The sequence below is a fragment of the Hyalella azteca genome, unplaced genomic scaffold (genome assembly GCF_000764305.2).
Source record: "Hyalella azteca isolate HAZT.00-mixed unplaced genomic scaffold, Hazt_2.0.2 contig13219, whole genome shotgun sequence".
NCBI lineage: Eukaryota > Metazoa > Arthropoda > Malacostraca > Amphipoda > Hyalellidae > Hyalella > Hyalella azteca.
The window spans coordinates 249,766-321,854 of NW_025943148.1; the positions used below are offsets into that span (position 1 = coordinate 249,766).

The following is a 72,089-nucleotide window of genomic DNA, read 5'->3' on the forward strand; positions in this document are numbered from 1 at the left end:
CGGAACGAGGATATTTTGAAATGCTTATCTTTTTTCGGAACGAAGATATTTTGAAATGCTTATCTTTTTTCGGAACGAGGATATTTTAAAATGCTTATCTTTTTTCGGAACAAGGATTTTCAATTCAGACGATCGAGCACGGTTTGTTTGCAATACAATTTTCCACATATCAACGAAATGAACCGAGGTATCCAATAGACCTCAATAAATAAACTTTACTCCACTGACAATGATTGTTGTCTTGCCGAAGCTCATTGCGTCAAGAAACACTTCAAGTCTCGCTTTATTGTAAGGAAGTAGGACGTTTCAATTTCGAAATGCAACTAGTAATGAACCTACGCAGAGATGAAATACATTTTACATTTAAAAACTAATACGTATAATCTATTTTATATTACGTATTATATATTTATAAATAATAAATTATAAAAACTAATACGTACAATCATCAGGAAATGCGAATGTACTTATTATAGAAAATGAAAGCAGAGAACTTTCTCTGTTGATCTTTCTTGTTCATGTGCAGACACAATTGTCCGTGAGGATAATTAAATTATAAATTATGTAGAATTTTATTGAAATTCTCGTAGTTGGCAAAAAGCTCTAATATATATACTTGATAGTGACATAAAATTCCACTTTGGTAGCAATTAACTTAGCGAAAAAATTAATTTATTGGAATATTGTTGGTATTATAAATCAAGTTCACTTCCGCTCTTCCAGGTGATTAGATTAACATATTATTACAATTGCAGTATAAAATTTAATTAAGGTAATCATCTTGTTGAAACTAGAACAGGAAACGTATCACCTAACAGGAAAAACGGAAATTTTGTATGTTACATATTTCATGCGAGTTTTACGGATTTGTTAAGAAGAAAAACATTACCGAACGATATAATTTCATCAGCGTAAGTGGAATCCAGGATTGCAAGACAGCAGTTGGAACGTGTCATTTCTGTAGAAAAGAGGATGTGGCTGTTATAAAAGCTAAGGACGCAGCGTCGTCTCGTGGTTTACGTGACAAATGGTTGCGCTGACAAGATTTACGATCGTTCCGTATAAAAATGACTGTCGCTAAATCACACATTTGTCGCCGTATGTACTTTTGAATGTGTGGAATTATGATCACAATAATGCCTAAATTCTACGGAATTCCAATTGATCCGAGGGCAGAGTTAAATATTTGAGTTTATACTAATTAAGAGATGTTATCCATTGAGCAAGTAACTATGAGTCAGTAGCCGAATCTATACGACATCCCACAGGAGTATCAGATTTAGCTAGCCTTATTTCCTTCGTTAAATTTCTTGGGCAGCAATTGCCAGTGGTAATTGTCTTGTCACTAACAAGAATATAAATTGTATTTGATAAATCTTAAATTGATAAAAACTTATAAATATTATATAATGAACTTTCATTCGCGATGCTTTAATGCATTTTGAAAAAGAGAAAAATAATGTTCAAATAATTGAAAGAATATTATTATAATAATAATAAATTATAAAATGAATGAATGTGGCGCACACAAATAAACTGAGAAACTTAATGCGAATTGTAGCTTTGCTCTATGTTATAGAGTCTCATTTATGGTTATTGTTCTGTTGGATTGGAAACATTGATGCTTGAAAATATTTATTGAATCCAAAGCCTAGCAAACCTGTTAAGAGTTTAAACAGATTCGGGACCTTGCTGAATTACGCAGTAGCTTAGCCATCTAGACTAGTACTGAAGCCACATATGCGACATGCATGACCAGTATTGGGCATGCAACCATTATTCACTGTCGACGAAAATTGTTGACGTGAGCATAACCATTAAAATTGTTCTTAATCTATAGATATTATAATTGTATTTTATATATTACTATAGTTTAATATGTATAGTATATTATACTGCACTTATTATACGTATACATATTTTTGACGATCGGTCGATAGCCGGACAGCTAGGATTGGTAACGTTACCGGACAGGGGTTAGAAATCCGGTCAAAATTTAGTCCTGTTATGTACTTTGTAATTATTTTGTACCTAAAAATCGGACGAAAAAAATGACATTAACGGACATTCTAAACAATACCAACCTCATTAGGTTAGGGTTAGAGTTGAGGTTAAGTGTGTATTGAACACTTCTTTACGTTGCATAAACACCTCTCTGCAAAGGTTAGGTCCAGCCAGGTCCGTGGGTGTAAAATAATCATAGTTCCGAAAAGTGAAGATATATCTATATAAAAATGTATATACTAACACTTGCCGAGTCCTCACCTCGCCTGAACACATGCAATTATTTCGACGTTCTGCCTATGACGTGACGACGTCAACCGTGACGACTACGGCTTCACTTCCAACCGTCGCCTCCAACAGTCACTTCCAACCGTCACTTCCAACCGTCACTTATAACCGTCGCTTCCAACCGTCACTTCCAACCGTCGCTTCCAACCCTCAAAATCGATCATCCCTGAATTAGGTTCATTAAGAATTCCTCAGGGGGAATGAGTGTGGGACGTTCAAGTTGTTTGCTCGATGAAACATTCCTCGTGGCATCGTAAAAATTCTAGGCCGACTCGCAAGTTTGTGATTTGGGCCAAGGAATTCGCGTGAGGTCAAGACAAAAGAATTAAATTATTTATCTTCAATGCAGACGCGTAAAAATTTTAGTAAATGTGTCCATTGTAAAGACGAATTGATGATTTGCTTCATTGTCTTGTTATTTTGAAAATGAACGAGAGTCATGACGAATGGTTAGGAGCCTTTCATCACGGACATAAAATTAGGTTACCTACGAACCAGAAAAAATTAGATATCTTCTTATTAAAGCTTTACCTCTCACGAACATGAAACCTGACTCGCGATATCAATCAGAAGACATTGCCTAGTCACTAATTCCATGACAGTGATTTTAAGTGAGCTGTGCCGTGACGTTCAATTTCTTATGTCGTCAGACTTATATCGACAATACGAAAAAATCATATAAGCTCGAAGCAGTAAAGTTCGATTTCAAATGTTGCATGTACAACACAAGTAAAGCAATAAGTAGCGCGTGATATGTAAGTTGAACATGGTGTTCAGGAGATCATTTATGTTTCCAGGCAAAGTGCCCGTTGAGTGCAGTAGGCCATGAGAAGCTTTAATTTATTAAACTATGCATTGCTGAGGCCTATGCAGCTGGCGCTCTCTCTCAGTGTTGTGGCATCCCTAACAAAATTTAGAGTCGCCCAAGCTTCTGGTGCCCCAAATCAGAAGCTGGGGCGACTCTAAATTTTGTTAGGGATGGGACACGCTTGTGTGATCGTAAACCTGAACTGAACAATTGTCGAGCTTTTTCCATGCCTTAATACGTACAATTTGAGTGCGGATGCCCTTAAGAAGCCTTAATTAATTAAACAATGCATTGATGTGGCATGAGCAGCAGGCGCTCTCTCTCAGTGTTGTGGCAAGAGACACGCTTGTATATGATCGCAAGCCTGAACTGGACATTTTTTACTCCTTAATACGTACAATTTGAGTGCGGATGCCCTTAAGAAGCCTTAATTAATTAAACATTGCATTGCTGTGGCATGAGCAGCAGGCGCTCTCTCTCAGTGTTGTGGCAAGAGACACACGCTTGCGTGCTACTGGCCGCTCTCGACGCAGCTAGAACCAGGGTTGAGCGATCCGCGGACTTTCAGTGACTGACCGGATCTCGTCGAGTAAGGTTACAACTTTGCATCTGCTTCACCAGATAGGCTGGCTTGAACCTAAAGGCTGATTTAACTACGAGTTTTCCAGTGTGTCATTGAAATTTTGCCGTGCAAGTGGAGTTAACGACTGTGTGTTAGAATCGACCACTTTACTCAATAATGAAACTGATGAAGCTCTTCTAAGGGGTGATTTGTATATTATTTTGCGTCATTTTTACGTCAGAATAATAAATTAGAAACTAAACATTCTTCATGCTTAAAAAGCCGTTTCAAAAATGAAAATTTGATGATTTATTGATGGAAATGTAATTGCGGTGTTCATGTGTTTGATCGATACCATTATTAGGTCTAGCTTGGTGAACGAACATTAAAAAGTAAAACTTAGTCCGAATAAAAATTAGTTCAATTGATTTGGAGAGAAGGAAGAAAAAATAAAAAAACTCGGAGGCTAGAATATATACTACCGAACCAGTGAAGAGGTGAAATCTAATTTTAAAGTAAAGATCTTCTTTCGTTACTTTTCTCACAGGTGAGTAATTCAAGTTGTTGAAATCATACAAGAAATTAAGTTAGAGCGCACCTTAAAATTTAGTTCATTTAAATGTTTTTACATATAAATAAGCTATAATGCTTTAATTCAGTTTATTTTTTCAATGTTAAGGTCACCAAATTACAAAATTTGCCGGTTGATAATTAACCCGGTAATTCGTGTGGTTGAAATGAGTGATGTATATTGATGCAAAGCTTTTGTTATTAGAGGATTTACAGAGGAAATTGTTTTTAGTATTGAATTAGGAAATATTAGTTGAGTCAGAAGTAATTTGTATTGGAAACATCATCAAAATTTTAAAGTCTTCATATATACGAATATTTATGTTGGGCCAGTAAATGGTAAAAGTATTCAATATTTAAAGAAATGCTTTCCACAAAGTGAAAATACATGTGATTGAGTTTGAGAAATTATTTGCCTGAATTCTGCTATGCAAAAATACGGAAATAAATTTACTGCAACTATGGTTTCTTCATGTTTTGTTCTATATAAGTGATATATCTGTAGATCCCTATTACAATACATGTTTATATTTTTAGTACATGTTTATATTTTTAGAATTGAAGTAAGTGTAGTTACGAAAATGGGTGCAATCCACCAACATCATAGGTGCAAATTATGACTGAAAGCCTGAGATAAAATTCTAAAGGCTTCTTAGCTACAAGTAAAACGCAGAGAAATACATGAATTGCACGTAATCCAGTAGGCAGGAATGCAGTTCAATGAATACTGAAGTCAATGTACCAGCAGAAATGTAGGCGAGTAGCAATGATCGACAGCGTCTAAAAGCCGCGGCTCGGTCGTTGCTGTCAAATGAGCCGCGATCACTGCACCGAATGGCTAGAGTGTGTCGCTTAAATTCAGCGCGAATGTTTCAACTTCAACTATACTTTTTGAATTAGGATACTGAGAATTTTTATCCCAATAAAGCGATATCTTAATTGCTTGTAATTTTTTATATTTTGAAACACGGAAAAATGGCTCAATACAATGTGTCAAAAATTTAGCATGAATGCTTCAAATTCAACGATATGGGGATGCTCAAAAACATTGGCCAAATGAATTCAAAGAAATTTAATGGTTCATTTTTCATATTTTAGTACGCGGAAGAAATTATTTTCAGGGATTATCAATGTATTGTGCATTTTATGAATAAATGATTATTACGGTTGATAATAATGGTGATATTGGACGCAGACTTGGAAATTCTGCGAAAATTCTCCTCAGTTTTCAAACCCAGAATATTTTCAGAGGAGAATAAGTAACTTTTTGCAGTGTGAGGTCAATCAGTTTTCCATTTCATATATTTTTCTTTACATGATAAATAACATTATTAGGAAGAGAATCATTACTTCATGCTTTCAAACTTTTTAAATCGAAAGGGAAAAATGTTAAAATAAATATATGCTCGATAGTAAATCAAGTTAACTCTTAAATGTCTGAGGCTTTAGCAGCTCTGTGAAAAACATGTTTTCTACGCATTTTACGGAATTTTGATAAAATACGAGACACGATGCATATGGCTGGGGGATATTCGTTCTCAGTGGAGGTTCTCAAAAAAAAAAAAAAAATTTGTAAACGCGAAGCAAATTCATGCGGTAAACGAAAAAATTATAAAATAAAATAATTTACGGCGAATAAGGCCACGTGTATTATTAAAATTCTAAAGAAATGTGTTTAAAGAAATGTGTTTAAAAAAGAATGAAAATGAATAATGAATAAGTTAATCAATATTGTTGACGATATTCTGGAAGAAAATGTGCTGTACACAAAAACCGTATGTCAATTGTAAGTAAAATTAAAGTAACACCTGAAAATAACACAGGCGGTTAATTGATTGAGTATTCCGATCGAATGCGCGCCAACCCAACCCAAACACAAGCCTCACTTCTATTATTCAGAATCCATAGTGTTGAACTGCTGGCCTCAGAATTTATTGATAGGCCTTGCCCCGAAATCGTGTTTCTGCGTGTTTCTAAATGAAAGAAGTCTTAACATAATTTATCTATAAATCCGTCTGAGGGTGTTTACTCAAGAGAATATTACGGAAAAAATTAATGAAATGAGAGTTGGCTGATATTTATTCGGTAGCGTTTTAATTAAGAGTATATAGAACCCAGTAATCGAATTTACGTCACCTAACGTTTCCAAATCATTATCCCTTTATTTCGTATACAATATCTGTCTGCAATGTTATTCGTATCAACAGTTTTTTGTAAAAGTTACCGTCGGCAGACAATGGCTTAAATGGATTCCCGTTAAAGCCGGACCCCATTCACGAATGAAATAATGAAATGAAAGCTGTGACTGACGTCGCATACGGAATTCCCTAACTTTCAGCGAGATCGCTCCCTAGTAAGTTGCGGTTCTATTCAAGCTTGGATTCTTTTCTCTAGCCCTGACTCGTATACAATGGACACTTTTATCTCCACCTAAAAGCAAAGAACAATCTTTTGATAAAATTGACCTTGATTCCAAAACTTGTGCACTGAAGTTAATAGTGAAAAGTTCCCTTCACTTGTAAAACACTGATTTATAAAGTGACGTACGACGGAAAGTAGTGACAATCTTTGGAGAAAAGTTAACAATATTAGCCGAGTTTGAAATTTTTTGCTTGGATCGGTTGCAGGTAATAGGAATGGCAGGAATTTGAAATGAAATTTTATTAGGTAGTCATCTTGATTTTCATGAAGGAAGCAAGAAACTAGACGAAGAAAAGGTTCCCTCTCCACAATGAACAAAATGAGAAAGATCGAATGAAAATATAGTTAATATACTTATGACGAATTTTACAAAAAACAAGTTGAAATTCATTCAATGGTTAGAATCGAATTATTAATTCATATATTGAAAAATATTTTCTGCTTAATGCTCAGAATCCTGACTATGAATTAATGACAAAGTTTATAAGAAAATATTTACAAACTAGTTAAATAACTTCCACAGATGAATGACTACGATTAATGATCACCTACGAAACATATATAATAACAATGTATATCTTGAATGATAAACATTGTTATTATTTCAGAAATAATTCAAGCAGCCACTACTCAAAAATTATAACTTCTGTGTAAGAAATGATTTTCTGGTATTAAACAAAAGTTATAGTATAAATTGTGAAGAAGTGATTCAATTTAAATAATAAGAATTGTGTTATCTTTAATTGGAGGACGAAAAACCTATATCCATGCAGGCGATTAAGGTTCCTTTTGACAGGGATAAAGTCCCTGCACATTCGTCAAAGACTGTATGCCGACAAAAATTTATTTATTTTTAGTGAATGGTACAGAGTTGGAAAATGTAATTTTTATTAATAAATAATGAAAAGCGGAAGAGATGGACAAATTGTTTCAGTTTTGCTCGTGAGAATTGAACAGCGAGCGTCGAAAATCATGAAAAAGTATCCAGCGCAGGAAATTTTCTAATACTTTTCAACTTTACATGAATTTGGTGCAATTTGAATTAAATTTAGATGCTATGTTCAATAAATTCATCAACGAAAAATTCGAACCTGATAGATTGGAATTTTGTTTCTTTCACTATATTCTACCAAATGAACGCAAAATTCTTGTAACCAACATTTATTTCGAACCAAACTGCTAATAATTGTGAAAATATCTTGAAGTATCATAAGCTGGCATCAATATGCAAGTTGAAAACTATATTCATATTAGAAAAGGTAGAAAAATCTCTGTGTAACGTGAGCAGTCACTTCCAATTAGTAAGTAATAATAAGAAATGCCAGCGACGAAACCCAAGAATTTTGCCACGTATTGAGCGAAGAAGAGACGAGCGGCTCAGATGACATGGAAACGGACGCTTGTAATCACACGGTTGTCATTCATGAACAAGACTATAACGAGACTATAACAGATGTTCACGAAACATGATGGTTGTGCGCAAGCCCATGACTCAATGAACGTAATTAAGAAAAATGAAAGAATATTACGATCAGGTGAAGAAAAATAACGAAACAAATTCAGGATTTTCGTTCGATGTATACATTTCAGAATAATTTTCCGTAATAACATGAGTAGTGAAACAACATTTCTGGCACATCAAATTCTTTACATTGGTTCTCATGACTTTACTGGTACTTGAGAAATTTGAATTAATTTTCAATTATTATTATTGTGTATTATGTTTAGACATTTAAATGCTGATTGATATCTGTATTGCAAGAAATGATTGTAAAAACTGTCGTTGAGCATGATTTCAATGTATGGTCATACAGTTATAAGTTATTAACATTAAAATGAATGATACAGTGTATAACCATAAGCGCAACTGGGAATTTTTTTACGTAACGAATATAAAAAGAAAAAAGGTTTGATATTAATGGCTATTTAATTGCAAGCGAAAATTTGACCCGACGATTTTAGTTAAAAGAATAGACAATGAAGGTGGCCATGATATGGAAGCATGGAAGTGAATTTAAAATGAGTGCTGCTGTCTCCTGGAAAGTGAGCTGACCGAGACTCATGCTTGGCAGCTAATCTTATCGAGTTTATCACAAATGAGAAGGTGGAGTTCATTACCAGCTATCACGCGACAAAGACGCGTGTGCTGCCGAGCTGCTTTCTAATCTTGAGAGACAAAGGCTTCAGGCTGCCACCAATCTAATTTCTTCTACGTTTCCTGATAGCGGAATACCGCGATGGAAACCATGCAATGTCACCATTTTTGACTCCAGTTCAGAATACCTAAATTATTCGTTGCAGGAGCTTGAAATAAGCTGTTAAAATTTCTATGAAATAATTGATATTAAAGAAAACGACCATTCCGGAAATCAATTTGTAAAGAATAACATTTATATAAATTATTCATACGCTTGTGTTATCGAACACTCATGCCGACGCTCTGCGAGCGAAATAGAGTTACAAAAAAAATATCTACGAACGACGAAATTGAAACACTGTGAAATTGACGAGTTTCTGATGAATTTTCGGGAATTTTAATAGAGTAACGGAAAAAGTAAACAAATAATTGAGTTAGTAGAAATTCAAGTTTGTGGTGTGATCAGTGGACGAGTTGGAGTCAGTGCTATGCGCAGTGAAGAGCTCTGTGCAATATTTAGTGAACTTACTTCTAACAACAATTACAAAGTAACCAGGAAAGAATTGGAAAATTTAACTCTCAGTTAACGAGTGACTTTTGAAAAATATGATCAGTTCAACCAGTCCGCCACCTTACTTTTAAGCCTATGCCTATTATGAATGATTGTCGATGAAAAAATATAACTCAGTACTCACTGCAGTGAGTGACAGAGAGCGCATTTTCTCGTCGACGAAAACGTGAAGTCACGGACGGACGGACGGACGGACGGACGGACATGACGAGCCCAATAGTGCATTTTTTCCATAAATGAGAAAATGCGCTAAAAAGAAATGCACCACTCGATCGGGGACCATAATTAGACTTCTTCAAATGCTCCACTCAATGTACGCTCTCATGATGTGACAGAATTTAGGAGCGATGTGCATTAGCATGGAAGTGAAGAACAAGTATCATGATCGCTAAGCATGCGGGCATAATTACGACTGTTAGGTTTGAGCTACTATGCATATCATGATGAGCGATGGGTGCTTTGGTTATTGCCACCTGCAACCTTGTCACGATTTTTTGAAATTTCTTCGTAACATTGGAATTTAAAATTTTCTTCATTGAAAAATTACAAATGTTCAAATTGCATTGCATGAAGCTCACTCATATGTGGAGCGATATCTAACGAGCTTAATTCTAAACGTTTTATCGATTGCTAAAAAAATATCTCAAGATCAATACCCCATGTTACCAGACGCATATATCGAGCGTAGTAATGCGAGATTTCATATTCATTCTTTCATTAAGACTCGCAAAATAAATATTATTCGGTTAGTGGAGGCTCTCATTTCTCCAGAAAGTACATAGAACAGGGGCGCTAATTACTCCAATTATCAACGCTCGTAGCAATCTAAATGATACACACGATGTCGGTCTGTTGCCCAAACAATATGCTATTGTTAAAACACGGCTTGGAATTAAATGAAGTGGGGGTTTAAAATGAGAAAAAAATGTCACTGAAAATTTCATTGGACGTTGCTGCAATAGTCAGATTTATTTTCATCCTTACTTTTCATCCTTGTCTTCATTCGAAAATTTTGTTTGTCTTCTTGTCTTTATTCGAAATGACTTTGAAAGTAACGAAATTTGACTGCAGATTCGTTTGCTCAAACGTTAAATTCGAAAATGAAATATAAGCTAATACTGACTTCTGAAGCGTCAAAAATCAATTAGGTTAGCAGTTGCTGAGTGACTTTACTACGAGAACAGCCTCTGTTGTTGAAAATTCTGGAGCTAAATTCTGAAGCTAAAATCAAGTTGATGGTTATTGTTAACCAAATATTAAAACGAAAATTGCACTCGCTTGTTACGAAGCTCAGAGTTTGGATTGAACATAAATTGGATTGAAAAATGAAGGGTTTTAAAAAAACGATGTTCGTTAATCAATTTTATATTCTAGAATGTGATTTTGAAAATTATGTGAAAAAGCATGATGAAAAAAAGATCGAGCCCAATTATGCTTATAATTAAATAAATTTACAAGAATTCTTCTCACTATTTTACTAGGAAGTTCCATACTGCAATGTATCTCTGCCATCACATCCTGGAACGGCTTTGTTATTCACGGATAAATTTGTTTTCAGTCAAGCAATGAACTGTTTACATAAAAACATGGAGAAAATGTTATGCCACGTGAATATAATTCATACATTATTTCAAATTATTTTAATTCGTTTATTTATTTATGTATTTACACGAAAAAAAATTGCAGACACGACCGAAATCGAATATTTTGTGACACAATGATCATGCATATGAGCTTATCAAAATACCGTGACAATAAATTCATTCCAGTTATCTAGAAGCGAAATGCATCCTGCCTTATGTTCCGAGACCTAGTGAATAAATCACGAGCCCACGTTCGAATATATTGGTTTGCTTATATATTCTGGGCAATAAAACAAGAATAATAATAGAAATAAGTATGGTAATAACATTAAAAATATAAATAATAAGAATAATAACACTAATAATGACAATAATAATAATACTAACAATAATAATAATAACAATAATAATAATAATCATAATACCATAATAATGATAATAATACCAAGCTCATTTTGCTGCCACAAACAGACCGTTGAATAGCACGCACGGTATTCATGATACAAGCCTCGCTCGTCACCACACAAGCGTGTTTTCTTCAGCAGATCTTGGAAAAGTAACCGGAATCGCCATGGCAGTTCATCACATTCGTCTTTACTTGACAAATTCCTGAGTGTTTGTGTATTGGATATCGGAAATGGATTTTTTCGTGGATTGCAGTGAATTGTGACGACACGATTCAGTTCGATGTTATTCGTTTCGTTTTTACAAGTCCGAATATTGCTGACTTGAAACCGAGTCGATCGAGGGCATTCGATTAGAACCTGGAACAATATTAAATTTGTATGCATTAGCTTTTACTATCCATATACCTCCCGAATGTTGTTAATAGAATTAAAATTATCTATTATTGGCCTTTCCATATCCAAGACAATTGCGTTGGTCAGTGATAATGGAGGAGAACTGACTAAGCCAGTCGGCAGACTCAAGGAAATTCTAGAAGTTTCGTGCTGAAATTTTGCGTTTAGGAAGGGAGAGGCTCAGCGATCTCTGTCTAACATTGGCTGCCGTAGAGAAATGGCTCAGTAATGGAATCGAAGAACTGTCAGCCGTAAGTATTCCTGCGTCGAGTAACTGCAACGAACCTGCCATTCCAGTGACCCGGCCAAAGAGTCCTCCGACCCCGCATTTTCTGGTCCATTTCACCTCGGGGGAAAATTTTTAGAAATCACTGTTTGGAAACACGAGTGACCTGGAAATCAAGTGCAGATTGGGCTCGATGTGGTGAAAATATGTTCCTTTGCGGACCCCTTAAGATTATTTCCTAAGATTAGATCGAGAAAAAAAAAAAACGAGAAAAATTTTTTGAAAGGTGTCTTGGGAATTTTGAGGAGCAAAATACTTTGAAAGATGGTAATTTTGTTACTTAGAGGAGTTTATCTCAACAGACAATGTGACTTCTCAAGGTTTGAAATCGAGATTAAAAAGGAGCAAAGAATTTTCTTGAATTTCATAGATTTATAATGTGATAACTGCTTAGAAAGTTAAAACCTGAAATTTTTTCAAATATTCAGGTTTTGAGTTGTATTTTTTTATTTATCTATTTATTTTTCCGGTTTTAAATTTATTTGTTTTTTCATTTTAAACTGAAAAATTAAAATTAGGAAATTTGGCCACCCATTAAGCATAAATGTAGGACACTGCGATTCTTTTGAATAAAAACTATAGTTACGTTGTAAAAAATTACGTGCTAATATTGTCGACAGTGTTTGCAAGTCGAGCAGAGCAAACCAGAATAAAAATTCGTCTCAGAATATGCAGAAAAATAGGATAAACTTTTATTTATACTGCAAAAAAAACTTTCTAGGCCATGTTGAAAGTACCTCAATAAAACTTCTATTATAAAATCTCGGCATGCTGCGAATAATGTTAAGATTAGAGTTATCCGACCCAATTCATACAGCAACGGAAAATATATAATATGTAGAATATGGCGGGATCACAAAATCTATATTGGCTGTCTATCGATTAGTTTCTGAAACTGAGGCGCCTATTGGTTTATTATTGTGTAATAATAGTAATTATCGCTATTAACGTATGCCCCGCAATTATGAGAAGCCACATGGCTCAAAATTAAATGGTTTAGAGAGCAATTTTTGGGCTTCATAGAACCAGAAGCTAGATAAATTTTCTGTACAATTCAAGAAAATTTGAAACCCTTTGCTTAAAAGTAGAATCATGCAAGGTTCTTAGATTTAACCCAATCATGAGTAACTGCAGAAATTTCTAGACTGGTAATTTGATAAAAAATAATAAGAATATTTCATGTTTGATCATTGCTTAGCTTCAGGCTCACAAGTTGGTTCAACGGCGTTAGAGTCATCAAAATTGATGAACTATGTACAGTTTTGAGCCCTTTATATGCCGGTAATATTAAATTCCTAGAAGGTTTTACAAGTATTCTGAGACCAATATTAATTGACCACTGCGTCCAAGGTGTTTGCGTTCGTGAATACTTATAAAACAAAATAACCTTTCCTCTGTGAATTGTTTCGCAGTTGAAATGCACTAAGGTAATTCTCGTCTTTGAATCACGCACTGCTTTAAGAAATAAAAGCTATTAGAATCACCAACGGTTTTTACAGTCTAGTATTCCCCACTAGTTCATAGGAATAATTGCTTGGAAATAACTTGCCTCCCCTGCACAAATTATATGAGACGGAACACGCATCGCGATTAGGCCGTCACGCCGTCAAATTTTGTTCCAGTGCTTTGTGAGCAAGCTAATTTTCCCGACACCTGCTTCTGTCTTTTACAAGTCATTGAATCAACGTCAACCAAATTACAGGGTCGCAATTTATTTTTGATTTTTGGTATCAAAAGTTTCCTAACGCTTTGGTCTCAGAATATAATATGTGCGTCATGATGTATGAATATAACATTCAAGCTCCGGAAAATCATCTGAAGACAATTTCTCTTACCACGCAACTTGAACGTAGCAGAATTATTTTTCCCAGACAATGTTATGAAAATTATGTTTTTTTAATGCGTGAAACGATCAAGGTCCCCATCATTCCTGATCGAAAACTGATAATAAATCATCATCCGCCTATATTACTATGGGTAGTTCCCATTGTCAGACATAATATATAATCCAATACATTATTCGGTGTTAGCATAATCGCTTTAGCAATTCACGTTCTACCGAAGTTCGATATCCAATGCGCCTTGTCAAACACTGCTCATTGCCGAGGAAGAAAGAAATTGAGTGGTGGCATTTTTTTATGACTTACGACAGTATTCTTCTCTCTCAACCATTTTCAAAATGGGTTTTGTATTGAGTATTATAAACTGTATTCATTCAATGAATTTCATCCATGAAACGTACATTTCGTTTTTCATAAACTCACTTATTTTCCTATTAATGTCGTCTTGATGACCTGCTAAATTTACGACCTATTTAGAAGACACATCCACAGGCTGATTGATAATTATTGGGCAATTACTAAAGATTAAATTAGAGTAACTGTGTTCAAGAAAAACTCTCATGCTTCATGGGCACCATTTAACTCAATTATATGTTACAGTGGATATCATAGTGGCTGCTCTTTGCTGCCAATCAACCATGCTTATGAGTGACACGTAATTAGGAAGCTGACCTAGCGATAGTAATTGAATATTAAAAAAAAGGCCTCGAGACATCGCATGCATGGTCGTCACGCGCCTCAGAATTATCGGTTGCTGTTGGACGTTGCTTTGGTTACTGAACAAACGCATCGCTGGTTTTGCTTTCATGTAACTTTTTTCTATAAGAAAATTGGTATGACCAATGGAGGTAATAGGTCGCAATTTTACTTGAAATTAATTTTTTGATCGAAAATAATGAGAAAGGTAGTGTTTGATTTAATTTCACATATGGTGAAATTAATAAAAAAGGCATGGGTACAAGCGGGAAGTTGCAGTAAATGAAAACTTATTAGAATAGAGTATTTTCGAATTCCCCACTAGCATCCATAAGGAAAAGGCATACAAATATAAAAAGGTTTGTGAAATTGATTTAGCAACAATTTTACAATGACCAAGATTTTTCGAAATAAATAAATTTGTTGTAAATAATAATCTAAAATTGCATGAAGATTTGAATTTAAATGAATCTCTAAACATCTCAGGCATTTCAATCTATGGAACCGTAAATGTATTAATTGTTCATAAGTTAAGCAAAAAAATTTACAGCTTTTTTGGTAAATACAGGTTATGCTATTAACTTGATTCAAACATTTCTGACACTATTGAGCAATCTCGTTGAATTTCAATAAATGTAATTATTATAATTTTTTTAGACTTTAATGGATAGCAATTAAATAACAATATTTATGTAACAATATGTTTGATCGTGAAATCAGTCCTGAAAAAATAGCTTACTGAAATAATTCCCATTGGATAAGTACAATATCAAGTCGTTTGTTCTTTTGGATTTAATAAATCTCTTTAAATAATTCCATAGAAGTGGCAAGTTAGGTAAAAGAGTACCAAGATTGGCCAGATGATCAAAATGTAAATGACATCCAAACACGAAGCTTCTTAATATAACGAAAGTTTGTTGAGTTCACGCGCTACAGTTTTAAATACCGCCATGTCAAGTTTACAAAGTGCGATGAATTTTCATGGAACTTTTACCGAAAAAAGAAGCACTTGACGCAGATCATTCACCAAGCAAAGTTAATTAAAATAGAGTTTTCTTTTCTTTCAGACTCAACCAACTATAGGAGCAGGATGAAGGCGTGGACTGCTGTCATAAGCTACTTTTTGCTCTACGTTTTTGGCGCCAGGGCTGTTGTGCTCAGGCACGGAGGTGAGTTACCATTAGTTCATTATATATTTTAGACTAAAAAATTAAATTTCCCAGGCACAAAAGAGGAAATGAATAAATTTTTCAACAAACAGATTTGCCCTACAGCTCAAAATTATAAGCCATGAGAAAATGAATTCGGACGAAATTTTCTATCGCGTCCGAGCAAACAAACTTGATGCGATAATGTAACTTGTAACAACTTGATACAAGTTCTTACAACGATATTGTAACAACTTGATGCAAGTTCTTACAATAATATTGTAAAAACTTGATCCAAGTTCTTACAATAATATTGTAACAACTTGGTACAAGTTCTTACAACAATATTGTGGCAACTTCATACAAGCTCTTACAACAATATTGCAGCAGCTCAAAACAAGTTCTTACAGCAATATTGTAACAACTTGATGCAAGTTCTTACAACAATATTGTAACAACTTGATGCAAGTTCTTACAACAATATTGTAACAACTTGATGCAAGTTCTTACAGCAATATTGTAACAACTTGATGCAAGTTCTTACAACAATATTGTCAACTTGATGCAAGTTCTTACAACAATATTGTAACAACTTGATGCAAGTTCTTACAACAATATTGTAACAACTTGATGCAAGTTCTTACAACAATTTTGTAACAACTTGATGCAACCTTGCACAATTTTTACTTTCGACTGCATGGACCTTTGCTTGTACGGAAGACACGAGAGTTAGCTCCCGTCAACCCAACTTCGACGACACTTATATGATTTATTTCTATAAAAATGTCGTCCAGCAAAACTTTACGTGACACTAATGCTGCTAGATTTTTTGTCGCAAGATTTAGCACAAGAAAGCTACACGAAAATCAGCAAATATTTTGCCGAATTACTCGCGAAAAATTTGGCGTAAAAGAGGTCTGTAAGATGAGTCTCTGGTTAAACGTTCATTTAATTATTGATATTCATTGTTTATTGAAGAAGTGGCAAATTAATTTCTGAGAGAGCAATTTTGAAATGTATGGAAACAATTATTGGAAGAATATTGATTTGATCTAATAAATAGAAACAAAATACACCAATTGGAAAATATATGCTTGTTTGTATTTCAAGAATCTTCTTTCATCGACGAAAATAATCGTGTGAAATTAGCATCAGTAATTAATTAATGCAATGATTGAAGAGACCAGAATTAATATCTAAAACTAGTGTGAATTTTTTTTTAAAAGTTAGTCTCCAGCGTTAAATTTAGTTACGACAAAAAATCTTTTCAATAAATCTATTGTAAGACGCATATGTCTTAAAAACCAAGCCATAGGCTTGGAAAACAACACCATGGGTTTGAACCTTCACTTCTAGCCCACTATGAAAGCAAGACAGAGCGACCGGGTGTATCTTACTCGCACTCTAAGCCTGATAAAGTCTGTGGTACAACTAAAAATTCTACGAGGGCTGGAGCTTCGTGTTTTGCCTTGCTTGAAATGAGCTCAAGGTCCCGCTAGCCAGTAAAAAATCAGACATACTTCAGCAACATTGTGTATTTCTTTAGTTGGATTAAAGCAGAACATTTCAGATTATATCTTTGACGAAAGAGTTTCTTTTGAATCTGCCTGAAATGAAAACATCATTAAATTAAAAAAAACGGGACCTAGAAGATGTCTTGAGAGTGATTTTAGATAGCAATAAAGCTCACGTTTGTTTCACTGAGAAGGCTTTTTATGCGAATAAATTTTTATTTTTTTTGAAAAAATAGTTTTCTAATACTATCCGAAATCAATCGTGCTTTTTTGGTGCTTTTTACCCACACAATATCTATTGAGATTTAACAGAGTTATATACCAAATTGTGTTAATTGATACCATTGTATAACTTATACAATTTTAATGCTATAACTAACTACTAAAAATCATGGTAAGCACGCAATTTAATGGAACACTGTTGGAGCTGATCTTGAAAATTCAACTAATGTTTACTTTAATAACTTGTTTAATATTTAATTCAATATTTAACATATATTATATAAAATAATGGGCGATAAGAAGGTCGGTCTACAGGTGAATTAATGTAAATAACATATATGCTATGCTAAATAAATAAAAACTATAAAATATTGGGCGATAAGAAGGTCGGTGTACAGGTGAATTAAAATAAATAACATAAATGCTATGCTAATAAAATGAAACCTACAAAATATTGGGCGATAAGAAGGTCGGTCAAGGTCGGTCTACAGGTGAATTAAAATAAATAACATAAATGCAAGTCTAAAAAACACCATAAACCTATAAAATAAACCATAAATCCATGACCCATAACATAAAGGTTTCCGATCAACTGGTAGTGCTGATGCAAAGTTTTTAGTTTCTAACTTAAAAGTAATATTATACTGCTGATATGCAAAATATTAAAATAACAAGAAACAACAACGATATGTACTATGCTTGTAATATTCTAAGACATGCACACTCTACATTTCCCACTACCACTGTTTAACTTACGTTTGAGCATTTTTTACTTCCGGAGTTAATTCAGGGAAATTTGGTCAACAGATTCCGTAGTTTAAAGTTATATCTTAACGAATATATAATATAATTCCGAATTTTATCTTACATATACAACTTAAATATAAGTACTAGCACTTATATATACAAGTGGGCCAGCCTGAGCAATATAGAACAGCACTTTACGTCTCAGGTGACGTGGATCCGACGTCGGGACTACCACATCCTGACGTCCGGTCTCCAGACGCAGACGTTAGACGAGCGCTTCAGCGTCGTCAAGAGCGAGAACCCCGACGACTGGCTGCTGCAGATCAAGTTTGTCCAGCGAAGAGATCACGGACTCTACGAATGTCAGGTGAACATCGAAGAAAATAAGTGTAAAATTACGGAAGACTCTAATACAAGTATCATAAATGCTATATTAATAAGTTAAAGTTTAACAAATAGTTCAATTATATAAGGTTTTAGCGTATAAATGGATGATAATAATACTGACTGAATTTTAGAAACTCGAGAAACCCTCCACAATGACGATTTTACTACCAGCAGAAAATAAAAAATTCAACAACGCAGAGAAACAAATAATAGTGAATAACAGAAGATTAAACGATTTTTTGCAGGTGCCCACAAAGACAGGGCGCAACGTCTATCAAGTATTCCTGAACGTCGTAGTCCCGAAGGCTTCCATTTTGGGGTCCAAGGAATTACATGTGCAGTCTGGGTCAACAATTTCCCTGGTGTGCGTCATAGATGGGGTGAGTAATGTATTATTTTATTTTCCGTATATATTATTATTATTTTATTAATTTTTATATTTTTCTCAATTATTTTATTCTCTGTATTAAAAATTTATATAATTTGTCTGAGTAAATCGCACGTTCACCAGAATCACAAAGAGTCGCGAAAAAGAACGTTAATTGAGATAAAATGAATTTATTTCGAATCGAGAAATAGAAATCATTCACATTAAAATGAAGTGCTAAGCATGAATGTTTTCAAATGATTTGATATGCTCACAATATTATTTTGCATACTTAAGATTTACCATCAGTAAATAAATTAAATGACCAGTCAAAGAAGCAAGCTCATGCATACGTTTTCTGAATGAATTTCCAAGAAACTATTAAATGTAATACCGTTCAATGTTCAAATAAATGATTAGCATTGTTTTAGAATACAACTCGGATTGTATTTGAGCTCTTGAACTAATGAGGACTTTCGCTTTATAAATATGATTCAGATTGTATATAAATATTGAGATTAGTAATAGATGGCAGAATTTAATTGTTTATACACGTGCGATTGATGACCAGAGAATTACTTGATTTATATTATCAGGGAGTGGAACTTTTCTTCAAATGACGGTAGATCAAAAGGCAAGTTTCAGGAAGCAGTTTTTCTTTATTATTTAAAGACGTTTCGAATGCATTGAGATAGAAATATAAAAACTCGATAGAATTACACCTTTGAAAATGGCCCTTGATCTATGACGACTTGAACTGACTTAGTTTTGGATTTCACAACGAAACATGGGTTGAACAATTTTACCGCGTCTCTGAAGTCGATTGGAGGCAAAAAAATGCAGCGTGCATTCATGTACTTAGCAACGAAACGTAATGGGTTCAAAATAATAAAGTATAGCAGCATAACATCTTTCCCTTTGGTGAATTAAATAATTTTTGTTGCTCACTAGATAATAAACATACGTTTACACAGGGACTTTATGATTTTTCAGGATACTTTCAGGAATTTTGAGCATACCTCATTTAATCACATAGGAAAAAATAATTTTCTTCAGAAAAGTACAATCCTCTACATAAGTTGTTGATGAGTTATCAAACTCATGAGAATTAAAGGCATTATGTTTTCATGTTGAAACATTCATACATACGCAATCAAACAACATACGCAATCATTTTATTCACTCAGTCACTTTCATTGTATTGCTCAATTCTAATGCAGTATTTAGGTTTTTAACTTCTGTGTGTGTTTTTTTTTATTAACTCCAAACTAATTTTCTGCATTTATCAGTGTTCTATAGATTTATCGAACTGACGATGGAGCTGGTCTCCGAAACGTTTTCAAAAGAGATATGCTAAATTTTTGTGGTGTTTTCTTCGCTTTTAAATTTCTAATGCTCAATTTCTGATACAGAAAAAAATCAACAGTACAGCCAAGACTCAGTACTTTATAGCATTCTATTCTGCATCTCCGTGAGCGTCTGAGTTAGTTTGCTAAGTCTTTTGTACCTTCTTTATTCAGACCATCAAGCCTTCGTCGTTTGTGTTCTGGTACCACAACGAGAACATGATCAACTACGATCGCCAGAGAGGCGGTATCAACGTTGTCACGGAGCACGAGCCACGCACTCGAGCCCAGCTCACAATCGCTGACGCCACCTACGCTGACTCCGGCAACTACACCTGCTCGGCCGGTGTTACCAACTCTACCGTCAACGTCTTCGTGTCTGAAGGTGAGTACATCGCACAAATTGACTGCGTTGGAAAATAAAGTATGTTTAAAATAATGAGGGGCCGGCAACTACACTTGCTCGGCCGGTGTCACCAATTCTACAGTCAACGTCTTCGTTTCAGAAGTTGAGCACATCGCACAAACTGACTGCGCTGGAAAATTAGTTATTTTTATAACATTTGGTAGGCAACGCAGGCATTAAAACGAATTCTTGTACTAAGCAATCATGCACTTGCAACATGATTGCTGCAAATAGTTAGAATTTATATGTGGCGCATTAGGCGTTTTAGGAGATGTGGTGTATTTTTTACGTTTGAAGAAAGGATGTTTTCTTTGGCCGTATTATAGTCTAAAGTGGCGAATCAAGCAAATTTTTCGAGATGATATAAAAGGCTAATAAGCGTTGTAAATTGATATGCATTCGCTAGTTTGATGAGAGGTTGTGTAGTGGTGGTAAATGGTTAATTAAAACTCTGCTGAATTTTATGTGTTACGTAAATTCCAAGCTTGAGAGAAATACATTAGTAGGTGAACTTAAACTACGAATGATCGCTTTATCCTAAACGACAAAAAAGACAATTATGCTCATGATAATGGTAATTCCTACATTAATGGAGCACGCAATGATAGCCGTAGCTTCATGTTCGTTTAAGACATCACGAGGCTGCAGTCAAATTGTGAATCGATGGGACAGTGTCACTGACATATAGACCTTAAATGCGTTAGTATCTGCTATTTGAAGACGATTCAGTGTCAATAAATAATCAGACATTCTGAAACAAACCTTACACTTCTCCGAAATTCTAGACGAACCATTCTGCGATTTACGTTTTTTAAGTTGTTCAATTGCTCAATTTGATGGTTTGTTGTCACATTGCAACAAGGCATCTATAAAAGCCTTGCTGTCTGTTATTTTTTATTTCGAAATTTAATGAAAAGGAAGCTACCTGATAAATGGATAACGAGAGGTCAGACACTCGACAACAATGCTCCGCGTCAGATTTTTACGCCGATAAACTTTTCAGAGCTTTTAGTGTTAATTAGTAAGACTCTAAGGCCACTGAGAATGACAAGGCATCGCCGCCTGCAGCGATCAATAGTTGTTGAAGCTCTAATGCGCTTCCTAAAGCATTCTTAAGTAATTGAGTGCGGCGAGTCTCATAAGAAGAAGAGGTTCGCTCACGGCACCGAGCTTTGTCCGGGAAGAGCGTCCGTTCCGCACTCGAGTTTTCGTACGTTCCGCAAGATTGAGGAGTTATGTCGCTTACGTCGCTCGAATCTTCAACTAACTTCCACGAGACCAAGATAAATGTTTTGAACGTGGACTGCAGTCTAATCTCTTGAGACCATGGAATCTATTTTAATTTCCATTTGAATATTTTTGTTAGGCATATATTTCACAAATTTAAAAAGGATTTTTAGGGAAGAGATAATTCATTTGAATTCATTCATCTTGTTGTTACAATAGAGCTCATATGTTTATTAATGCCAATAATCAATGAGTGTGCAAAACAATTGAATACTGTGTTGCTGAGACCATTGAATAAGCAATTTAACAATCATCGAATTCGCTTATAAAACTGTCCATAATATTGCGCGATGCCAATTTATTGAATATCAGTCAGTCTTTTGGATGTAAAATGTGCAGTTGTGAAGTTATAAAATCACTCCGTTTCAGAACACCAATCCGCATCGTCTTTGTTGTAATGAATAATAATAACCATGTTTTCAACGTCCGTAATGTGGTCGTAGTTTCGGAGAGCTCGCGGAAACAATCATGGAGACCGGTACATTTCACAGGGCAAAATTGTTTGCTTTCCTTCGGGCGAATATACTGGTGGAAGAATTTACATCATATCCTAAAACGCGGAGCTGGACTTTTTCTTTCCTCATCATACATTCATGAATTTCAATGGGATAAAATTATCATTATATGAAGCTCTAAAACAGGACTTGATAGCTGCGAGGTCGTCCGAGGGACTATAGATGTCGAAGACTGCAAATCTGCTATATACATGAATATGAAAATAGGTTTATAATGAGCTTCACGGAATGTTAAAAATAGAGTAATACTCATTGATATTGAATGTTATTATTTTGGAGCACTTCATACATTAAAAATGAAATGCAACAGTATTTAAAAAAAAGCTTGGGTATACACGTTGAAAACTATGGCGAGTAAGGCTCGAAACCAACATGAGGTAAATTGAAAGTTATAAGAGATAAAGCTCGTTTATGAGCTTTATTCGCTTTATTCGTCCTGTTTAATGTAACGGCTTTCATTCGAGACCAGTTAAAATATTTTGTATTCCACAGAGTGAGGAGAATTTTTTATTGTATTGTAAACATTGAGCTCAGCTAGTTTGGTGAAAATATGCGATGTTCCGCAGATATATACTTCCATCTTGTCCTTCTTTCTAATGGAGGCCATCACACGTTATTGCCCGCATAAAACTGGCTCTGTTTTTCATCCTTTAGGCCTCCATATGGCAGCTCTCTAATGGCACTCAATATGACACCACGACTCACAGATTTTCTGACAAAAGAAAACACAGACAATGTTTTGCTCGTAAAATTATTTGTCTAAACATCTAAAAAAGAGAATTATACATATTTTGGGATTTTGAATATCAATTTGCAAATGAAATTAAAAATGAACGACGAGTTTATGAAAGAAAGGGAAAATGGGAGTTTTAGCTAGAAATTGATACATTAACTCGTATGTTTTAAAACTTTCATATGCTGGATCATTTATTTAAAAACAACGAAGAGGATTTAATTTGCAGTAATTGTAATTTATATAATAACTTTTACACAATTATTTTTGATTAATTAAAAAAATAACTACCTTCTCTAAAGTTTTCTTCACATATTAAAATATTCACTTTTGACTCATATTCTCTACAGGAGACAAGACTGCTGCGATCCAACGTCTGGGAATGAGCTTGAGTATCTGCCTTGTGCCGAACCACTTGCTGCTGTTGCTACTGAGCCTGTATTTGGGCTGGCATCATTTTATTAACAACGTGAATGTCCAGCGACTCTTCTATATCTCGACGTGATTTGCCATAGCCATGCCACATTAGAACTAAACTCTATCAAAGATATATAGACTTCAGCCAATTAGATTCAAATTTTTCTTGATCTTTTTCTCTCGTCTTTTGCATAGGAAATTTTCAGGATGGAGCCTTCGATCGAGAACTTGCATGACTAGAACTCTTTTCTTAGCACGAACATCGGCTAAGAATGTATATTTTTCGTTGTAGGGAAGTTAAACATAAATTCGTGGTTTAGTCATCCTTTAGGTGAAGTGTAGCTCTTTTGTTAGGCTAAAACGAAATTAAAAAATGTATTTTATTGTAAGGAAAATGATGCAGAATGAGCAGAACGTTAAACACCAAAAAAAAAGTTGAAATAACATCGCAAAATATTGCTCTAAAAATTTAACTAAAAAATATACACTTGTGCTTTTCTTGATAGAGCAAAGAAGCGAGATGAAAAATGAAAAGCGCGTTCATTTGTAGGGTATTCAGTTTGTCTGAGATGAAGCATTGTTTTGTGACAGTGGCTAGAAGATGCAGAGACTTTTTTCTCGATGTTGAAAGCGGAAACAAGAGTTCTTGTTGGAAGAGAAAAGTTTGGCTCGACGTTATTTTAAATACTATTTTTGTACATGTTCACCTTTGGAATTTGCGAGGAACCCTTGGCACGGAGTTCGTCAAAAGACAAAAGGCACATCCTTTCTGTATCCGCCATTGTTATCAGCTATCCATTTAAGCTTAGTGAAAAATCAATGTACATCTTCTATAACTTCTATGTCATCTCGTAACGAATTACCTTGCTCCTTTCCAGTTTATTGTAAATAACGAATAGGGAAGATGAGTGTTTCTATTGTTCAACTCCTAAAAGCCTAGGTTTTAATGTTTCTGTGTGATATAATCTAACTTTTTGTGCTATACCGAAAAATGAGTTTACATTTTCGTGATACAAAAAAAAATCAGACATAAATGTTTTTTAAAAATTACATTACTCAATAGAAAATTGAAAAAGAACCAATTGATTGGATACCAAACAGCATTTTCAAGAGTATAAGTATATAAATTACTATCAAGTTATGGAAGAGGCGACTTTCTGAAATTTAAGAAATAAATCTTTTTGTGGTCAGAATATTTTTTTAGCTGGTTTTCATCACAAAGCTGTTAAGTATTCAACATTGTTGAGGGATTTGAAAATTACGAAAAGGTAATGCAAAAGTTATAAAAAATTTGATATATAAATTTTATAGTAAGTTTCTGGGAGAGACAGCACTTTTTCTCCCTCCCTATTTCATAAACTAAATTTATTACTGTCATGCCCCTAGAAACAAGATTAGCAAATTATATCAGGAGCGCCGAGGAAATAGTAAACATGTTTTTTAATTCAAGCGTTATTAGATGCTCTAAAATATTAAGTTTTAAACTAAAAACTGCTAAATATAATTTACGATATAAGTCATATAGGATTTTTTGACACCATGAATAGTTAATGAATGATTTCTTGATAAATTTAATAGCGGGCACTAGATTGCATCAACATTGTGTACATATTTAATGTTATATCTGCGTGTAAAATTTTTGTATGCATAGCGTTGAATAAATCGTATATTTATTAGAACACTAGTGTCATTATTTTTCTTTCCATTCGTCATGATTATATTGATACATCAATTCAAACCGTTATTAAAATCTATAATTCAAATCTAAACAATAAATTATGAATTACTATAATTATTCACAATATTTCAAATTTCAATAAGTTAATGAAAATGAATTTCACTGCGCAAAAATGGAGCGCAATGAAGAATAAAAAAAAGCTTGATACAACTTTGTGATTAACGGATGAGCTGGGCTGAAATTGCGAAGTTTCCTCGTACTTGTGAAATGTGTTGCAGGTTCTCGCTATTGAAAGCTTTGTAAATTAACGAAGAAACTCGACTTGAAGAGACGCAATCACGGCCCAACTGCGGCCACTGCAGGGCTACCGCACAATGGATGGCGATTGTATCTTTCTGGTCGAGTAAAACCACCCCACTTCCTTGCCAGTTCTGTAACTCAACGAAGGGTCCTAGATGTCCTTGGAGTGAAGAATCCTTAACTTCTTTTTTGCGCAGCACAAAAACTTTCCCGGGGTTGGGTCAGCGAAATGATTGACTTCTTTTTATCATGACATTTGGAGCTTCTTTATGTCTTATGCAGTTTGGTTAACCGCCGAAAATGAGGTAAAATCTATACATAGAATGTCATAACAAAGACTAAAAACTGAAGAAATAGAGAAACTGCTTGTAAACAAGTTTCAAATTCTTTGTGAAACTTGAAAAATGAAAGAAATTGATTATTTTTATGCATAGAATATATAACATCTAATAGGATAGAAGCTTTTAAACTGTTTTCTCTACATTAATGAGTAAAGGATGCATAAATTTATTCTTAGCCGCAAGATTTTAAGTGGGATTCTGATTTACTAACTTTTTTCCTTTCAAACAGTTGATCGTCCCAAAATATTTTTAGGAGTGAAGAAATGTATGAATCATTCAATAATCATTGATCTGAGCCTGTAGCTAAAAAATTCTTGAATTCGAATGAACTTGAAAAGAAGCCATTGGACGCTGTGTGAAAACCGGACAGTGGAACTAAGAAAATTACGAAAGTGTGGGTCACCTTTTAATTGTTTACAAGATTTTATTGAGTGGTTTACCATGAACACGAGCAAAAAGTGTGAGACTGTATAGGAAATTCACCTAAAATTCACGCTTTCACGTGTGAAACATGCAAATTTAGAAAAGCTAGAAGTAAGGCATATATCGTTGGAATAGGAATTTGAACGGATAAAGTGTCTGCTTCAAGTTTCTTGTACAAAAACTGAACACAACTCACGGATACAATTCAATCTTGTTTAGAGAACACCCAGATATCGCATATCACTTTCAAAACTGGCTAAGTGAACGTAAGTACTTACGCTCTATTTTCTTGTCTATGATTGGTGGATTTTGCTTGAATGGCCGTCAATGATTGGCTGATGAACTTACGATCTCTTAACTTTTTTTGAAAGTACAGGCCCTGTGGAACCCTTGATTAGCGTGTGTGCGTGTGACGTTCATCTCGCAGAGAAAGTCAAGCGCTGAAGAATCCTCGTCAACACGCGAGCGTTTCAATACTCCTGTATTGCGTGTACGTCAATATGCTTGAGACTAGTGAGACATGAATATGGGACTAGTGAAAGAAGCTCGTAAAGCACCAGGCTACGTGACCGACCACTGCCGCTGCTGCAATGCGGACCACATCTTGTGTTCATCGCAAGCAACGCATGCCACCTGCCATCTCACGCAGGGTTTACGTTCGACTTCACACTCGATCTTCTCAGGAAAATTTCTCACAGGAGCCAGTGCTTATTTAATCTTGGGCCTTTTACTCTGTTCCTATGAATCGAATGCCTTATCTCATATATGTGCCAATGCATGTGTGTGTGTGTATGTATATGTATGAATATGCATGTACGATCGTATATATAATTTTTTTTAATTCAATGTGGAGCTTTTCCTCGAGCCATCGGGGTAACAACCATTTTTCTTCTATAAATAAATTTACATGAAATATTAGCAAATTATGAGAATATAGGATCGTTTTATGCCATGAGTACTGTGATTATTTGAGCTGAAAGATGAGTAAACACACGTGCGATTTTATTCCAGTAGTAAAAGTCCGATGAAACCAGCAGGTTCTAAAGAATATCACGAAATAAGGTCCCATTTAAATTTATTTTGAGTAGGTTATGAGAAGTATCCTAACAGCAAAGCTCCTCTAAACACATTATCTAGCAGCTCTCTTGAGTTTGGAGTGCGATGAAGGAAATGCAGGATTTACGATACAAAGCGAGGAAGCTATCCTTCTAGGACACTCTCTTAGAGACCAGTCCTGAGATAGGATCGAGCGGTACAAAGGATGAATCGCTTTGAGCGGCAAATTCAAAGGAAATAGACATTGTGAGTACATGAAACGATTCTCAGAAGAATTACTATTTTAGCTCAAGAAGTTGAACAATGCACAATGACCAAGAATGAAAGAGCTGCTAATAAGATTTCACTTCAAAGTTTTGCTCGCACTTTACACTTCTATTATGAAGGTGCGGAAGCAGTTTAGAAAAATCGGTTAGGTTCATAACTTGTGGTGATCGAGTTAGTGACGTTCTTAAAACTATCCGTTTGTTATATTCAAAATGCAAACACTTTCGAGTGTTCTAGTATTAGGCACAGAAAGAAAGAACGAATTCAATATTCAAATGAATGTTTTTGCACGATGTAAATTTTGAACGAGAAAAGCTACGCAGTAAAATCGACGCGATATGTCTTAGAAGTGACTTCCCTGACTGAATAAATAAGCAATAATTTTGGATAAAGTAGTAAAGGACATGATTCAGATGTCATAAATGCAAAATCTGGTGAGGTTTTTCCGCTAAGTAACAATTTATTAGATGCACAGTAATATTAAAAACTAAAAATTTTCTCATCCTGTTAATTTTGTCATAAATTTTAAATTTTTTAGCAGCTCCACAGAAAAAAATCTATATTAAAATACTAAAAATCAATAAAAATGCGTTAGTATACATAAACACTAGAGACATATGATTCCTAAAGTAGTAATGCCACAAGAACATTACTGCATGCATTACAATATGGAGCTTAATTCCTTTAAACGGCCGCAGTGCAATTTCCAAAACACCGGCCTGCTCGGACGTCTAGTGGTTGTCTGGGGAAACCCTACAGTTCCTTTTAAACACAATTAACTCGAATTTAATTCTTGTTACAGGATACTCATAGAAGATTCAGAAGCCAAAAACATGAACCTGTATGATCTAGAAATCTTAGTAAGGGTCATACAGGAAGACATTCCAGTTTTTTTATTACTAGATAAAGAAAATGCTTCTATGACATGCTTTGCGGTTCTATTTGCGCCTCGTCCTTGCCTTGGTCAGCAGCGACGGTGGCTTGAAACTCACGCTGACATTTGCAAAAATTGTGCAAAAACCATTTTAGCTGCCGAAAAATCGAACAAACGAATATTGTTCAATGTTGCATAAAAACTACAAGAAAATAATGAAAATAAGATAACATAAAATACTGAATCTATGAATCACTGTCTGTAAAATACAGATGTATAATTAAAGTAAATCAACAATAGTGGAGATTGAAACAGTAATCCTTAATTAATACAAAACATGTATCAACGTCCGTTGAAGCAACTTTAATTTCTTTAGGTTTGGATTTCGCCTAACGAAATCAATGTGGATTCCATTACGAAATAAAGATTTGCAAGGAACATTTAACAAGAAGTAGATTTAATTAAGGTTTTCGAAGTGGGTGATGAAAAATTGTGAAAAATTGTTTTTGAAAATGACGGGAGCCTGGGCTAGTAACTAGCTCAATTTTGGTTTTCTACGCCATTCAAAAGAAAATACAACGTCTGTAGTGAAGAGTCCTCAGATAATGCATGAAATTGGTCGATGCATCTAAAGAAGCTGACCACAATGTGTTAGTTTAATCTGTAGCCAACATCATTTTCATTTCTGTAATGTTTTGACTCTATATTTAAATTTATTTTCCTAACCGAATTAATAGAATTCATTACAAATACCTATTTTGCCAAATAGGTCCCTTGAGAATTTGGTAAAAATTCTGAAGGTTCATTTTCTCTGAATTCAGAGAAAGTGTCATTGAAAACATATTTATCATCGTTCAATTCGTTTCAGTTCATGTTTTAGATAATATCATATTTAAACGAAGTAGGGTATGTATGTAATAGCTATTTCAAATCATCCCTGACTTTGCTCTATGAATATTTAATTTTTTCCTCTAAGCATAGGATATTTTGAGTGACTATCGAACTTATGGAATTGTACATATAAAATTTTCAGGATGAACTAGAAGAGTAAATCAGCCTTCGAGCAGATGTTAATTTATCATCATTTGTCACCGAAAGTTTCTGGATTTTCTTTTAAACGATTCAAGTACATCATCTTCAAAAATTCGCGTCAACTTAGTAATAGAGCTACGATATTAGATTTTTGGAACGAGGTGGAAAAGTTTGAGTATTGACAAATATTGACTGAATATGCGAAATTTATCGCGCGAGATTTTTAAAAAGATTTATAATTTATGTGGAGAGCCAAGTGCAATAAACCTAGCACGAAGGCAAGGAAATGAGGCACGAACACAACTCTTTACAAATTCACGCAGCCAATTATAAACAAAAGTTCTATGCAAAACCTTACTTTCTAATTCAAGAGACATGCTTCGAAAGTTGGTCGCAGTTTAACTGGCACGTGCTGAATAACATATGTCTGCATTAAACGGACGCAATATGAAGATGAAAATTAAGAATAGAGACAGAATATTAAGAATACAAAAGTTCTACCTGACTAACTTTATGAATATGGAACGATTACACTGCTCCTTGAATCATTATAGGAAAAATCTACAAAGGATTTCCGTAAAACGGAGATAATTTTGGGATTTATGGCTCCCAATTTAGTGGACACCCAAGCCAAAAGCTAAAGCCATCACGCAACTATTAGTTGGTTTGTGTCAATTAAGCAATTTTGACTACTTATTGGCTTTAATTTAATATATTTTTATAATACTTTATCCCAGAGTAAAGCTTGAAAGTCCCCATCAATCACTCAGCCGCTGTTACGCCAGTATTTCACGAGTGTTGTTGTTTTTATCCGTTGTGCCAAATTAAGTTTATTACCCAAATTTTACGCCAAAATGTAAATTAAAGCTGTCGATAGCCGTTAATGGCTAGCGCTATTATGGGGCTCATCAGGACGCTAACAACCTGCATTTATTCCGTCAGACGCCCACGATAAGAATATAAAGGTTTATTCTGGGCCTCGATTAGAGGACGATAGCGTCTATTGAACGTTTTAAAGCTTAACAGAAACTTCGAACCGCTTAAACGCCGAAATTCCCTTCACTCTTGAAAAGTGGACAACCAAGGCTAATATATTCGAATAGATAATAAATATTCGAATTCGATATTCCCTTTTCACACCTCATTACTCAAATCAAGTGATAATACCTATTCAAAAGTATTCATATGAGTAATTGAAAAACAGGTAATCATAAATATTATTCAAGTTCATGGTTTAGACATGAAGAACATCAAGATTTATTTTCTGAATGCGCATGAGGTCAGTTGGAGATGAGGCTTAGAAGTCACGAAACTATGGAAGATGAAGTGTGTACCTAGCATGCGCTGGGAAAATAATATGATTACATACAAGAGCAACTTATTATAACTGTAGCGTGACACGCGATAGCCGTACAAGCCGATGTGACAGGACCTATGAGTATTGCCACGATAATACTAGGAGTTTTGCCACGAGTGAGTATTGTTACAGTAATATTATGGGTACTGCCGCGAGTGAGTATTGTCACGATAATACTATGAATATTGCCACCAGTGAGTATGGTCACGATAATATTATGAGTATTGCCACGATAAAAGTCATTATAATAGTACATGCACTGAATGATGGAGAAGCTGCTGAGTGCAGAACAATATATTTGATCTACAAGATTGCTACTCATTGTCAGCAGTCATGATTTTCCAAAATAATCTGTATCTTTCTGACGATTATATTTACGGTCTATTATCAATATCACAGTTTGAAATGTTGAGACTATGATTCTGCCGCACACTCCGTTGTTACGTTGCTTGATGTTGCAAGCAAGTACAAAGATATTATAAAACTCTTGACAATTTTTTTCATTAATTAGGTTATTCAGAAAGAACCGAAAGGTTCTAAGTTTGTCAACACTCGCTTCGAAAAAATTCGCTGTATTCCTACGTACCAAGTTAAAAACAAAACAAAATAATAAAAATTTAAGAAGCTTCAGACAACTTTGGATGTGGGCATCTAATGTTTACAGAGACAAGAAGTAAGAAAAATATTTGAGAGTTACAGGAAACACGAATTAGATCCTAGATTCAGATTCGGGAATCAGGAATTAGATCTCATGACTGGTAGTCCAGAGACAAACAAGTTTCGAGTATGGCCGCTCGTTCGTTTTAAATTATCATCTCAGTCGTATGATGAACGGACTAATATATATCTCCAATAATGTGAATGTTTTGAGCAGGAAAACACTTACCAACCAGTTTAGATATCATAATTTCATTTCCTACGTTAAATTCGATCAAAATAAAAATCAGAAATATCGCCTTATCACTCTGCGCGCCAAGGGAGTAAATGAGAGTGAGTGCCACACAGTCACTCTCACTTCACTGCACTGTATAATATTGGTCAGTAAATTTGCAATGCATATATATGCTAGGAAGCTGCGCTAGAATAGCTATAGCCAAGACAGGCAAGGTCATGAAAGCATTAGTATTCAACATCGGTTGTCTGCGTTGCACAAACTCCTAGAATATTCATCGCCTCTGTCACGTTGAATAAAATTCTATGAGCTGTCACGCGGTGTAGAGCAGATTTTAAACTTGTTTTAGCAGCAAAATTGAGAGGAGCTTATAAGGGATTTGATTCGTATTCAATTAAATGACTTGGAAATGAATATATAAAGTGCAATCGGGACTTTGATTTTTTCGACCAAACTCAATGAACACATAATTATATTATTGAAAATCTGCCCGCTCGCTCGGGCCTTTAGGAAACGCGATCTACGACCACTTCGTGGTTCAACAAAAACTTTGCGCTCGACGGCTTTGGAAGTTCGAGTAAAAAGAAGCTGCCAAACTTACACTTAACGACTCGACCAACATAAAAATTTCCACTACCTGTAAAGTTACTGAACTATGACACTGTCCAGCTTGTCTTTCTATTGGGAAAGTCGTGCGGCGCCTAAGCGATTAAATAATTTTTTGCGTCACGTTATTTAAACTTCGATCATTAACCTGACGCAAAATGAAGCAACCTGAAGAACATTATTTTAACTGCTAACAATTAGCTCTCAGGGCTTGACCAACACAGTCAAAAATTACCACTTCGCCACCTTACTTCACAGCAGATCTATAGGATGATGGTAAACATATACACGAAATTTGAATATAAACTCGAAATTGGAAGTAAACACAGTAGGTCGGCCAAAAAAAAATATTTTCCCTATTATGCAAGCTCTGCATACTTTATGACAACTACATGTAGAATTGATTCTCTGCAGAAGAGTACGAAAATGACCATAAACGAGCAGTGATCGAGTGAAGACGCGCGATAATTGATCTCATTTCTCACCTCTCATTCTATGAGCTGATTAATCATATTAATGTGATTCATTAATATTATATGATAAATTAATAAGATTACTAATAGTAATTTTTATTCACTATTTCATAAGAATAAGTTAAATGGTGGTCCTGCTATAGGTATTCCAGAATTATTTATTACTCAGGTGGAAACAATTTTTGCAGCTCAATATTTTACAATAGGCAACTCTTTTTAAATTGCACCCTGCATATTCTTACCCTAATGCATGTTTGGATTAGCTGTCTCAGTGCATACGTATGTGAGGCTTTGTGTGGTAGGGGCCAGAACTTTCGGAGTTAGAAATTAATGGATTGATATCGCTTAATCGGTTCGCACTCGAATTCTAGACCCAATTCTAAGCCTGTTTGATGATCGTTGTCAAAAAATGAAGACACGGTTTATTCGGTACGCGGTAAGCGAATTGAAGTCAAACCTACAATCTCATTTACGGCTGATTGGAGAAAACATCCTTGATAAAATAATAAAGTGTTTCATGCACGAGATTTGGAATTTTAGTGTCCAAACTAAGATTAAGGTTATTTTTCGGTTTCGTACAAAAAGCTCAGAGTTTTCAACCGCAATGGAAGATTAACGTCAAGTCAACAAAGATTTACAATGGAATGAAGATCTAATCATCGACATTCATACTACAAAATGTTACTATGATTTTCTACCAAAAAATACACAAAATTTGCCCATGATTCAAACGAAAAAATTTTTCACGAGAATAAACTGACATTTGCGTCCGGGAAAGGCATCGCTAATAAAGACTCTTTTATCTCGCTGCATTTGCAGGGCAGCAATAATCGCTTCCCTTTGTTGCGTTGGCTGCGCAAAACAATGTAGGATAATCATAATAATCTGGATAAAAACAGTCTAACCGCAACGACATCGTTGCCAGGCTAAAATTACACGAGCGCAAAAAATTACTAAAAAATACGAATGAAAATTGACGGACATGTTGGTGGTAACCGAATGAATTCCTGTAATCCAGTGAAAACATGTCGATGATATTTTACAATCTACCAAGACTTGTCATGGTATGAAAAGTCTCGATAAACCTGTAGACTTTTTGAGTATGAAGAATTACTCGCAGGATACTTCAATGCAAACTAACCAGTCGTTGGGCTGCAAAATACCAGCCTAAGGTTTTCATATTGGTAACAAAAGCTTTGCACTGTAGTAACAATTATTACTGCGACTCGGAACGAACTCGAAATAGCAGTAAAACTTGTGACGGCCCGTCAAGTGCCGCAAAAAGTCTACTTTTTGTAGTCAAGTCATGAATAACGTCATGGGAATCATGATAATGGTTCGTACGACATCCTGGCAGCTCCAGATTAAAAGAATTGTTCATCTATTCTGCCGTTGTTATGTTGGTGCATCTGTCGTGTCGCGTTGGTTCAGACTGGTCAGGTTAAATAGCAGTGGTAGTGTAGGAGTTGTTACTGGTGGAGGTATGCATGGAAATTAGGTATGCACGAAACATATTGAATATTAGAAATGGATTCGCGTCAGTAGTCAGTCGGCATTATTTTGGCCAATTTTTAACCGCCAGCGATTTTTGCCGTCAATTCAGGGCAATATAGGAAAATGGTTGATGATGTTATATGACCTTCAGCGAACTCTGTAGCTTGCAATGCCATTTACATCTTGCAAAATACCTTTGCAATTTACATTTACTGAGTTTAAAATAAAATTACATGCTTTTTTATCCAAGCCTTTCTTAAATTTCCACCAATACTTTCCTATTCCCCCGCTAAGAATGAAATTTCTGAGACAGTTAAGATCCCGACATAATAAGTATCCTGGTTTCGCGCCCCAACAGCCGCTATGTTTTTGCGATGCCAGGCTTCAAACTCAAACAAACCCAAACATACACAAACTGTGTGTGGGTTTAAAGCTATGTTCCATGTAAAATATGGGTTTGAACTGGTCTGTTTTTAGTAACATTAATGAGCTTCACTATTATTAACAACTTTCTGGATTACTGGATTCGACATAACGGGATTCTAAAATTGCACAGATTATCGATTTAGAGCAACGCCGGGATAGTATGCTAGTACCGGATGAAATACCAAAAACATCGTTCATGATTGCAGCAGCTCCCCTTAGACAAACATTGACACAAACATGGGAAACGAGGCAGCAGTTTTGATCACTCACATCAAATGCATGAGATTGCACCAATACCTCACGCTGCTTAGATTAGCGATAAGTGGTCGAAGTCACCCCAAAGAGTGGTGTTTTTTAATATCATGTCAAAAAATCTGGAAACGAATCAATAACCGGACAGTTCAGAGGCAAATAACCGAGCACAGTAGACGTTGAAAAAATTTTTCATTTGAAATTCACAATAACTGCGGTAATCGATCGATAATAACATGAGTATTCATTCACGACAGAGTCATATAATCGCGCATGCGTCTATCAGAAAGAAGAGAGCGTCTCGTTAAAAATTTTATTTACTATCTTGGAATTATTTAGTAATTCTATAAATTATAATCTTAAAACTGAAACTCAATACTTTCATCAGTCTACATAACAATCACAGAGTTGAAAAAGAAAACAGTTTTTGACACATGGTGAAGGAAGCAATAGCAATTTTAAAAATATGCCTTTATCTGCCTTTCGATTTCGATGTCATGCAGCGTTAACATGGATCTGATTCGGTACGACCAGCAGCGTGTGCGTTGTCTTTGGCCTCAAGCGAGACCCGCTGATCGGAATGCATTCGACACTCGCATTCCAGTCACACGCAGTTGCTTCTAACGTTTACATTTAATTTTCACCTCGTGTGTTCTAGGTCGATGTTTCGTGATTGCCTGCCCTGCCTAGACGACCGTCTATAAACTCGTCCATTTGCCCGGATGTTCACGTTTGATGGCTGTCAGATGGCTGTTTTTGACGTGATACAGATAGACGTTTTCGATTATTGATGTCTGCAGAACTCGGCATTGGAAGGATAGTCCTATGCTGCATGGGAGTCGCTTAGAAAATGCTTTTGCAAGAACAAACGAGAATTTTCCTATCGATTATTTTTATATTACTCACAGTAATGTTATTGTATTCAATCTTCTCTAACAAGTGCACAAAGAGTGCAATTCTATTAAAATTTTAATGAACCTTGTGAATATCCGACGATTTTCCGGACGAAACGGATAATATAAATGCGTAATGAATAATATAAATGCGTACTAATATAAATGCGTAAAACTAGATTTTAAATAATTTTTATGCACTAATCCACACTAAATCCTGTTAGTAAATCCATTAAATTATTACTGTTACTAATTCACTCCACTAATACCAATTAAAACTGCTAGGCTTAAGAGCAAAAACAGCTTCTGTTCCCATCTATGATTTAAAACTTGATGCATGATAAAGAGTCTACAAACTCGTAAAAACTTCGTTCCAGCTTTTCAAATGACAAACATTATTAGCGAGGATTTACTGTGAGATGTCAATCAAAATACATTGCGCAAATGCATTTATTAATTAGAGCTCGGCTTGTTAAAGTAAGAGCCTTCCATTGAATCAATTTGCTGGAGCTCTACGAGCGGAGAGTAATTTTTATTTTGATTGATAGCAAAGATACAAATTGGATTTTTAACGTAGCCTTAGGCGCAGGATATTTTGAGTAGGTAGAAATATCAGTGAGATATACTTAAAACGTAATTAATTGATAGCAGAGCACACTCACAACTGCCGACGTAAAAAATTAAATATTCATTATAAGTGGATCTATATTCTGGTTTAAATAGATCACTAGAAGTTATGGGAGTTACTGACCGCAATCCATCTTCACTTTAGGATATTCCACCATATCTCTACTGACATTTGTCTTCGAAATCTTTTGAAAAGTTACTAAATATTTAGAAAATTCCATGACATTTTTTTGCACCTATTTCACGCAGTCCGCATCTATTTCACGAATCTCATGACTAAAGTTATTCCAGAATTTTCACGAACCATCGTTCCGCTTCCGCAAATAAAAACATTAGAATCATTGTTGTGCAAAATCCGCGCTCTTCCTTTTCCTTGCTAGTCATTTGGTGAGCGAAGGAAGTCATTACATTCCGCGGCTCTATTGTGAGCAAAAAGTCTAAGCTAGGCAGAGCTGCTAAGCCTCTTATTTAGGTGAGCAAGGGCGCTGCCATTATTTGTATTTAATTAGCTTCGATAAACAGGAACCTAAGCGAGGTCCTAACCTCATTGCATAAGGCTTGGTCGGAGCTTGCTGAGACTGTATGCAAATTTCTTAAGCGTACGGCAGCCTGGCCTCAAGGGAAGGATCTTTGACCTGCGCGACAATAATCGACCTGCCGAGTGCGAATTAAACAGGCGGCTACGTTTTGTCCTTGATCACAGGTTCGTTGTTTACACGTCATGGTGGAAATTACGGCAAATTAAAGAAGTAATGATAAAACATTAAAACGCATTACAATCGTATTATTATAACCATTAAGTGGTATGATATTTAAAATATTATTGCTGATCAAAACAACGACCATTGGCGCTAAATTTCATTGACAGCTTTAATTCGTATTGCTTTACTCGTAATACGCTGTAACCTGAAAATTTTAGGCTTTTCATAAATGAAAAGATTAAGAGATAAGTGCTGGAAAATCATCGATGCTTGTTATAATGCTGAGGAATGCTTGGACACGCTCCAGCTACTGCAGTTATTGCGCAAGAAACTTCTATTTAAATAAATAAATATTATTAAAAAACGCTAATCCACGCTCACTCGTAATTACAATTAAAATTCACTAAAAAATCAGTTGAATTTTTTACGTAAACAATTACGGGATTGGATGCATAGCAAAGCCTGCGCGGTGACACGCTCGGCCTGCCCTGGAAATTCCGTTTAAAAATACAGCCGAGTTCGTCGTGGGCGTGGAGCTTGAGAGCCTCGTCATGGTCGCTTTAATGCTCGAACCTGCGACACAAAACACGAACACATTCTGTATGTTCTGCACACAAACACGTGCTGTGTGTTCTGCACACGAACACGTGCTGTGTGTTCTGCACACGAACACGTGCTGTGTGTTCTGCACACGAACACGTGCTGTGTGTTCTGCACACGAACACGTGCTGTACGTTCTGCACATGTGCGCGTGCTGTGTGTTCTGCACACGAACACGTGCTGTGTGTTCTGCACACGAACACGTGCTGTGTGTTCTGCACACGAACACGTGATGTGCGTTCTGCACACGAACACGTGCTTTGTGTTCTGCACACGAACGCGTGCTTTGTGATCTGCATACGATCACGTGCTGTACGCTCTGCACATGAAAACGTACTGTACGTACGTTCTGTACGCGAAAACGTGCTGTACGTTCTTCACACTAACACGTGCTGTGCGTTCTGCACACGAACACGTGCTGTGTGTTCTGCACACTGTGGCGGGAGAGCTATCAACATATATAGGCTATCACGTCCATTAGGTCCGTGATAGTGAAAATGAATTAAAACCAGATTTGATCAGAGCTGAGACTTGCAAGATTTTATTGCGAAGCTAAAACTAAGTCCATTAGGTGGCTCACTCACAAAAAAGTAATCTCACTACCTGTACAGTCACAAGCCAAGCAACGCATATAACCTAATGTTAAACAAATACAATGGTCACTTTTGGCCGCTCTGGTATCTCTGGCGTATCTTCTTCCAATCTATGAAGGTTTGCAACATGCCCAACGAGACTAGTGTGTCACACTGACGTAGTAAACCCAAGCGCATCCGCTTGTTATCACAGTCAAGGCTTGAAGTTTAGGCCGTCTAATTAAGACTTTCAGCGTCAGTTACTGTTGCATTCACCAGTGGGGAAAACTAGGCACTTTTCCTTCGTATTCAGACGAGGACTAGGTACGCAGGTTGACTTAAAATACAGAGCCCACTTCCACCCGCCACTCAAAAAGAAATCGTGAGAGGTACAATGGTTGCAACAAATGAATAGACAAAACAGGTAGTTGAGGCTAAAAAATTATCGACATTCAACTGAATACACGTTTCGGAGTCTTGGCCACTACAACCGCAACCGCTGATCGAATGAAATAACCTGGAGTTAACGCAGCCGACTCCACACATTGCCAGCGTGAACCTGGTAAACAAATGACGGACAAATAGCGCAGCTACAACACGAACCATGCTGTACGTTCTGCACACGAACACGTGCATTGTGTTCTGCACACGAACACGTGCTGTACGTTCTGCACACGAACACGTGCTGTGTGTTCTGCACACGAACCATGCTGTACGTTCTGTACACGAAAACGTGCTGTGTGTTCTGCACACGAACACGTGCTGTGTGTTCTGCACACGAACACGTGCTGTACGTTCTGCACATGTGCGCGTGCTGTGTGTTCTGCACACGAACACGTGCTGTACGTTCTGCACATGTGCGCATGCTGTTGTTATGTCATAAATATAGGCTGTACACAGTATATACTACAATGATATGGCTATCGTGCACACAGATTAAATTTAAGCTCATACAGACCCTCAACAGCATGCCGTGTGCAAAAATACGAATTAATAAATAATGATAAATATTTGATATTTATTTATGTACTATAACATCGGCGATATTGAATTACTTGCATAATTGATACCCGGCAAACGATGACTCGCCAACACGGATGCTTCGCTGACGCAGATATCTTGCCAAAAGAAAATACAGAACTATTCGTTAGCATGGAAATACTACCGTTACATATTCAACGAATAAACTAATGTGAAAAATATCTGCTACCATGAGATAAAACATTGAACTATTCAAGAGAAATAAATACATTCAAGCAATGCAATGATTGTAAAAATGCCTGCAATATTCATCAATAAAGCAAAAAATCGTGTAGTTCACAAACCGTTGTTGCAAGGACTGTATTTGGGAAAATATTTCATGACTTTGAAATAAAAAAAATTATTTTGGTATGGTTGATGGAAGCCGTCTGGTTTAAATACACCGCACCTTTGAAATAAAAAAAAATTTGGTATGGCCGATAGAAGCCGTCCGGTTTAAATAGACTGCCATGCATTTTATCGCGTGTGGTCCAACTGACCGCTATCACTCAAGGTTTGGACTCGAGTGGGGTCACAAGTATCACATTCATCAAGACAAAATTATGATCCATCATCTCTGAGTAAACGAGTCCAGCGGTCATGAGAGAACGACTCTGAATATTTAAAGGAAGTTTTACTGTGTGCTTCGATAATAGATGAACAAAGAATATAAGTTTCAGCCTGCATTAGAGTGGAAAATTGGTTAATGTGTGCAAGATGATATACTTTCAAAATGTTACAAATGATGTATCGAAATAATTTACAGCACAAAAAATTTTATTACCAGAATCAAACAATTTCAAAATTTGGTCGTCGTTATCAGTTTTACATATGAATGCCAGCGCCACATAAGGCACAAAAATTCTCAAATTTTTCACAGCGAATGAAAATATTATGAAATGAACCAATTTGTCTCCTTCAATGCTCAGGTTTAGCTAGGGTGATTTCATTCGCGAGTTCACGCGTTAACTTTAACATTAATCGCAGCAAAACCTGTTTGAACCAAAGTCCTATGTTGCAAAGACTTAACAACATTCGACATGAATACCCCATATAGCTTTAATGAAACTTCGAATTATGTCTTATAATATTGATATACACACTTCAAAGCATCTGCTATAAGGGTTTATCGCGATGTGACAAACCAAGACATCACACTAGAATCCTCGCTGGTATTTCAGCTGGTAATAATTATTGATTCTCTTTAGTTGCTTATTTGAGCTACCTGTATTAACTTAGAACATATTGTCCTCCTGAATCTTAAAGTGAAGACCTGATGATGCATATTGCATGAAAATAATGCGCACTGTTTTAAACTGCAATGTAGAAGGTGAATTCCTGCTAAGCGCTCCAAGTCGGAAGTCTAAAACTGAGAATTCATTTCTCATAAATTTTCTGCTTCTTAGCAGAAACAAAATGATGTGGCTCTAAGAAACGAAGATGATGAAGAATGTATGAAATTTCTTTAAATTTCATGTTCTAGGAACGGAATTTGTGTCCGACTTTCGAAGATGAACCATAGTAGAAGTTTAACGAAGATTAACTTAGCTATTTCAATTATTGAATAAACTATGCAATGTTACTCAAGTCACCCTTCACTCACGAACATAATATTTCATACGAATAATCAATTATTCATTAAATACAGACTCGGTAAATGGCCTGTGTGACACAAGGCTGATTCTGGCTTGACAATCAAAAAAAATTTACGTCATTAAATTTCGCTTCAATTTAATTTGATACGTTACGCAGAACAATTACTGTAGATTCGATTACGTCATAACGACGAATTATAAAATGAAAATGCTTTCGGTGTTAAGAGGACCGAAAAAAGTAACAATCTGCACACGAAGGAAAAATTATTTTTTTCTTCAACTTTATCAGTGAAAATGAACTCGTGAATGACATTGACATAAGAAGCTTCATTAAAAACATTTTAAATTCCACAAATTAATCATGTTTCGCCTTTCGCGCTTCTATGAATCTATTAATCATCTTCACCAATCAATTCATCTTCATCACATCACGATGAAAGGCGAGCGAGTTTTGTTCGCTGTAATCACTCAGGTTCAAGAGGAATATTTAAATAAATTAGTTCAAACGAAGGATAACCATAATAAATATTTTCTTTTGCCATTTTCAACTCAAAAAGTTAATTGAGGTTAGTTCAATTTAATGCAGACAGCAGGAAATAATAAAAATGTTTGGTCATTTTAAATGAAGGCTTCTTGTTTCTGACTTGATCGATGGAGTATTTATCTCTGCATTATTTCCTTGAATTTCAAAATTTTATGTCCAACTTTTCCGGCGGTCCCAGTTCTTCGTCTCTTTTTGGAAGGTTCTTGAAATGTCGGAATTAGAATTCCAAGTTGAAGATAAAATACGTTTTTTTGTTAGCTGCTGTCATTGAAGTCTGACAAAAGATGTCGGCAACGTGCACTCTCTAGACGTTAATTCTGATAATTGAAGCAGCACGAATATTTTAGCGAATGAAATTAATTAATGGAACATTAATGTCTCAGCGGAAGCTGTGGCGAGCGCATTACTTGTTGAGCATAATTACTGCACTGAAATAAAATGACACCTAAAGGTCAAACAAATCCCTCCTGATAATTAATTTCCCACATTCAGTTTAGAAGATTAAAGTATTTTCATGTCCAAATTTTAAATTATTTATCCAAATAAGTCATCTCAACTGATATTTTCATAAAACTAATCCAGAAGCTCTCATCAAAGAAGAAATGAAAGCAAAACTAATAGCAGATTTTTGTATAAAAAATAAAAATTGGATGTGAGTGAATATGATTTAAATTTGTAACTCATGAAATCAAATTAGCTCACTGTCACAGAATGTGAAATATGACATCGGCTTCCCTCTTTCATAAATATTTTGAATTCGTACCAAGCTGTGGTACGAAAAAGCGTTTGTAAATTTCAGCTGCGCACAAGCCATGTCATTGAATCGCTGGCATAACAAGCTAAAGAGTAGCCAATTTTGTTTGGGTTCAGTAAACCATGTAGCAATTTCTGAAAGCTGGATAAATATTTTATTCAGGCACGTTCGAGAGAAAATATGTTTTCTAGCAACGAGCAAGTAAAGGTATATAAAACGAAATATCAATCTGATGCCGAAGTTCCAAACAGTTTTTCAAAAATTTCAGAACATCTTAATTTATTCACTACCTGAATTTTTATTTGAAATATTTTTTGTGAAAATATTGTCGACGAAATTTTTATTGGGTGATCGCTTAGATAATTTTCAATAATAATCTCCATTGAATATAATTACAATTCAGAAACATGAAATCCCGAGTGAACTGCAAGACGCTAATAAAATCTTCCATCAATGCCAGTCAACCATTGAAACATTACATTAAAGCCTTTATATAATATTCACATCCACAAGTTAAACTAGAAAACATCAGCAGTTAAGGAAATTGAACGTCATGGAAGAAATATGTTGTATACTAATGGTAAACTCAAAAGAAAATGCCTTTAATATGCTTCTCTCAAAGAAATATCTCACCTCCATGCAGTAAACTCAAAATAAAATGTTCTCAATATGAGTGGAGCCTCGATACCACGAGTCAGGTTCGGACATCATGCGGAGGATTTTTGGCAAAAGCTTGGCAGGGAAATTACTTTCAGGCGCTGGCGTATCTAAAGGCCTGATCCGAGGAGAAGATTGATGATCTCAGCAACTCGTCAGGATTAAAACCTTGTACTGGCCCTCCAAAAAAATTGTTAAAATAAGTGAATACCAGAAAAATCGCTCCAAGCACAAAAAATTAATTAATATTATCAAGCTGGAAAAAATATATTAGCAAGCTGTTTACCGCATATGAAACGAACACTTGCAAATAATTAAAAACCCTCCGAATTTGTTTTTCTGCAATTTACTTTCAAAATGTGTAACATAGGACTGAAATTACTTATATATATTTCTAAAAGATCTACTGAAGGAGATTTTAGTGTTGCATCGTTACCATGAAGAAATGGTAATTTTGTATATTTTTTGGCATTCTGTTCGTCTTTATGAGATAATTTTTATTGTTCCTAGGTTATAACAAAACAAGTAGTACATACAGACTGAAGGAAGTTCTGGAAAATAACTGCAAGTTAACAAGAGAAGAACAACTGAGTCAAGTCATGCAGGCACAGCAATAAAAATGTCCTGTAATTTCATAAGGAAATAGCGTGGAAGCCAGCCGTGCAGGCTAGTCTCCAGCATATCAAGAAGCGGTGCTTGTGCCATCATCATTCCAGGCAGCGACGCTCAGAAAAGCGCTCGTCATCTCAAAACTTTGTGGGGTGCCCTTTACGCACGCTTTTCATTTTCTGACAATGCGATTATACGAAGACGCGCAAAGCCAACACATTATTACTGAGAGCGTCTCAGTGGCAGGCTTCAGCTGTCAAAGCAAGTTAACGCTTCTCGGGTGCGACGAGGAGAGTTCTTCGCATTGCAAAGGGGTCTTAAGAAATGTTCCATACAACCATAACCGGTAAGAAAGGGGAGCTTTTTTAAACCTCAATCAAGGGAGTTTAATGGTTAAAAGTTGGACCGTTATTTATTCCGGCAAGGAACCGAGAGCATTATATAAATCTAGGGTTCAGACCGGACAGAATAACTTGATTTTGATTTTTAGTTTAAAAATGTAGTTTAGTTTAGTTTAGCTTATTTAAAATGTAATTTAAATTAAAGCACGACATTTCCTATGCGCGACTATTCCTGCAATTTTGAAATCCAAACCTTGTAATTTCATAAATATCTATACCTGTGAATAATAATAGAGATTCTGTCTTCTAATTAGTTGAAGACCTTTCTAATCCGGATTTTATGTAGAAGATAGATGTCCCATTCTACTCTCCTTTAAAATATGGAAAAGATTTCATAAATTCCTAATTTATATTCACCAAATGACAAATAAAATGTAAAGGTTTGGTTCAAACCTTACCTACATCCAGGTTCTGGTAATCCCTCGACAAGAATCCAGGTTCTGCTAATCCCCGACACGATAAAAATGCAATAATTTTTCGTAGCGTCACCAACAAACACGCCGACGGTATTTATTTTATTTGATGAACCTATTGCAGTTTCATCAATTAAAGGTTTTAATAGAATCCAATGCTTAATCTACAGGGAATTCTTAAGCTCAAATTATGGCGTTTAGCAGCGGAATGCTGTCGTAATTAAATAAGTAAGATATTAAAGAAACTCTAAGCGAATAGTGCTGAATAAGGGCTTTTGCGAAGTTCCGTTCCTACGCAAAATGGACGCTGGCTTTCATTTAGGCCTGAAATTAAGAGAGAGGAAGTATAATTTTATGCGGACTCAGTGGGGGTGTAAGCGGCTAGAAATTAAGTCCCGGCTCAAAAAGAGTTCTTTTTAAAGGGGAAATGTAAATTGTAAGAACTGCTTTGGCAACCAGCGGTATGCAGCGAGAGAACAGCGCTTCCAATCACACTGTCTGCATTTCATGCTTAAACGCTGGCTACATTTTTCAGAAATAATTTAGTGGAAGGGCAAACGTAATAGAGATTATAAAATTCAGGACATATTTTTGAAATTATTCGTGGGAAATTTAATAGGAATGAAAATCGACTAAATTTTTGCACGTTTTGAGAATCATTTCAGAACAATTGTCATTTACTAAAAACTCAATACCTTCATACTTACAGTGATACATTATACATACATCCATATTCATGAAAAATGGAACATCACAAAGTGTAAGGTTTTATAAACGATTAAATTCCTAATATTTATCTCTACGTTGATCAATAACCTTGATTTTTGAAAATGCGATAAAAAAGATAAGTTTATTGACTCTTATAATATTTCACGTGAAATTCTTGGAAAATGATATCCCAACTTTTTCTCAACGCGAATCGTACGTAGCATCTATCTAGGTACGTATTTTAAGAGAGGGAATCCTTGATTGGAACGCGATATCATGATTAAGCTTCAAATAATTCAAAGATAGTCACATTTTCATTTCGATTTTCATCTTGGAATTCTTCGCATTCAATTACTCCACTAATGGAAACCGATATTTTCTACCATATCGATCGATTACCGGCGCCGTAGATGTTGCACACGCGTTTGTACACTAAGCATATATGTAAAATGGAGCCTTCTTGCCTACGAGCGGTTTACCTCAAAGCCTAATATGCCAAGGCTGCAGCTAGGAAGTTATTAACTGCCTGTTGCAGAGTTTGGCGGGAGATGGATGGCTTTCTGTCGTGACTTTAGGAACCACCCTCGAGCTACTCGAACTAAATGATACCATCGGCGTTGTTTGAAGTGAACTTCTACGGATATTTAGGAAAAGTTTTGCTGAATCACTTGATTGTTCACTCTTGAAAATACACGTATTGCTTCAGGGCACTGTAGCTCGAACAGTTGCTGCAGTTCGAAGATGATTGCTATAACTGTAGATGAAGACTATTTCAAAATGCACCTAAACATATGCACAATCCTTTAATTTTGACGTTTAATACAGTGGCTGCATACCTCTGCGGCTCTGCAACGTCGATTCTACAAATTTGAAGGCCAATTAGAGGTGATGGTTTGAAGAGACATTAAAATTAAGAATAAGAATGATAAAAAAATTAGGAATAAAAAAAGAATTAAGAATAATAAAAAGACATAAGCAGAGAATTGTTGGGATTCTATTTCGATATAATGTTGGGGTAGAAAATATGCCTAAAAGTTCGGTTGAGAATATAGTTGTCAGGAAAATATCATATAAGTCAATGAAAAACGTAAAATTAAATATGCAGGATCAACTCACTGGTAAACCCATCGTCGGAAATTTGGATTTACAAAATCATTTCTTCTTTGCTACTTCTTTAATACAAAAAACCTTCTTTAGACCTACAAAATGTACCGAAACTAAAAGCAGGATTCAAAACTTTCAATGCAAATGGGAAGGCGTTTATATCAAAGGGGAAAAAGTATATGCGTCGTTTAAGAAGAATATCAAAATATTAGGAATTTGTGTATAGAAAAGCAGAATATCTTCTCGAGAAAGAAGAACTTCGCAAGCCAAACTCTTTTGTTGCAGCAACTGAACTATCGCACGTCGTGGTTGGTCGAGTTTGATGCGATGAATTCAGACGGGAGTTTCGTTCCCGTTTAGTATGAGATTTATTTAATAATATTTATTTATTTATCATTTATGAGGTTTGTCAGATTGAAAACACCATTGGAATTGCATACTGCTGTATTAAATCTTATAATGTGGATGTGAAAAAGGCTGGTGACGTTCAGGGAAAGTTTTAATTATTGTAATTGCATCATTCGGGGTAAAAAGTAGATAAAAATTTCCATAACAAAATTTAGAGTCGCCCCAGCTTCTGATAATCCAAATCAGAATCTGCAGTGTCCGTAAATTTTTGCTGAGTTCGGAGGCCAATAAAGGGAGATAATAGATTATGGAATAATTTATATAAATAAAACGAACTTGTACTTGGTGAATCATAAATATGGGATATGCTGTGCTGTAATTTAGTGTTCTATACACCTTTTATTGAGCAGGAATAATAATACCTGGAATAATGTGGAATGGGAGAATTTAATAAGTAGGTAGTAGGAGCTCGGAATTAGGTCTACGGGAATTGCTACCAGTATTCAAGTACCGAATACTCATGCGAGTAAAAAGCATCCAATGATCCAGTCGAGTTCAGTCGAGTGCTTCAGGTTCTCAATTTCCTGATTTGTTGAAAGTCTCGCTCGACTTACAAGAAATATTCTGACTCTGAAAACATCTTTTTTATTTTCATTGTTGCATGCCAAGCTTCCATGGTGACGGAGACGTAAACATTTGAAATTAAATGATAAAATTTTGTTTCTTTCAATTTAGGAAGAACAACAGAGGTCTATCTTGATTGTTTAACAAATTTATAATTTAACTGTGATTTTGTCGTTGACATTGAGTTGAACTTTGTACATAAACTCTCATTTCTATGAGTTTTAGTGCATTTATTAGCTAAAATTAGCAACACTTATATTAATAATTGCAATCAAAAATGTCATTTATAGAATATTCATTGCTGCTTTTTGTCGATCTCATCATAGGACACATTTCTCATGAAAACTCAGGAACACATTTTCATAATTAACTGAAAATCACATATCATTTTGCAGTCATATCATATTTACACCATTAAATGAAAATTTTTTTATGAAATTATATTATTAGTAAGAAAACCACAAAATATGTTGACTCGGATCAAACTACAGTTATACTCGATCGTAGCCCATCATAACATCGGTGAAATCATCCCATTTTTATTACAACACTGCTCTTTAATTTCACTTCTTGTTTGTCTGTCTGTCTGTCTGTCTGTCTGCTACAATTTTTATAATCGAAATTTAACATACTTCTACTTATCCTATCGATCTGAAATTTTGCACACTTGCGTAAAGTTAGAGACAATGCATGAATCAATAGACAACATATATAATTTATAAATAAAATTTTTTAATATAAAAAACTGAAAAAGTAATTTTGTTAGCTACAAATCTTATAATTGATATTTGACACAGCTTTACCTGTCCAATTGATCTTAAATTTTGCACGCTTGTGTGAAATTGGAGGCAATACATGAGTCAATTGACAGAAAAGATAATTTTGGAAAAAATTTATATATTAAAAAAATTGAAAAATTAATTTTTTAATATTAGAAAATAAAATTAGAAATTCATTCTACATCTGTAACCTTGGAGACACTGGATTCTATAGAAGTATTGTCTTTAAAAAGTAATTTTTAAACGTATATTATTATCAGTTGGAAGCTTGCAAGTAACATAAAATTAGAAGGGAGAATATTTTTATCTGTGCTGAATTTTCTGTAGGAGTTTTACAATTTCAGTGCTACGAAACCAAACTCAAGTAGGAGCTCATATTTCACAAGCTTGGAAATAAACGGAAAGATCCACATAGCAGAACTATTTCATGATGAAAAAAAGGCACATTTATGCTCATGTTTTTATCGTCTGACACAAAGTTCCGCGCAAATATCTGCCAGAACTCATGTTTCTTCATCATATGTTTCATCGTTATCTAAATTGAACTCTCGCACCACACAACTGGCATGAGAAAATATCTCTACGATTCACGATTTTTGAGAGAAGTTTGAATAAATGGTGTTTTCACGAAGGCCTTAGATCAATTTATAAAGTTTACCTTGGCCCTCAAAGAAGATGAAATAACAACACGTGAAAATCATCAGGATCTGAAGGCCTCGCGCTTCTTGAGGTAATCTTACCTTCAAACCACGCAGCACTTGATGGAACTTTTAATTAAACATTCTCGAAGAGGTCCGGATTATTTTTTGGTGTCGAATGAGTATGAACCCAAAAATGAAGGAAAATGTTAAACAAAGGTAAAATTTATCTGGGCAGCGACTCAGTGTGATAAGTCATGCGGATTGTAACATAAAAATTAGTATTGAAGAATGATTCCAGCACAGAATAGACAACAGTAAACTGCGTCTGATTATGATATAAAAATATAAAATTGCCAAACAATTATGCGGACAAATTGACACTAAAAATGATTCCTATTCATCAAGATAAGATCAAATAAAAATTATTTTATTCGAAGTAAGTTGTAAACTGAAAACAATAATAGACCAAAACTGAACCACGCTATTCGTTATTTAATGTCAAGCTTGCGGTCCGTTGAATTCCGTCATTAGTTCGGATTTCTATACTTCCTTCGTGGCCTCCTTGACAGGATGGCAAGTACTCGGAGGATAAATCTCCTGAAATTCTCCGAAAAATGATCAATACCAAAGCAAAAGCCGCCGCAAACTCGGCCATAGTATTATTAGGTAGTGGGGGCTCTAGCTTCAGTACAGCGTGCCGAAGAATACGGAGGCTCTATTTATTGACTACGGTCTTGGGCATCAATATATATAAGCTGAGATTTACGACTCCTGGGCGATATTTACGAGAAGGCGTCACAGAGACACCTCGCATAATCCCCACGACGTCTGAAAGCCCCACTACTTTTTCTGGCCCAAGTTGAAAAATGACGAACATTTTATCATTCGTCCTGCAGCGAGCCTCTCTAGCTTGATGGCTGGAATGCGCAATTGATTTGCGGCAAAATGAATAAGGCTTGATACTCAGACCTGAAGACTGAGGAGACTTTATGCACTGCGTTATATGGCTGAGGCTTTATGCATTGCGTTATATGGCTGAGGCTTTATGCATTGCACTATATGGCAGAGGCTTTATGCACTGCGCTATAAAGCAAAGATTTTATGCATTGCACTATATGGCAGTGGCTTTATGCATTGCACTATATGGCTGAGGCTTTATGCATTGCACTATGTATATGGCTGAGGCTTTATGCATTGCACTATTTGGCTGAGGCTTTATGCACTGCACAACATGGCTGAGGCTTTATGCACTGCACAACATGACTGAGGCCTTATGCACTGTGCAACATGGCTGAGGCTTTATGCACTGCACAATATGGCTGAGGCTTTATGCACTGCGCAACATGGTTGAGGCTTTATGCAGGACGCTACATGAGTGAAGCTTTAGGTAGTGCATGCAAAACATGGCTGAGGTTTTATGCATTGTGATGCTTACCTGGTGCTAGATGATGTGCGCTACATCATGCAGTGCCCTGTATGACTGAACCACGATGTGGATGCTAATCTACTGTTGCACATCTACGGATGCCAATATACCTATGCTATTATACTGAAGCTATTATACAGTCAGAGGTGGGCAGTAGCGCGCTACATGTAGCGGCCGCTACTAGCGGCCACTACATTTTCAGTAGCGGCGCCAAATTTAAGCAATTGTAGCGGTAGCGGTAGCGCCCGCTACATATTTAAGTAGCGATAGGAGGTTTTGCCGCTACAGCGCTACCGCTACATTTATAGATGAAGCCTTTAGATTTTACTTAGTATTAAATACTATTTAAAAACCAGCATGATACATACATAATATAAATTACTGAATAAAACTATATGAAAGATTTCAGTGTAATGCTGTCAACCTCAGCCTGTTACTAATGTCAACATGTTAGTTGTTAGCCAGAGGTGGGCAGTAGCGCGCTACATGTAGCGGTAGCGGTAGCGATGCTACATTTAAGCAATTGTAGCGGTAGCGGTAGAGCCCGATACATTTAGAGCATGTAGCGGTAGCGGTAGCGATGCTACATTTAAGCAATTGTAGCGGTAGCGGTAGAGCCCGATACATTTAGAGCATGTAGCGGTAGCGGTAGCGACCGCTACATTTCAAAGTAGCGCTGCCCGGCTCTGATTATATTGATGCTAATATACTGATGTTGAGAGCAGCGTGCCTCTTGACTTAGGTTCGATGCAAACCTTTACTTGACTGTGGCTATCGTATCGATGCATTTGCCCGAACCTGTGCCTTTTATTCTCAGAAATGGGTATGAGGCCTTAATTGGTTATTATTTGTTGAGTACAGGCTCTAAAATTCCTACACAGCAGGAAAATGAGGCGAATAACAGACGCTACAAGTAAAAAATCTTACGACGGAAAGTCGTTTAAGTGACCGGACGTGCGTCGCAAAGTCCGGCGAGTGTTCAGACGCTCCCATTTCCTCCGCGACCCCCGTGGCCGCGGCCTCGTGGCTTCATGGCCGGCAAATTTAAGGCCAAAAATAAAATATTTAACACAAATATTAAGCCGAGACGGACGAAAAACGCGAGCACGGGAGCGGCGTTTTAAAGGCATGAATTGATGGCAACTTAAAAAGGTTTGTCAAATTTTTATAAAGTGTTTTTTCCTGAAGTATGTTTTTTCTCTGCTAGTTTGGATTCGATGCATTCATGCCGCAAAGATTCATTTCATTTTTCAAAGCCAAAAATGAAAAAAGCTGATTAAAAACGCGTTCCTTATTGTTTCAACGAACTGAGTTCATTGAAGCCAAAATATCATTTCAAATTAATGTGAAAATACTTGTATCATGTAATTGGGGAAAAATTAAATTAATTCTGGATGAGGATGAGCTAACCTACGAGAAAATGAGTAATAAGATATGATAACAAGAAAAAAATCAAGGGACAATTTCCCCATATTCGTCCGATATACAAGATGAGCTAAAGCTTCATTGATTTTCACACGAATTACAAAGTGATTATTTATTTTCAAACAGTTATTTTCAAATAGAAGCCCACTAACTTCAAACTCCACCCACCATATGCCGCCATTCAAAAGTTCCCAACAATTGATGTCATTCACAAAATGAATACAATTTTCCTGGCGACGGATATGAAGGTTTTTGACCTCCTGCAACTAACATTAAATTTTTATTCCGACTTATATAACACTCAAGATATCTTAGTTTAAAGTGCTTAATTGAACTTGCAGCTTTTCTCCAAGACTAAAATAATCTCTTTATTGACCCTACAAAAAATCATAGATGAGGCCCTGACATATATCAAAGATTTGGAGCTTAATTTTCGGTAGGATTTCAACGTTAGGAAGGGATTCGAGTTTTTAAAGCTCAGAGTGCATGGATTGCATCGAATAAGTGATCGCAGAGAACAAGTGAATATGAATGAATATGTATGAGACCCAACTAACTGAACTCGGAGGTACGTGTTTGATTCAGATTTTGACGGTAAAATCAGCTGTCATTCAAATCTGCAGTACGTGTTTGATTTGTACCTGTAAACCAGGCGTCATTAAACTCGAGGAACATGTTTGAAGGTCAACTGCGAAGTACGGGCTCGTGAAATTAACATCGAACGAGGTCCACATCTGACAGGTTTCGTAAGCGATGATTTAAATGATTTTGCAGGTCTGAATGAGAACAATAATAAACTCTGCTTGGTTTTAGGTGCGTAAAAACTCAGTTTTAACCTCCGCATTATACAAAAATTTCTTTAAAAAACAGAAAGCAATGATATTTCTGATTTTTGAGACGCAAAACTGAGAACAGCAATGAAAAAATGAAAAGTTTACACCGGACAAAATCTATCAGGAGTTGGGAAAAGTTCATATTTGAAGGAGGAAATTGTCGTATAAATGGAAAAACTTCTAATGAGGTTGCTTGTAGCCGAAAGTTCTTAAACTTTTTTTCCTTTGCTCGATGAAAACGAGCAAGAACTTGGATAAATGTTTTTGCGCCGACTAAGACATTTCTTGGAGATCTCAAAGGCTTCCAGCAGCTTACAGTGCAGCAGGAATAAGAAGGTCTGAAAGTGCAGGTCATCCTAAATGTCTATGATAGATATTGTTGCATGCAAAAAAATGACAGGATGTAACTTTAATTTCATAGATCTGCTATTAATGTATTAATGTATCAGTGAAACAAGTGACGTGCGTCAATGAATTTGAAATAAGGAGGAGGAAATATTAAATCTATTCGATTATTAAAATAACAAATAAGTGATTGGCATGGAATTCACGAATTTTAGAAAAATTCTTCATAAAATTCCCAGCTGAAGTAATAGGAGGGAAAATACCTCGACACCCGCGCCCATCTCGCTCGGCCAGACAACAAATTTTGCCGCTAGAAACACACACAACGGGACGAAAGCTCTTATTTTGCTTGGTTTTGAGGAGCGTCTGTTTAGCTTGAACTTTTTATTAAAGAAAACACTGAAGGATTTTATCAACCTGCTCAGATAATCAACGAGTTACGACGGTCACTTTCGTGGCTTGATTTTTATCAGAGAAGAGGCACATTATTTGTTATCACTGCTTTAGTTAGGGTAAGAACAGCATAAAATTATAATGGGCAAAATACGAAATTGAACGCAGTATACCTAAATATTTGAATTTATAGAATGTTTAATCGAAAAATTTAGGCGAATAATGTTATAATAATTCTGTTTAATTTTAATCTAATAAAGAACAATTCCGAGAACTTTCGACAAAATCAAGAAACTGTCAAATTATCTCTGGTACGCTTGACACAGATATGTGCTGCCGATATTAAAATTATTTATTTGGAATCGATGAAAATTTTTGACTCGGAACCGAATTCATACGAAAAAAATAAATGCGTCAGTTTTATCTGTGAATCAATGTTGAATAGCAGAAAATATTCTTTACCTGCAAATGCCGATAAAAGTTAATTATTATCTGCAACGCCGAATAAGAAGAAAAAAACCTCGGATTTTTCCTGGCGACCGCATTATTTTGATTCAGTGGCTAATAAAGCAGAGTGCACGCGTAATCCAATTTCAGACAAACACATGCAGCAGCACGATAGTTATCGTCATTAGGCATGAGTGATGAGTTCTTGATGATAACGTCAGTCATCAACTCAACTGCCATGACGCTGCAGGATTTCAAATTGAAACATGTACCGGCTAGGGAAAATGAAACGACCATGTATCGCGTATTTTCCTACAGCAAATTAAAAATATTCTCAGCGAGCTAGTTTATCACATCGTATGCAATGCTCATATATGACACCAACATGAAGTCGAACTGAGTGAAAAAAGCAAATAATTCTGCTAGACATTTTTTTTTCTTCTACTGGCAGATATATTTTAGCTGCGGCAAATATCAAAGCATTAAATGTCTTTTGTATGTTCATATAAATGGTCGTGTATAATAAGAGTAGATATTTCGAGACGTTTCAAAACAATGCGTCCATTCATCATTGAAAATAAATGGTTTTATTACGTATGATCTGCTAAATGGTCTAAAACTCATCAAATCGAATACCAATTAAAAGTTTATTGGTCCCTTAAATTTGACGCATATAATTTCCAAACCATTACGCTAACCAATCGTTTTGGTCAGCAGCATCGCGGACATCCGTGGCCAGTTTATGTTCATGCAGAATGATTTCTGCATCAGCTCATTGACAGGAGAACTAAAATGGCATTGAGATGCCGCATTCGGTTTATAAGCAAATACTGAACTAAATATAATTATTTGTTTTAAATGAACGCTTCCGCACTCGCTTTACTTCCATAAATTTATTCACAATGGCCTGCAAGTACGTCGTAATTTAGTGAACTGCCCCTCGCAATACCGCGAACCTCATTAAATCCTGCAGACACGATTTAATTTCCTAAGTAACAAAGGACGATAAATGCAACAATTAAGGCACCGTGGAATAAATGCATGTGTAGTGTAACGAACTGGCAGCGAACACACAACAATAATGAGCTCGAGGTCAATAATAGAGTGGAGAACACAAGAAAAAAAGGTCGGGTTTCCAAAGCAAATACATAAAATGTTCCGGTGCAAGATTTAATCACACGTAGTACAATTTAGAGGAGAATTTACAGCATTAATGTGGCAGCCGAGACTAAAACGTGCTGTTTGTGTCCTGGATTTTCTCGGAATAAGCTTACATCAAGCTTTAAAATGTCGCTTTAATTAATGCATGAGAAAGGGACAAGTGCTAGAAAAAGATCATGAGACAGTTAATGAATTTGCTAGTGGTTCTAGGAAACTTTTAATTAATTGTTAATTGAAAACTTAATCAGGATACACGGAGGATAATTTCTGAAAGAGAGCGATTGATGATTGGTTTAGCTTCATGGGTGAAATTTTAATTAAACTATAAACTCAGTGAACTAATTCAGTATGTTTGAGGAGGAGATTAAAGTCCCCATGCGAAAGTTTGTTGATATTGATGGAAGAACCCATAAATTTTCCTTTTCAATTACCAACTTCTCAGTGATAGAATGAATTCGTTGTAGCCAGGATGAGGGTATTTAATTCGAAAATTTAAAATTTTGATTGTATGCCGTTGTCAATTGAAAGTCGTATAAATTACAAACTTTTGAATGTAAAATTTCATACAAATGATAAAATAATTTAAACAATGTTGTAGTAGAAGTTAAATTTTTAAACAAGACTGCTATGGGAAATTTAGTTCATTGTTGGAAAGAAAGCTCTATAATTTTGATTTATTTAGAAAGAAGTCTAGATATATCATATTTGCCTCATGAATTAAAAATTAACGAATTAAAAATTAACTTTTAGAACATACCCACTTACCCTAAAATTCTGACAAAACAGTTAACGGTATTTGGAGGCGCTTTTTCTAGAATACTTGCCCTAATGTTTGAATTGTACATCCGAGCAGCACGGGGAGCTTGTTCGAAAACAAACTTCATGCCCATTGATGTTAAATGCTCGGATTTTCTCAATGAATAAAATTTGAGTTAGGGATGAAATAACACACTCGTCGACACATCGACTTTTAAGCCAGAAAATCATAAATAATGTTCGACGGGCATTCAATTTTCGCTACACCAACACGATAGCTAAATAACTGGCATTTTCACGCGTGACTAAATTCAAGCGAGGGGGTCGTTCACAACAACGTTCTGAATTTGAAAAGTTAAATTAAGAGCAAAATTAATAAACAAATTACATTAGGTGAGGCACAGAGACACATGCATTAAACATACGAAATGTACGTGCTACTGTCATATATGGAGTGGGTTAGGGGTATTTAATTACGGATTCTCATCTCCGTAGAGTTAAGATGTTTAGTAACTGTGGCTCCTAAGATTTTGGCGACGGTAATATTTCTGAATATCAATATATATATTTTTTTAAGTTTCCATAGTCCTCAAAAAAACGTTTCATGTTGTATTGACAAATAATATATTTCCGAATCGTTCAATCACCTCTCATACTGAATTTCTAAATCTTTATAAACTTGTAAATACGGTCCACGCAAAAGATTAGAATTAGTAGTTATAATTAAATTAGAATTCAAACAAAAATATGAGAGAACACAACTAAAAACTCCGCCATGCATTGCCAGCTTATATTAAGTTCAAGAGTTACTGCCAGTAGCAGGTATGTAGGATTTATTTATAAATATATCCAAATAAAATGAAGACTCACTGAGTAGATTTTCATTAAAAAAATATTAGATTTGATCAGATAAGAAATGATTATTGATCGATATTTTATTTACAATTGGAAACGAATTTATTTGTCTGTTACATATTATTATCATTAGACTTGTTAACACTAACGCATCTAGAAAACAGAATCAAATTCATTGAGTTCGTTGCGTTTTTCACTAACGACGGGCTTATGACAGTGAAAAACATCTGACGCCCGGAAAACAAACAAATTTGTGCCACTGGGAAGCGTCGTGTAATGTAATCAGTGACCAGCCAATGTTAGCCACTCGATGAGTCGCAATCAATCTTGAATTCGGCGAATGCTCGTGATTGCAATTAAAAATAGATTTATTCCTGTTATTTTTTACTGACAGTCTCTGCGGCTACCAGAATACAATTAAAGAGAAGCGGCAATCCAAATCTGCTACTGGAGCTCACGAGTACAATTCGTACTGTAAACTAGGATTATTCATTCATTAATCGGATAAAAGAATCTACTAAAAATGCACTTCTTCTTAATATATACCGTGTTCAATACCGTTTATTTTTATCGCTCAGTAACGCTCATTTTTACCGCTCGAATATATAATACAACTCATTTTCTATAACAGACTATTCATTATTACATTTATCAATACGTTTCTATTGTATAACTTAATAATGTATAATATCATGCTCCAATGTCGTATTCATACGAACAATTTTCATGAAATATTAATTTCTAATCGATCAAATCCCATTGTTCCTAAGACTCTCCGTCATCATGTGCGCTCACTTTGTTTATTCCAGCTCGCTTGGAAACAGATGGATTCCATTTCAAACCTGAATAGAATATGCGATAAAATATCCTGAGTAGACGGATGATAAGTATCAAGACAATGAGCGAGGGCATAAAGGTGCATTCAATCAGTATATTTGATTCGTCACGCGCTCGAACGCTACCAACAAACAGATCGATGGTTATGACATAAATATTTGTTATGGAGAAACGCATCGACATATTCGTTACTCATCGAACAAATTGTGCTATGACAGAAATCAATGCACAAAGCAAGTTACTCTTCAAGAAGTAGAAAATTTCAAACTTCCTTTGCACTTCTTCAGTGATAATAATTTTTTTAGCATTACAAATAGATTATTCGAGTTCACAGAATAAGTGGATAAAGCCATAAAATTATTTTGACAAAGCAATAAACTTGATCAGTTAAAACTAAATCAGCCGAAGCGCAAACAAAACATTACCTTGTATTTCTCTAGAATCATTTGCATATTCAGGCCTAAATGCAGTGCTTCGTATGCACCATTAAAATAAACAATTGCTTGGGTTTTCAAATTTTATTACTAGGATTGTTGGTTCGTGCTCAAGAGGTCATCGCTTGGCCCAAATTTTCTGATATATCGCAAAAAAATTATAATAAAAACTGCAATTTAATTCAAAGTATGATCGAAGTTCGCTACTAGTTGGAAGCTCCAATTAGAGCTCATCTAAATATGTCATTGAAAAGTTATACGAAAACTTGGAAACGGGTAGTTGAAGCAACGTAGATGATTTGTGTTCTCATTGGAAATTCATGTTATAATAAATACGGGGGTAAAAAAAGAGTATAAATTGTTGTGCTAGAGTGAGGTTTTGGAATTGTAAATCGTCTGCTATTCGTACAATTTCATATAATAGTATTATGCAAGCAAGATCCTTTGATTATATCTGACTTCAAGCTTCATGAGGCTATCAACTGATTTTATCCTTCGATTTCAAACAAAAGACTTGTCCCACAATTTGTTTAACAAATTATGGAGATCAGTAAAAACATTCTCATATATATATTGAATTTTAATATCTTTGATTTTAGGAACGTTAAGCGTATTGAATTTATGCAATATTTATGCGTTTATGTATGCATGTCGAGTTCAGTGATGTCATCTCTCTATCTTGCAACGTACAAATTGCTTCTTTACTAATTCACGAATATCAGGGCTTCAAAATGTGAATAATTTATCTGCTTACGCGGGTACAGTTAGAAATTTCAGCGACGTGATAATTTCTAACAAGCACTGGTCGTGTAGGCACCGTAGAATTGAAATTGGCTGAATAATATCATTAATAACTGAAATGAAGGAAAATATATAAAATTTGTAACATAATGCGTGCATGTCGTCTAATCTCATATAAGTTCTCACTTTAAGTACTCAACACTGCACAAGTAATCTTATAAATAATTATGTAATCGTTCAGAAATTGAGGAAGATTTTTCTTCATTAACGTTTTGTCAACGTATAAATTAACCTTGTCGTCTATGCTATTCGCAGTCAAAGGCCTGACAAAGATATTTACGTCGGCAGACAAAAGAACCAAAGAAATCAACGCTTGATGGCGACGATAGTACAATGTCTTTGGCTGCAATTAATTTGAAGCAAGCGATCAACAGCTGGCGACATAACGACGATAAAAAGAGCGGCTCCTGAACAAACTCGCTAATGAAGTAGGAAGCCATTTAATTAGATGAGTGCCCTTCAACACGACGGCCTCCACTACAACTCATCGATTTCAATCACGAGGCAAGGAAGAATTTTTGTCCTTTAAAAAGCCCTCTGCGTCCATCAATATCGTCCACTTCCAGAGCGACTATACAAGAGCGAGGAAGCTTTCATGGCGAATAAAATGTAGTTATTTATTAATCAGCAATGATTTAAGTTACTAATTAATACGAACCAACGTCGGGCACTTATTATTTTGCAGTAATTTAAAAGATTAATACAAACGTATTCAAACATGAATAAGCGTATTCAAAACATTATACAACTATACGCAAATAAAAGTCTCCTAGTCTAATCTTTTGTTATTTATTGGCATCCATTTTGAACTAGAACGACAAAAAAATGAACATTTTTTTTAAATTCTGGTGAAAGAGGCCCATTACTACTTTGGTGGCAAAAAACTAGTTTTTAAGCGAGAAGGTTGCTTTTTGTTCCCAAATCTGCGCAGCTCAGCAACCTATTATTGTTCACGTGTCAAGCTGGTGACAAAAGAAGTGGCTTAGATTTGTTCCGGCAGGTGGATGCGGGTCCTCTCTTTATAAACTTCTTCAATTTTTTTAGTTCTCTTAAAAAATTTCGTTGGAGCAGGGGAGCCGGAGGCAGAAGCTAATTTTTTAGCGTGAGCACAAACTATCTTCACGACGATGGATATACCAGGCCTTCTGAAGATTCTTGGAATGTCACAGTTCAAAATTGACGAATAACCTTCTTTAGGAGGCTGTTCAAACTTTAATTCCTGGGATTCCGATGCATTGCGAAAGATTATGTACCAGCTGGGGCCATAATTTCAAAACTGGCTAAGTGAACGTAAGTACTTACGCTCTATTTTCTGATCTATGATTGGTGGATTTTGCTTGAAAGGCCGTCAATGATTGGCTGATGAACTTACGATCTCTCAACTATTTTTGAAAGTATAAGCCCTGCAGCTCTTGAGAGGAGCGGAATGGACACTTCAACAGTTGAATCGAATAAGTTTGCCAGCTTTGGACAACCGTGTGTCATTTAGTATCTTGGGTCTTCTAATGTATTGGGTTTTTAATTGCTGCCAATGTTTCAATTGCTGTTAGAGATTCGAGATGCAAACTTTTGAGCTACTATAAAAGTCTACGAGTATCTTGTGGACGTGTGGAATTTTTTTCGTTATCTGTATCGCAGTTTACGAGTCTCTTCCACTATCGAGTGCGGAATAGGTGAGGATGGCCAGTATATGTTGGGAGCTCTCTTATATCAACGTAGTGCAAGCAGTTAGCTAAGAAGAAACAAGGGATATTAATTTAATTCAATGTTAGAGATAAATTAGATCATGAATGTGTGAGGAGTCAGAGACTGCTAAAAAACACTACCACAATAATAATATACGTTTAAAAGTTACTTTTTAAGGACAATACTTCAAAAGAATCCAGTATCACAAATCTTACAGATGTACAATGAATTTCCCATCTAATTTTCGAAAATTAAAAAAATTTATTTTTCAATTTTTTTAATAATAAATTTTTTTAATATATAAATTTTTTTCAAAATTATTTATTCGGTTAATTGATTCATGCATTGCCTCTGACTTCACACAAGTGTGCAAAATTTCAGATCAATTAGACAGGTAAAAGTGTGTCAAATATCAGTTATAAGATTTGTAGCTTACAAAATTTATTTTTTCAATTTTTTTAATATTGAAAAAAAAATTAAATGTTAAAAATCATTTATTTTGACATTTGATTCATGCATTGTCTCCAACTTTAAACAAGTGTGCAAAATTTCAGATCAATAGGATAAGTAGAAGTGTATTAAATTTCGATTACAAAATTTGTAGCAGACAGACAGACAGACAGACAGACAAACAAGAAGAGAAGTTAAAGAGAAGTGTTGTAATAAAAATAAAGACAATATCCCACTCCAGAGCTCGCATTTTAAGTAAGTGAGAAATTTATTTGGAAGATTTAAGTCGAAAATATCGAGATAAATAGTGAACACATATGATGGCATTATCATATTTACGAACACTCGGATAATACTAGAGCACTGAAACTATAGAGAACGAAAACTATGCCCATTCAAATAAGTTTACATTCTAACATGTAAATAGAGCCATGTATCTATAATGTAGATCTATTCATGAATTAATTAGTTTTGAAAATATCCTCTTTGTTATTAAGAGCTGCACGATCAAACCCAGAAGCGCAATTATCTTGACAAAGCATAAACTGCTATTTGAAAACTCACTAGAATCATTATGAACTTTTATTTAAATCAGAAAAGTTCAACAGAGGGTTCATTTTTAGCGATTTTTCATGTATTAATGGCATCTTAAAAATTTATTCTCCATTCTCATATATTCCTTGAACAGTCAGGAACTTCATTTAAAAAATAGAATGAAAATGGGTCTCTAATTGCAGCAAGAATGTACAGAAAAATTGTGTTCAATTTTTGAAATCTGAAAGTACTGGTGCATACGAATTGAATCGAAATATTGTTGTGGTGCTTCGGAAGATTTCTTTCGTACGAGTGCAGCGGTGAGTGCTTCTTCAAGTGAACTGGTGGCGATGGCTGCGAGTGAACACTCAAGTGTTTGGTGTAGTAAGAGCATCGCTCTCGAATATTGGTAGCGTCGTAGCGTCACTAAGACTGACGAATTTAAAATCCGGAATTCAAAATTCTGAATTCACAAATCCTCAGAATTCAAAATTATAAGGAAACTTAGAATTCAAAATTCTGATAAATAGCGAAATTTGTTGTTTTTCATCGTAGCGGCTATAGCCAACATAGGCTGATCTGCGTCGACCACCGAGCATTGCACACGCACTTGTCACGGCATGACCTGCATATGATACGAAATTCACTCAGTAAATTTACTCATTATCAATAAAATTCAAACATGCTTACTAAATAATTTTTATAGAGTAAAAAATGAAAAACTGATAGTTAGCCGCCGGTTGCGGTGAAAGCAAGAGGAAATATGAGTACGTGAATGCCATTGAATATTGACGGTTCCATGACAATCAGTTGACTACCGGTCCAGATTGCCATGCAAATATTCAAGGCCAGTCACTGGAATCATCCATTCCATTACAAGGTTCCAATTTTAATTACGACATCGAACTTCTACTCTACTGAACAACACTCTCATCTTTAGTCAACTTAGACAGATATTACTCCTGCTATCTGCTGATTTCATCGAGCCCTATTTCTTTCGGATCGAAAATTTTTGAAGCAACTTTACATCGTGAAAAGTAACTGAGTTCCATTAATGAGGTCAAGATTTCTCATACGATCTTTCTATCCAACCCAAATGGCAACCTTCTATAGGTTATTTCTTATTCCACTTGATGCGATCAATGAACTGCAGATGGTAGATTCTGATTCGTTATCGAACGCATGCAGCGCCATGCATGCAAGACCTTTAGGGCCTAAGGTCGACTGTGGGGAACTTCATTTTATTTATTATCCTTGATCTACGATGCGACTATTTGAGCAATATAAATCGAATAATGCATAATAAGCAAAAGATATGGATGTGCATTCATTTAATGCATTACGATTACAAACGCCGTGCAATGAATAATGAAACATTGGTCACAGCTGATGGAATTCAACGAAAACCATATTGCTCCCTTTTCACAGATATAAGTTTTTCAACTCACAGAGTGTTTATATATCAATGCGATATTTATTTGTATTATTCAATACTATATATTTAATACTAGCGATGCAGTTGAGCCATTCGGGAACGTGAAATTCCAGAGCTTTTCTTTCAATTAAAAATAACAACATATCGTTCCCCAAACCGTAAAACTTGATCCCTCGCCTCACGCGGGAATTCTCTTCACTGTTTACGATTTACGGAAACGCTCGATCAACAGAAAAATATCGCTGGTTTGGATGTACTGAGGTTAGAAGCATTTACAACTTACATTTATATTATTGTAATATTGGCTGAACTTGAAGACAAGTTATATGTTTTCTATTTAACTGCAATGAAAGGCACTTATATACTATTGAGAGCCCATGTGAAGCAATAGGCCTGAATTGCATATATTTGGATTATTAACTACCTACATGGTTTTTGGTTCCTGTTTTCTTTAGGATATATTAGCAATACTCAGACAAAGAATTTATTGCTGTATTCCAGTTAAGAAACCAAAAGTTAATTTGACATTTGATTGTATAATAATATCATTGTTTATTGCACCACAGATAGAAATTTTAACGAAGCTGCCTGAGATAATAGTTTATATTATACACAAAATACCAAAAATTTAAATCCTATGTATAAATGATTAAACCAGGCATAACTGCAAAATATTCCGAGTTCAGTGATATCTGAACTAGGATATCACAATTAATCTAAGGGAAGTGTTGATATTTATCAAAAACTATTGAAATTTAACTCCAAATCTTTCTGGAATATATAATTTCATTACTTCAGTTGAAGATTATTTATTATGGATTAAAAAAATGAATATAAACACCATCTCTTTATTCTAGCCAAAATAATGGGGTAAGGGTTTAAAAAATTATTAAGGCATAGAAGCACCATTAACGTGTAGGGTGTATATCATATAATATTTCAGTATATTATGTTATATTATACTATATTACAATATATTCGGATAGAAATTATATGAAAAAAGCTGTTTTAATAATTTATTTAGTAGAGAGTTTCGATATTTTTGTGGAATTTTGAGTGGTAAAAGGTTTATTAATTACATTACAGGATTAATTAAAATGATTAATAATTACATTGCAGCCGAGATGATCGCAATTTTCACTTGGGCGAAAGGAACAAAGCGTTTAGGCTTCGTACTATATTATATATATATTTACGAATATTACTGATTTAAATATATATTATGTTTTATATATTTATTTATAAAATGAAATATGTTTTCATGCTTCACTCTTTGACTGCTATGGTTAGCTTGACCATAAGTCAGCCTATGACAGTTGAAACATTGGTGGAGCAACTTATCGATTTTGGTTGAATTCCATGATACGCCAATGATACACTAAATCATGAACGATACGTTGGTGAATCGATACACATCAAATGTAGAACTAAGTTGCAGAAAATGTGAATAATGTCTCCAGGTAGTGAAATCGATGAGTGATATCAATGCAATTTTCTCACGCTGAAGATGTCACGCATCCAATTACAGAAGTGGTCTCAATTCGTGCCGCCTTCCTTTAGTTCAGATCATCAATAATTGCCTGAGCCAATTCTTAAAATGGAACCGAGCATTTATTAGACAGGACTCATCTTCCGTTATAAAGGCTTGGAGGAAATTGGAAGAGTTTTCGGACAATCAAAGCTCAAATGCAAATGGATGTTCGATTTCAATGGAAGTTGTGGAAGGCATTAAATAAAATTAGACGCTTATTAATTCTGAGGATTTAGGCTCAGGGTTTAGGGAAACCTAAGCTGACGGTCACAAAGATTTAAATCATAGCAATTTAAATTATTAAATAGCTAGGGTGCAATATAGTGTCGACGCCTATTAAGCAAAAATAAACGGAAGAAATTAATTGAGTAAACTTCAGTCATTGATTAGTTAATCAGTCATTATCAATCTGCTCCAGTTGAGGTAATAACTAATTGATAACCATGATTAATACCGGAGAAAGTTTTGCAGTACAGTTGTAAATTTCTGATGATTCATCGTGTTTACCCAGCATTTACTCAAGAAAAGTTCAAATTACTGTTGCGTTATAAAAAGATTGACGTTTCAATATGATATTTGATGAATTATTTAATTTAAAGAAAGTTAATGCTTACTCCCCATAAAAATGTGAAGGGATATTGCAACCGCGGGCATTACTTCAGGCAGGATTTGTTTGTTTTTTTTAAATAAAAGATGTGGAGTCCTGAAAACGTGGCCGCCGCGTAGGACTAGCCAGACTTCACAATTTGCTTGCTAAAATTTTTACTTTATTGGTTGAACTTGTCAAAACAAATTTTCAATTGAAAAAAGAAAAATGTGGGCTTAAGCAAATTTTGTAGCTTGTGAAGAGAATGTTTATGTTGGAGAAAAAATCTAATAATGCGCATTCTTGGGAAATAGGCGACAAACCTTGCGAGCTGCCCAAAGCTTCCCGAATATTACGGTTGCTTCGTTGACAGTTTGAAGGCAAATTCCAAGAATATTTGATCGTAAAATAAGCCTCGCATATGGTAACTTTTCAATAAAAGAAAATATTTATTTTTTCCCCGGAGCATTTCTGCGATGCGTTGGATGTTAAAGTTGAAGAAGAAAATTAACTTTTTTGTTGAGGAAGAATATATTGGATATATTTTATAATTTACCATAAAACGTAATCAAATAAGATGGAGACTACGCAAAAAAATTTCGAATGAGACTAAATTTATTTGTTCTGATGATGTGCTAGAATAAATTAGATTCTTTTCTCTGAAAATGAAATTAATTTCTTACGCTTGCTATGAAGATTATTGGAATGGGGTCCTTGTGTGAATGTGAATGCTAGTGCACGTATTTCAGACATTAAATGAATTGAGGTTCATTCAGGTCGATACAGACTTAGGGAAAAATAGAAATGTAGATTACATTCGATTGAAGAAAGAACAATTGGAGATGAAACGAAGCATGTGTTTATGGCCAGTATTGAGTGGTAAAATTTTTGCTTGAGTCTAAATTAGGAAAAAAATGGTTCGGTTAATCGCTAACTCTGAATGAGATAGCATTGAATTGATAAGTAAGCGTCGCGGTTAATTTATTACATGTATATATACTGAATAAAGTTGTCAATTGTAATCGTATTTTGATTTAAGAGTTACTCTCGTGCATTTAGATCTCATTCATTTCCATGGATTGAGCTGAAAATACAATGCAAGGTGCCAGGAGATGTCAACGTGACCACCATTTTTGACCATAGATAATTTTCCGCTGTTTCTCAAGAACATTCAATGAAGTTCATGAATTTGCTTTAACTTTTGAATGGGACACATTGAATAATATTATTTGATAACAGAAGATCTATAAGGTATCAATATATTGAACACCGGAACCTCAGCAACGGCCGTAGTCTGCTCAGCAAAATTAATGTTCCTAAATTATCTCCGAAGCTTCCGATCATTCATCAACTTTTTAATTGAAACTTCTGAAGTAAATCTTAAGCGAAGTCTTGCCACTCTCTGCAGTTTGCTTCAGGTTTTACAAACTTCTATCCAGCTATTAAGGATTCCAGAAAATTTAACGGAAAGGACGAGAATAAATCAAAGCTGGAGCATATTTCATCAATATAAGTTGACATACTAGGGTAACGAAACGAAAAAAATCCAACGATATGTGATTTTGATACGCACGAGCTTTTGATATAAGTCAAATGAGCTTATGTTCCATAGAAAATATCTTTAGTCTTATATCTCTATCTACTTATCAATTTAGTCTAATAATCTCTCAGGCTAGGATTTCCGGAAAAGCGATTGCCGGATTAGCTTTGCACAAGCCAACGCAAGTGAGCAAAATAAAATTTTACACCCTGCGGGAAGTTGGTAGGATAAAAAAAGGAGGAAAGTCATTTGGGATGATCGTCTTGGCTATGGGAGTGATTCCAATAGTAAAAACATGTTAGCCTGGTGATTAAGGCCTGAAGGCTCTTCACAACCATGAATTTGTGTAGATTGCTTTGATGCTTTCTTAAATAAGCTCCCGTTGCCTAGCACGGGTTATTGCTTCGGAGCAGAGAAATGACATAAAACGTTTTCGCAGGCTGAATAGAGCGCAGACCTTCATTTACTTTCTCCTACCAATCTATGGATGAAGAAATTCATAGAAAATATATTGAGGAATCAAAATTTATATTTCTAATCTATATAGTCTTCTGATGATTTGACAACCAACCGTATTAAACAGTTATTGTGGCTCAACCGCGTAAAAACTCTAACATAAGATATCGTGATCTATGAAAACGTTCATCCGTACAACGTTCATTCAAAAATTGAGCTAAGGTTCATACAGGGGCTAATATGTCAGAGATCACGCATTATTTGGTTGACTGTGGTAAACTATCACAAGTTAAATGCATTAGCAGCCTGTGGTAAATATTTGTACTAATATTATATTAAATTTAACATGAGGGAACCAAGATACATAAACGAGCATCTACGTATCACAACATGCACTGCAGCAAGAAAACCGCAAATTAAAAGTCAAAGTTTTCGTCATTAGTGGATTTACGATGGAATTAAAGCTCAGTTTATAAGTTATAAGCTCACTTTATAACAAGTTTATCACTAAAACGGCTGACGACGGTGATTTTGCTGAGGTGGAAACGACCAGTTCCAGGAGGAGATATTAAACAAGTTTGTATGCGTGACGGCCTTGACGACATGTCGACAAAATTCGCGTGTATTGCAATATTACAACAACATAACCTCGGTCGCTTCACAAATTGGCCATTAGGTTATCCGAATATTGGACATAAATTAAAATACTGGAAATAAAAATTTACAGCAGTAATTTTAGGGAGGGAAGATTAGTTTAGAATGTGCACAATCACAACCTTAAGTGAATGTTTAGTAAATGAATGCTATACTGAAGCCAGTTTCTTGAAATGCTGTGTCAACATACATTAAAATTGAAATAACATTGTTGATTATTAATGAATGTTCAGAGGTCAATAGAATTCTGAGCTGCCAAGAATCACGGTGGCGTCTATTAAAACAAATTATAAATGCATAGATGCTCGAAGAAAGTTCGAATAAAGTTCATGGGATTGGAAAGGCACTGAATAGTTTACGTATTGTGCCTTTGTCAATGCATTTGTAAAATAATTAAGCGTGAATAATTCTTGAATGGGGATATACATCTTTGCAACAGTGTTTATCTATAATTTGATAAAGATTAATTCTCGAGAGCAACATTTGAATACTAGCAATATCTTGCAGTGATTTATGCTTTAGATTTTCTTGTCTAGGATAGAATGAATGGTCTTGCGATGCAATGTATTTCGACGACTCAGGAAATCTATGATGCAGATGTATGTATAGATTCACTTTATTCACGGCGGAGCTTAAAAGAAAGCTGAAATTCCAACCGCACGAAAAGATTTTTTCTTTAAAAGGGATATTGAAAAATGTTTAGAAATATCATTGAACGTTTACTCAGACGCTGAACCTTGGCTCTGTGTTCAATGTCAATGTTGAATATTGTTGATATCGCATTAATCATGAGGCGAGATAAATGCAAAAATATCGGTAGAAAATAGAATTAGGACGTTTAAATGTATTCGTCATGTCATCACATAAAATGCAGTGACAGCTAAATACATTTGCATTAGTTTAATGAAAATGCCTGTTAGAAATGAGAAAGGAATGATAGTGCAAAGAAGAGGAGGAAAAGTGTGTATATGTAGGAATAAATGAAACCGATATTACGTGGCCTACAATGACGAAGTTTCAGGGCAAATTAATGAAGAAAAGACATATAAAAGAATAAAAATAAAACATGTCACAATTAACTAGCATTCGCATAGTCATGGAGAAGAAAAAGAATTTTCTTCTGATGCAATAATTTTAATGCAATAAGTTTCCACTCGAAGCATTCATTTCCAATGTTCGAGAAAATAAACTCAAACGGTGACACAAGAAAGGTAAAATGAACGAAGATAAGCAACGAGCAACCATGAATTCAGGAATTACCGTATTAAATTCAGGAATTACCTAAACATATTACGTAGGTATACGTAGTCTTGCATAAAATTCAATTAATTGCCGAATTGAAATTGATATTAATGACCCTTGCAATAACATATCAATTGAAATACTTTCGTGTTCCTCCGATAAAATGTAGATGGAACTAAACTTACAGTCAGGGTTCATTTCCTAGGGGAGAGGCAATCCGGGGTTGAATCTGATGAAATGCCTTGGGTCCTTAATTAATTTAACAATTTGAATCGTACAGAAATGCCAATGCATACAGACAGAGCGCAATAAATTCTTATTTATTCAAAAATATTTTAAATAAATCGGAAAATCTCAAGTAAAACGAAGAGTTTAATTCATTTTGAAAGCTCGATGGCTCAGGCAAAATCGAGTCTCGTATCAGAAGGGCTCCTTTCTGGCGGCAGAGACAATTTGAAGCTGAGTCGACCAGTCTTGAAGGCCTAGAAGTATTCAGTGAATACTTAATCAGTAACCATTAAGGTAACGGATAAAGTTGGGATCCCCTTATTGAAACCAAGTGCATATTAACTTTATTATTAAACATAATATTAACCAGCATAAATTGCGGAGATACGTCAATTTATGGTGCAGAAAACAAAATATATGAAACTGTAAATGTTTTCACTAAAAATGTCGAAAAAAAAATAAAAATAAGAAGCGTATTATGTTATCAGGACGGCATAATAATGCTTTGATGTTGGATTCAAAATTTCCATGTAAACAAAGAAACGCATGGGATTGTAGTGAATTATAACCCGTACAGGACAGACGGACTTCTCGGTCCCTGGCCATTAGGTACGAATAGCATTGACGAAGGTAAATGTATCTGAGATCAAATGATAAATATTCTTTTTGATTGAATTTCATCGTGAGCAAACCTCGCCTTTTGGAATCGCTCTTCTGGAGCAAACTTTTAATTTGTCGTCTAAATGATATGAAGTTGTGACCTAAGCTCGACCTTTGAAGTTTATGAAGTTTTTATTCTTTACTGAAATTTTTATTTTCAGTGTTCATAGAACAATTTACAGGAAATTATCTATTTATAAGAATCTATTTTCGTAGTATCGTTTATCTTTGTGTGTTTGCATCATTAATTATGCAAATTGAAGATTTTTTACCTGTTTAAACAACTTTTTTTACTATCATTATATCACATTAATATTAAAATTGATTTTATTATAACAATCACATATACCAGTCATTCAAATGTAGTCAGCCAATGCCCAAATACCCCGATTAGAATTTTTATTCGTAATATTTATTTATAAATTTTATCTGATATGTAACACATATATATATTTTAGCTCCACTAGGTGTGTGGAGAGTGTGAGTGTGCAGAAGGACCTACCTAGGCTGCTTTGAACTCTCGTGGAGACGTGAGATGCAAGGCTTGGCCGGCCTTATCAACTGCTGAGCAAATATCATGATGGCAAATCCGGAAGCTCTCGAACCCTTCAAAACCTGGGGCCTGGATTTGAAATTTGAGGTTCAACACCGCAATTTCCTTGCAAGTAAAAGAGCGAAAATATAAATGAATATAAGAGATCACAAAAAAAAACAAGCTGTGCGATGGAAATACATACATTACGTAAAAAATTATTGAATTCGGAGGCGTCAACGAAAAACAGCATATTTCAAAATACCGTTACTCATATTATTAGTTTTGCTTATAGGAATATACGAAACTTTTATTTAGGTTGTTACGTGAATTAGTAGCTGCAGCCACTTAATGAAGATCTACAAATTATATAAATGAAATAATTCACAATATTAACAGCTTGCTCAAGTTATTGTTTGTTTCTTTTTTTTCGTCGACTTGATGAATAGTGGAAAATTATAGCTCTATATTAATATAACTTTAACTACTATTATCAATTAAGCATAGGCATATCGAATAAGTTTTTTGCATTGCAACATAGTGATTTAAGTTTGTTCATGTAAATCAAGTGAATTACTTCGTATAAAGTGAAACTAACCTTCACTCAGCCAGAACTGTAATAATAAGTCTACAGACGAATAAACATCAAGTCAAATTAAATATTGCGCTCTTCCTCCGTAAAGTCTATTGCAAGTCCATCAACTTTCCCCGGTGCCCAGGCATTTGGATCAATGAATGCCTTTGAAGTCTGGTCAAGTTCTTGCGTCGCACGAGTTCTTTCGGTGGAAGGCTTTCGGTGGAATATTGCTTTATACTTCGCTGGGACGTGGGAAGCCGCAATGTTTGCACAAGTTTGACTATCACAACAGCAGGGGTCGGCCAAAGAGACCAAAATACTTGAACAGATCAAGTCCTTGGCAAATATCGAACACAGTAAACGTAAAATTTTAAACCAAACATCGAAGAATATTAATGTCCAACTAAATCTATCAAAGAGACCAAAATACTTGAACAGATCAAGTCATTTGCGAATATAGAGCACAGTAAACGTAAAATTTTAAACCAAACATCGAAGAATATTAATGTCCAACTAAATCTATCAAAGAGACCAAAATACTTGAACAGATCAAGTCATTTGCGAATATAGAGCACAGTAAACGTAAAATTTTAAACCAAACATCGAAAAATTGCCCAACGAAGTTCATTTCATAGTTTTGGTAAATATGGCAGAAATCGCAACAACCCTATATGTCATGTACGTGGTAAATTTTTTTGGAAGATCTTTGGTAAATGACAGTCACGTAGGAAGAGACTTCTGAATTATAAATAAGATGAATACCATTAAAAACTATTTCAAATTATTCAACAGCAAAAGCCCTCGATGTTTTTGTTATAATTTTATACGAAGATTAATTAGAATATTCAAGCTCATCAATTATGAAACATTCGGCCGACGAATTACCATGATAAGCTGTAACAGAATAATATACGTGCGCAAGAAATCTCTGTTAAAAGGATGCAAAAATGATGCAGGCTAGAGAGTTGAGCTGACAAGCATCAGTATATTTAATTTTGCTTTAAAAATATAGAAGTACATGCAGTGTTTGCTCTCAATTTCAGGATCCAATTTCGCGCGTGAGTTCGTCAGATTTTATATCGTGCATTTTTATTCTAAAGTTTCTGAGCTAACGTTTTTTGTTATTTTCAAATAGTATAATCCAAATTTCTACGTAATTATACAAAAAGTAAAATTTATTATAAATGACCTTCTCATAATAAAAGATTATTACGGATTGTTGAAACTGACCATTTATATAAAATACGAAATTTCCTTCCATGAAGTTGATAAATTCTTAATGCATATCGGGAAATTTTTTATGCCGCGGTTACCGAAACATTTATTAATTAGAGAACACTGTAGACAAGCACATATGAACGATAGAAAAATATAGGGAACCAGATTATTGTTTTATTTTTGCGCACACGGCCTGAAGCTCAGAAACCACCGGTAAATTTACTCATGTGAATTAATTCTCTTTTGCGTACAATATTTATTTAGCAGAAGAATACATCTTAGATTTGCGCTCACAGTTAGTTGCTGGTGTTGGCGGCGTCCTCGAAATGG

At 35.2% G+C, this 72,089-nt stretch overlaps 1 protein-coding gene across 1 annotated transcript; it reads left to right on the plus strand.

Moving 5' to 3' along the window:
- Positions 1-17,739: 17,739 nt before the first annotated feature.
- Positions 17,740-24,133, plus strand: LOC108671101 (zwei Ig domain protein zig-8). The gene is made up of 5 exons (XM_047883544.1): positions 17,740-17,766; positions 18,404-18,565; positions 18,831-18,965; positions 20,473-20,683; positions 23,590-24,133. The coding sequence occupies exons 1-5, from the start codon at positions 17,740-17,742 to the stop codon at positions 23,742-23,744; spliced, it is 690 nt and encodes a 229-aa protein (XP_047739500.1). The 3' UTR covers positions 23,745-24,133.
- Positions 24,134-72,089: the final 47,956 nt, after the last annotated feature.

What these genes read in the sequence shown, in the direction of transcription:
- LOC108671101 (XM_047883544.1), top strand. Translation starts at nt 17,740, where the DNA reads ATGGGCGATAAGAAGGTCGGTCTACAG. An exon ending in ATAAGAAGGTCGGTCTACAG is followed by an intron (nt 17,767 to 18,403) that starts GTGAATTAATGT and finishes TTTACGTCTCAG; the next exon opens with GTGACGTGGATCCGACGTCG. An exon ending in CAACGTCTTCGTGTCTGAAG is followed by an intron (nt 20,684 to 23,589) that starts GTGAGTACATCG and finishes TATTCTCTACAG; the next exon opens with GAGACAAGACTGCTGCGATC.